Raw genomic sequence first — 55,772 nt, 5'->3', positions numbered from 1 at the left:
GGGCAATCAACAAAGTGAAGGAGTCCAGGTGAGTCCAATGAAGCGCTGATGCGCGTAATGATGGTGACAGGTGTACGTAATGATGGGCAGCCTGGCGCCCTCGAGGGCCAGAGAGGGGGTGCGGGTGCAGGAATGACAGATAATGATATTAATATATATATTTAGAAACTGGGTGGTTCGAGCCCTGAATGTTGATTGACTGACAGCCATGGTATGTCACATGTATGACAAAACATTTATTTTTACTGCTAATTACGTTGGTAAAACGTTTATAATAGCAATAAGGGGACCTCGGGGGGTTGTGGTATATGGCTAATATACCACAGCTAAGGGCTGTATCCAGGATCTCCATGTTGCGTTGTGCCTAAGAACATCCCTTAGCCTTGGTATATTAGCCATATACACACCCCCTCGTGCCTTATTGCTTAAATATACAGTACCAGTCAAAAGTTTGGACACACCTACTCATTCAAGGGTTCTTCTTTATTTTTTTTTTACTATTGTCTACATTGAGAATAATAGTGAAGACATCAAAACTATGAAATAACACATATGGTATCATGTAGTAACCAAAAAAAGTACTAAACAAATCCAAATATATTTTATATTATAGATTCTTCAAAGTAGCCATCATTTGCCTTGATGACAGTTTAGCACACTCAGGCGCACCGGTGATCATACCATGCTCAAAGTCGTATATCACTTGCATTTTTAGAGGCCTTATCAAAGGCTTCCAAACTAGCAAGGACTACAGTGCAAAACAGACCAAAGGACATGGCAAATACTCAATCATTACTTACTGACACTCCAATCTGTCCCCTATACACATGTAATTGTTGGTAAACTACTACAGTACCACATATCAATGAAATGGGTACATCACTCTCACTAACGGGGTGCAATACATGCACCCTCTTACAAGGCAAGCCTCAAAATATGTTAATGAGAGAAAAGGTTATAGGTGCTCCAAAAATACAGTGGGTACTGTATTCTGTGAAGTGAAATTACAGGACCATTCGAAATACAGCAAGTCTTTACAGTAATTTACTGTTAAACTACTACTGTTCTTTGGCATTTATTGGATAATTTACCAGTTATGCCTAAAACCAGAGTCCATTGCAATCTATTGATACTTTACTAATCGGTTTATTGTATAATACTGAAAATAATAAATACAAAAATTACTGTGTGATATATTTTTGTGTCCCTCCTTTTAAACGCCCCTTTCTTTGAAAGGTAAAGTGTGTGGTTGGTTAGCATGAACTGGTCTGGGACATCCCATCATCACCAGGTCATGAGTGGCACAGCGGTCTCAGTGCTAGAGGCATCACTACAGACACCCTGGTATGAATCCAGGCTGTATCACAACCGGACGTGATTGGGAGTCCCGTAGGGCAGTGTACAATTGGCCCAGCATCGTCCGGATTTGGACGTCATTGTAAATAAGAATTTGTTCTTAACTGACTTGCCTAGTTAAATAAAGGTAAACTAAAAAAGAAATATCTGCCTAAATCCATTAGCCTCTGTACCTGAGATGTAACTGTGCGCATACATTTTGTCACACTGTATAAGCAGTTTTAAAATGTAGGAATGAATGATGTATTTTGTATACCTCTTCACTTTTTAAATATTCTACCTACTACTATAAAAACATCCTGTCACAACACAGTTGTATAGATCTACTCAGAAAAAGAACCGTTTCAATGCAAATCTATCTGCATTGGACAATCAGCCAACAATCTCCACATTTAAATTACTCAGTAAAATCAAATTACCTCCACACACTTACTAGCATACCATTAAGTGTCAAAACCTCTTAGGGAAGTAAATAAAAGTGTACAAGTTTTTTTAACAAACATTTTAATTTCGAAAAAAATATGAATGTGTCTTACTGTACATACAGTTTGGTTTTTCTATTGTTGGCTAGTTATTATTCTACCAATAATTATTCTATATATACTGTATATACTGACCTAATATTTTTTAAAACCTTTATTTAAATACTACCAATGTAAACGAGGACATAGCAACTAGAACACGGGTAGGTATCATGCTATTGAAGTGAGAACACATAGGTTGCGGTCCCAACACTTAAAAGACACACCCTCGTCCACTTGCCCTCGCCTTATGCCCTTGGGGGAATCCCCGTCGCCATCTTGGAGGGAGGTCCAAATGATTAGCCAAGCAAGGGAAGTTTGCAACGTAAGCCCCTCAGCCCTCGTTTTTAGTCGGCTTTGAGAGTGTACAATTATATTCACTCCGGGGCATGAAACTCTCCACAATTCAATTTTACGACGATTGCACATCTGCTAAGAAAAGTCCATGAAAACTTAAAAACAACATCAATGGAGAAGTCAACATACAAGTATAAGTAAAAACGAATGCAAATAAGTTTGAAATTGTGATACTAATGCACATGACGGCACAAGCACGTCTCGTAAAAAGTAAATATGTTTTGTTTGGTTATCTTTTAGAAATTGTAGAAATAAAACATTTTCCTTCTTCAGAAGTTCCCGCTACAGCAGTCAGGCTAAAATTAGTTAGCTAATTCATTTGCTAGCTACAAGTGGTAGGCGTATATTAATAATTATATATTTAATATAAGTAGAAATGCACTCAAAATTGACTGTAGGGCATACATGAAAACACAATCATTATGTGAAAAAACATGGGACCATCATACCACTCAGGAAGGAGACGCGTTCTGTCCCCTAGAGATGAACGTACTTTGGTGTGCGAAAAGGGCAAATCAATCCCAGAACAACAGCAAAAGACCTTGTGAAGATGCTGTAGGAAACAGGTACAAAAGTATCTATACCCACTGTAAAAGGAGTCCTATATCGACATAACCTGAAAGGCCGCTCAGCAAGGAAGAAGCCACTGCTCAAAAACAGCCATAACAAAAGCCAGACTACGGTTTGCAACTGCATATGGGGACAAAGATCATACTTTTTGGAGAATTGTCCTCTGGTCTGATGAAACAAAAATAGAACTGTTTGGCCATAATGACCATCGTTATGTTTGGAGAAAAAGGGGGAGGCTTGCAAGCCGAAGAAGACCATCCCAACCGTGAGCACAGGGGTGGCAGCATCATGTTGTGGGTGTGCTTTGCTGCAGGAGGGACTGGTGCACTTCACAAAATAGATGGCATCATAAGGATGGAAAATGATGTGTATATATTGAAGCAACATCTCAAGACATCAGTTAAGTTAAAGCTTGGTCGCAAATGGGTCTTCCAAATGGACAATGACCCCAAGCATACTTTCAAAGTTGTGACATAATGGCTTAACAACAAAGTCAAGGTATTGGAGTGGCCATCACAAAGCCCTGACCTCAATCCTACAGAACATTTGTGGGCAGAACTGAAAAAGTGTGTGCGAGCTAGGAGGCCTACAAACCTGACTCAGTAACACTAGCTCTGTCAAGAGGAATGGGCCAAAATTCACCCAACCTATTGTGGGAAGCTTGTGGGAGGCTACCCAAAATGTTTGACCCAGGTTAAACAATTTAAAGGCAATGCTACCAAATATTAATTGAGTGTATGGAAAGTTCTGACCCACTGGGAATGTGATGAGAGAAATAAAAGCTGAAATAAATCATTCTCTCCACTATTATTCTGATATTTCACATTCTATTAAGATAAAGTGGTGATCCTAACTGACCTAAAACAAGGAATTTGTACTAGGATTAAATGTCAGGAATTGTGATAAACTGAGTTTAAATGTATTTGGCTAAGGTATTTTTTACTTCCGACTTCAACTGTATGTTTAAATTTTTCTTGCAACTCTTGCGCACGCGAGTCATGTGGTCAGCATGTAACACAGAACCCAATCCGACTGTGCGCATGTGCCATTGTGCATAAATTTTCCCCCACACCAAACACGACACACAGGTTAAAATATCAAAACAAACTCTGAACAAATTACATTAGTTTTGGGACAGGTGAAAAGCACTAAACATTTATGGCAATTTTGCTAGCTAGCTTGCTAGCTAATTTGTCCATGCTGTCGCTAGCTAATTTGTCCTGGGATATAAACATTGAGTTGTTATTTTACCTGAAATGCACAAGGTCCTCTACTCTGACAATTAATCCACACATAAACCGGTCAACCGAATCATTTCTAGTCATCTCTCATTCTTCTAAGCTTTTTCTTCTATGGACTTTATATTGAGATTGGCAACTTTCATAAATTAGGTGTATTACCGCCACTGACCGAGTTCCTCTTTCAGTCACCCATATGGGTATAACCAATGAGGAGATGGCACGTGGGTACCTGCTTCTATAAACCAATGAGATGGGAGAGGCAGGACTTGCAGCATGATCTGCGTCACAAATATAACTGATTTCTATTTTAGCCCTTGGCAGCGCAGATGCTCGTTGGCGTAATAATTTAATAATATACATTTTTAAATGTATTTTTGCAACGCGACGCGAGCGGTGTAGTCAGCCTGTAAGGCGAAAGTAAGTGAATGATGATGTGTCTTAAGTGTTTGGACTGCAGTCTCAGCCTTTCTGAGTGGGGGCTAATTACTGTTTCATTCAAATTACACTATAGTGGCCTGGAAATCCGATGATGTTGCTGAAGACAAATAATTAGTAGAAAACAACTTTGCCATCATTATGATGGCGTCAAGTTTACTTGAGAGAGATGACAATGTTGCCGTGAGATGGCAAAGTTAGTCAGAAATAGGTACCAATGCTAATGTTAGCTAGCAAAAATGTTGCACTCTCCCCTCAATCTTAGCTAGCGAAAGTTATACTGCATCTAAAGTCAATCTGGCGACATAACAAGAATGACAAAAGCTTGTCCTACTAATTATTAGCCTCCTTTCGGAATATAATCGTGTTTCCAAGCCACAGTAATGCACTTCAGACTAAATCTTCATCGGCACTGCATTATAAGTAGAATGGGCATCAGTCATAAAACAAATGTTCCAAATAATATTGTGCTGAAACGTGCAATATATGAATAGCCTTCTATATTCGAAAGACACCGTAACCCCAATATAGGCTACTATAAAACAGCACTGTTTGCCCAGTTATCAAATGAGCAGAGGAAATATTAGAAAGAAATGGACGGTCTCTCTCAATGTGTTAGTAACATAAACAGAGCGCGCAAAGTGGGAAAATAAAATTATAAGCATAGTGATTAATGACGTTCATTCCAATCAGTAAATAATGTGGGCTACTTCAGTCTGTCAAAAAGTGCTGTGTAGGCCATGCACTCTTCAGGAGAAAAAAAGTATTGACAAGAAAATACTGTGACGCAGCAACAAACAGGTACCAGCCTGTCAAGGACAGTTCTGATAGCAAGAGGCAAGTTTTTATTTTCCTCCCTCTGTGTAATTGAATGTAACAGCACAGCTAAAAGTGACTAGCTTCACCAATAAACCCAAAGCTATACAGTATCATAACAAGAATCACCTGACATGCCTACTATAGCAAAAGTCACGGTACAGTAGCAGGCAGCTCAGAAGATAACTCATTACTGTGAAGTTGACCGCTATCTCTTTTTCTTTTGTTTCAATGATTTCCTTCGTTTCACAATCATTTCATACAGTTTATCCATGCCTTCATGGAGCCCTTCACCTATGATGGCACATGCAGGCTGGACATGGTAAGTGGTAGAAGGGCTGAGCTCATGCAGTGCCAGTTGCTTCTCAATCTCATGGACAGGTAGAGACTTGGGCAAGTCCTGCTTGTTGGCTATCACCAGTAATGGAGTCCCCTGGTTTTCTGCGAATTTGGTAACTTTATGCAGTTCTGTTTTGGCTTCCTCTAGTCTGTCCACGTCCACTGAGTCCACTACGTAAATAATGCCATCCGTGCACCGACTGTAGGATTTCCATAACGGTCTCAGCTTCTCCTGTCCCCCGACGTCCCAAAAATGACAACTAATCCCTTTGGCGGTACCGTTACTCAGTTTTATCCTCTCTGTGTTAAATCCGATTGTGGGAACAGTGTTCACAAATTCGTTGAATTTCAGGCGGTACAGGACAGTCGTTTTACCGGCAGAATCTAAACCCAGCATTACAATATGCAGGGACTGAAAAGCAGCTATGTTAGAAAAACTGTTGCCCATTTTACGCACTAGTGAATGAGAAGTCCAATAAGAGGGACCTGCTTTAAGCTAGGCATACACATGGGCTATAGCTTTCTGAGATCTACATGAAAAAAGTCATTGTTCCATCTTCTGCTAATGCGTTCTGCAAGCACGCCTTTCTCGAGGTAGATAACTTGTATGTATTGTAGACGAGCACAATTAAATACTATCTGAAATGGTTGTCATTAATCCCCCTTGGTCTATCAATAAATGCTGCGATGAGATGCAGTCACCTCTGGCACGTTGTCTCCCGTCGCATACAGCTGCAGCCAACAAATGCTATTCAATAATCGGATGCTGCCTAACAATCCACCACGGGTTGTTGTATTAACATCTCATCTTGAAATGAATTAATATGCAAATGTCGACCTTCTCTGAAGAGGCCAGGTAGCCTAAATAAAGAACATTTCTGTTATCAGCGAAAAAACAACATCCTGAAGCCCAGCGCTGTGGAGAGACTGTTGGTTCACAAGGTTGCCACAGTGGTTACCATTCAGCGTTGCGCACACAAATTAGTCTACTACACTAGGAGACTCCGCCTTCGCGAAGCAGACAAATCAGGAATGCTTATAGACCTCAGTATGGAGGGGAGAAACTTCACATTACCGGTGCCACATGTGCATAGCGGCAAGCAAACGGCACTAAGGGTCAATAGTGAAACGAAACTTCAAGGTTACAAAACGTTGTACAGTGTTTTATTTATTTATTCAAATACATTACTGGCACCCGTGTAAGCTATGACATACACATACAAATAAAGATATACATTTAAAATATGTATGCCTATGACATGAATACTGCACCATAATTGAAGAGGTTGAGTTTAGACACATTTATTTGCCGGGTAGGCCTATTGCCTTTTTTTTATAATGACCCATAGCAAGTTGCATTTTCATCACATTACAAAACATGCATTGTGTTGCAAAGATACACCACTAGATGTCAGGACAACTCCTCAGCAGGCTTCCATAGCAAACCAAGTGGCAGAGCTGCCTTTTTATTGTGTGGGCCTTTACAGCCTGCCTCGGGGGTTATTAACTAAGCACCTAATTAATATTTTCTCCATTTATCACAGTTCAGCCAGGGCTGCATTTTATTTTCAGGTCAGCCTTTCTTAATCGTATATGAGACAATTTAGGGTAGGTCTATTAGTGAATGCCTATGCTTTGTAACTAAATAGTTTATGCATAAATACACACAGTGCAACATATAGACTTGTTGGCTAATAGGCTATATATTTTGTTTCTTCATACAAAAAAGTTTTATCCCCAAAGAAGCAAACTAATTATACAGCTCAACTCAAGGAGAGAGGGAGAAATAGAGAGAGTAAAGAATGATGCTCCTACTAGGATCCAGTCAAGGGAGGCCTATAGCCTTTCTACATATCTAACTGTGCAACCTGACTCAACAGGGCCGTGTTCCCCACAAATGGCTTTTTATCCTTTGCGTGGCTCATTGATGCAGCATGTGGTGGGAGCTGGGATCAATACAATGAAGAAAGAAAGCTGAGGCTCATCACAAATCAACACATTGCAAATAATGTTGCCCTATCCAGCTCCCTATAGGAAGACAAAATGAGTCTCTTTATCACTCTCTCTCTTTCTCTCTCTCCAAGTGAAATGTCACTTCTTTATTGGTGTTTAACCAGTCCTACTGCCTGACACCTGAGCCATGCTTCCAGCCATGCCAGCTCATGCATTTCAAAGTACCTCTGATGTAAAGTGCTTCAGTGGCATAAAGAGACATCAGTAACATTGATTTCCTTCCAGTTCTCTCAGTTCGAGTCTCAACTGGCCATCTTTTCCGTATAGAGTGACAACTTTTTACCAGAGCCCCATTGGATGTGGTCAAAAGTAGGGCACTATGTAGGGAACAGGGTGCCATTTTGGATGCAGATGTGACTCGTTTTGATGGGGTAAATAATGACACAGGCCAAATCATGGTGTTCTTGGAGGCTTGAAGCGTTTCTACCAATACTGCAATCATCACTTTGTAGCCCAACATTTTCTCTTATTAAGTAATGTAGCATTTTTGGTTGAACTTTCAAGGTTCCAGAACTTTCTTTTAATTCATGTTGTACATTGTTAGTTTTAAAAGAACATTTGGTGCCAAACAAAGTGTTTTTAGTAGCCTACGGTTTCTGCATTTTACCCGTGAAAGCCTGATTAACAGCTAAATGAGGATACATTTCATGTTCTAACTTCTGCTCTATCTAGTTCGACATTCAGCAAGTTTTGACATTTCTCCTTCCCTGAAATCGACCCCCACACACTCGGAAGTCCCTTCATTTTGTCTTCCACTCCATCTCCAGTGTACCTGGTACTGCCTCTGCTATGGTCCAGTGGACACAGCATGCCTGCATAGGAGAGGGTACACTACAGGTGGAGAGAGAAACACTGCTGCTATTTTCAGTAGGGAAACCGGAGTAAAATGGAGACCACACACACACACACACACACAAGCACGCCCGCATGCACAGAAACACACACACACGCAAGCTGTTGTGAAGCTGGATTTGCATATTGTCTTTAACCAAAAATGTAGTTAACAGGGAAAAAATGTACTTCATTCTATACTATTCTATTAAATTATATTTGTTTATAGATTAAATCAAACGTGGCAGCCTGTCACCTACACGCAATTTCTTAGAGGAGCTTGAAATGGTGTGTGGATTAGAATAATATACATATTGAAATGGAAAGCAGAACACTCAACACATCCGAACACATGGGACCCATTCTGTTGCTAGGCACTGGCAATTTCAAGAGCCTTGGAAGTGTTCCTGAGACGAAAGGAAGCGTGTCAAGGTATAGACACAAGGATGCATTCAATGGAGAAAAGCAACACCCAGTAGACTTAGTTTTGAGCTCAGACTTAAGCAACGATAAAGGTTCAAACCAGAGAGATACAACGCAATTCCATTTTGTGGTTAAAACACAGAAAAGACTATTTTTAAGTTTAATTTAATTTCATACATTTTTTTAAAGGGGTGGATCAGCTTTAATAATGCGGAAAGATTGTTGCTTCCATCAATGTAATTGTCTGCATCATTTCCAATCTCCCATATATGACACAAACATTCATATATATATACATACATACATACATACATACATACATACATACATACATACATACATACATACATACATACATACATACATACATACATACATATACAGTACATACTTTTTTTAGAATATACCTTTATTATTTCCCGCAAACCCTACCACCCTTCCTCCAATTGGAGTAAACTAATAAACAATAACACTTAGGCTTCTACCATCAGTTTATACACATTTTACATTCACAGTCTATTTTACAATAGTTATATTTTTTGTTTGTTTTTAGTCCTTCCTCTATTTCTGATGTCCATTCAGTTCAATTTCTATTTGTAACTGTGCTATTTCACAACATTTCTGAACCTATATACATTTTACAGACCCTGTATGTTTTATACATTGGTTATCTTGTTGTTATTAGTCTCACCCTTCAGCTCCATTCAACCCCTCCCATCTATCTCTGAACACCATCCATTTTGGATTTCTATTTGCCATATATTTTTCAACTGTGCTGTGATGCTTCACAAAAGTACTGAACCTTTCTATTCTCATAGCTTCTACAGATTGTAAATTAAAGAGAAACATTTTTTCTAAAATTATTATATTATTGATTGATTGACTAGGACTTTTCAAATCACCCAGTATTGCTGTCTGCAGCGTTAGTTCTAGGCAAATGTTGCAATTCTTCAACCATTCCTGGACCTGTGACCAAAAACGAGCTAAAATATGGACAGTACCAAAATAAATGATCTAATGACTCTGCCTCCTCACAGCAGAATCTGCAGAGCTGGCAAGATTGTATCCCCCAAAATATCTAACATTCTATTGGTTGCAAGAATTTTGTAAAATCATTTAAATTGACGTTTTGCGTCCGGGGTTGTTTTGCATGTCAATACATAAACCACGTGCAATGGAATAGGTACATCGAAAATCTCTTCCCAACTATTTTGCAATTTATCTTCCTTACTTTTTCCCCCTTCTACTTGCCTCTTTCATTTTTTGTGGTAATGCTGCAATTAGTTGGTTGTAATTTTGGGTAGAGCAGACATTTCCATATGACTGTGTTAGCTGCATGTGTGACATAACGCCACCAGTCCTATTTATGATATCATTCACAAAAGTCATACCTTTTATATTTTTTTTCCTTCAATTTTTTTATTTTTTTTCATCAATTAGTATATTTAAGTTTAACCACACTATATTTGTTGTATCATTTGTTCTTTCTTTTCAGGTGGATTAAACTGAAATTTTAACCAACTTTCTAAGGCTTGTTTAAAAAAGAACTATATTTTGGAGACGATTTAGTTTTCAAACCACCGAAAGTGAGCAGTTGTAATCTGAATAAAGGGGAAAAGGCCATTATTGAACATGGGTTGAGACTTTCCTACCAATTTACTGGAGAACCATTTCGGATTTAAGTATAACTTTTGTATGACTGATGCCTTTAGTGAGAGGTCTAATGCTTTAATATTTAATCATTTCTGCCCTCCGAATTCACATTCATTATATAAATAGGCCCTTTGAATTTTTGTCTGGCTTGCCATATTTTTTGCTCATATCATTTAAGAAGCAGGTCACTAGGTGTAGGCAAAACCATAAGCAAATAGGTCAACTTATTTAGAACGACTGTATGGCAGAAATCTACTGTGGGTTAAATGAAACTCCAGTCATGTCCTAGTATAGTTAGAAGAGGGGATGGTCTAATAACCTCCTATTGATTATTTTTACATTTTTAAATGTAAACCCTTATTTAACTAGGCAAGTCAGTTAAAAACATATTCTTATTTACCATAGCGGCCTACCCCGGGCCAAACCCGAACGACGCTGGGCCAATTGTGCGCCTCTCTATGAGACTCCCAATCACGGCCGGATGTAATGCAGCCTGGATTGGATAGAGAACGAGAGAGAGACAAACAGAGTGAGAGAGAGTACCAGTCTCCCTTCGCTGCTGAACTAGTGAGACTGTTAATTAAAGTGTCCACTTTGTGCCATGGGTGCCCTGGCCATTCCCTCCTGTCCTGTCCTCCTCCCGCCCGCCCACCTGACTATACTCTTACTCTCATGTGCTGACAGTATAATTTACAGAACTCTGCAAGACTCCATGGGACATTAGTGAGAAAGTGAACAGGAAAAGTAGCAACCAGGCCATTTGGTATACTGCTTAAGACAGCATTTTTATATGGCCAGGCCTAGAGAGTAAGACAACTGTAACTAGCCTACACTGGTTTCACCGGAAACTAGGTTTGCAGCATTTTGTTGCCTGGTTAGGTTATTTATTTTTCACAGCTAAAATATTTTTGAATATTGTAGAAGCATTGAATTGAAGTCAACAAGATTTACGATGATCACTGTGTGTAGTGTTGTAGAGTGACTAGGCCCTCCCCCTCTCTCTCCCTCAGTGTCAGGCTGTTGGCAGTAGAAACTCAAGTGCTTTCCCCCTCTTCTCAGACAGAGGCAAGCTCACTCCCTTGGCAAGTGTTTATATGGAGAGGTTACCATGGAGACAGCAAATCATCAAAGCAGCACATTCAGCCAATATGTTCTCCCTCCCTATAAATTACAGTACTTTGAGTGAACGCACACACATACACTGGCACATGGACACACTGGCACACACACCATGGAGTCACATACACACGTGCACGGACGCGCACACACACACACGGAGTCAGGGACAGAGGTGATTATTCATGATCCCAGGGAGACAGGATATGAAATCAAACAACATTTAGTAAATGGGACAAGCCTCGCCCTCAGCTCACAACATCTTCCATCTGTAGACTAATGATCACATCATAATTACCTCAAAAAGCTTCCTCCATTATAAAACCCACTAGCCTAGGCACCTCTTTTGACCATAACAGTTCATTTACAATTTGAGAAATAAAAGAACACATGAGGTGAAACATGGGCCTGGGAAACTAAGCCTCTGCCCTGTCCCAAGCTTCAATTCCTCAGCTTATCTGAGAAAGTCACGACTGTAGGCCTGCTTTGCATTTGTACTTTGTATTTGCGTGAGGATTTCTTTCACAGCCGTCCTCAATGTCCCAATACACTGTGTATGGTCTGGACTGGCCTTAATGTCTCATGGGCATTCATTGGTTTATGCATGATTCACAAGCAGAGGGTCGAACCCCAGACAATGGTGTGACCCTCTCTCTGAGCACGCACGGTGAAGGCCATTGAGCTGTAACCAGGCGACGGGCAGGGAGGAATGTTTATCGCCGTGGTGACTCATATGGAGGCAGGAAGAAGGGAACTGCAGGTGCCCCTCCGTCGCCATGGGGAGTCTGTCTCCGTTATGGAGGAATAATTATCATAGATTGAGTTTAATTAATTAACCCCATTATTATTATATAAAGGTGCGACAGGACAGACAGCAACACAATACTAGATGTGATCTATACGTTTAGGAATGCATTGGTGTCTGGCCACTCTTCTCCATCTCCTCTTTATTGCTCCCCCTCTTTCTCCTTCATCCTCCTCTCTTTTAATAGGTGCAGGTCGAGCCTGTCCTCTCTCTGTCCAGACTGTGGAGAGGTGAGGGGGTGGTACATTTCGATCAGACCTATGGAAATCACATTGATTCAACTGCTGCAGTGCCCTTCCAATGAGAGCTCTACCTTCAATATTGGGCACAGAGAAAGTTTCATACATTTAAACATCCTTCTACTGAACTATGTGGAATGCCTCGGCTTGGGTAGCCACTCTCATATTGCTTGAACTCAGATCAACCCAAGGCCTCCCACGAACTCAAACAACTAGTGACGCAGGGCCTAATCCGGGCACTAGTCATATCCCGTCTGGACTACTGCAACTATCTGTTGGCTGGGCTCCCCGCTTTTGCCATCAAACCCCTGCAACTTATCCAGAATGCCGCAGCCCATCTGTTTTTCAACCTTCTACAAATAAAAGTTGCACTTGTCTTGCTAGCACGGACTTTGCTGCTAGCTTCTTTATTGAGGACGAATTCACTTACTACGACTGAGATGTGGTCGTCTCACACAGGTATCTTAAGATGAAGGCACCAACTGTAAGTCGCTCTGGATAAGAGCGTCTGCTAAATGACTCAAATGTAAAATGTAACTAACAGGCAGTCGCTGCAGCCCAATCTCACTTTTTGATGGCATAATTTGCCGTTTGACGTGCAATTAGACCTTGGCGCAAATTGAACGAACGTCAAGACTGGAAATTTGTGTGTGAGATCCTGTTGCATACAGTATTTAATCCATCCATATATTACTGTGATTTGTTGTTCATTATAATATCTTCGTGTTTTCATGAATTCAGTTACCTCATTAAAAGTACCTTTTTTTATGGGAATACAAAAAACTTTTGCAAGTCTACAATTAATTGTGTTATTTAAAATCAGTATGAGATTGTTCTCCTGAATCAGCCTGATGCAAGTGCTTAGGAATGCCTTAAATTAGCAAACAAGCCAACTGGCCACTAGCCCAAGAGTCCAATAACTCCTCACCAGAAAACACTGTATCCTAGGCTATTCTTTCACTGTGCTCCTTTGTGTAGGGCCATACTGAGACAAATCATGTTGAATAATGTCTGTGAATGTAGAATCACGGAACACAAATTCCGACCGTGAACCTGCACACTGCCTGACAGAGGCACTTTAGAATTGTCAGTCATTTTATTGAGTCAATATGAACCAACAGGTAAAGACAACAACTAATGGAGGCATCGATGTGCAGAACTTGTCAATCGGTACCGTCACAGACCAGTGTGACCATTTAACTACGCAAATAATACTACTGACATTTCATCTGCATTCACAAAACATACAAAACACAGCTCTTGCACTGAAAACACACAGTAGCGTTACACAAAGAGAACGACTGTATAAAGGATTCAAAGCTCCAGAGTTTGAGCTTTTGATTGATAAAGGGTATCATTGAAAAAGCAAAACACAGCAACCAAAATATATTTCTGAGCAAATCAAGGACAAAAAGGCTTCACTAGTTCACAAGCTTTAAAATGGCGTACCAAGCAATTGAAACCATCACAGCCAATTGATTTCCTCAAAAGAATTGTTCATTCCGTTACTGCCGGTTAAACAAATGAAAAGAAGAGACGATGTTGTGAGGTAATTCTGCTTTTAAACTTTCAGGAAACAAAGAGAAAAGATCCTCGTTGGATACATGATGTAATTATTATTCAGCTTTTTGTGGCACGCATTTTGTCCTAAAGTGAACGTAGAGGAAAGTAACCAAAGGGGGTTTATTCTGAAATGATGAGTCTTTTGTGAAGAACAATGAACTGTGATCTAGTCTAGCACCTAACTGTTTTGGCAAGCAAAAAGTACAAAGAGCAGTCAGAAAGAGAATTGAAGCACAGGAACACTTAAGGGGGATAGAAATGGAAACCCAAAGAGGTTGCGTATAATATAATGCATTTCAAAAATCAAGTTTCTGTACATTTTTCCTTTGAAATATATCTATATATTTAGTGGGAAAGAAAGCAATAAAAACGAGTGCTATGCCACTTTCTGTAGAAAAAAAGGTGTAGCAAAAGACAATACAGATTAAAAGCCACCCTTTAGAAATCACGTCAGTATTGTGGCTTAATAATAATCTACTGTAAATTCCAATGAGAGTGTTGAGTGTTTAACCCGCTAGAGAAACAGACCTACAGTAACATGTGCTCTGTGTGAAGTGGTTGTTACTGGTTACAAAACATTGTAGTCCTGTGCAACAGGATGGGAGCAGGGTCAAGAGTTGAAAGTTCAAGGAATAACAGCTACGGTCAAGGTCCGATTGGTGATTGGGCATCCTGAGGGCTGGAGGAGACCAGTAGTAGTCCTGCTGGATCCATAGTGCCAAGCTCCAGAGACTCAGTTTGCATCCTAAATGGCACACTTTTCCCTATATATCGCACTACTTTTGACCAGGTTCTTGCAAAAACTAGTGCACTACTATGTAGGGAATAGGATGCCATTTCAGACGTAGCTGGTTACAGATCAAATGGCATAGTCCCCCTGTCCTACAGGGCTGAAGGCAGAGCTGCGTAACGTATCTAGGCTGTTGACCAGAATGAGGGTTCCGGTGAGGTGCTTCCAGCGCTTGGTTATGGGATTCTTCATCCGGTCCAGGCCCAGGTGCAGCTCCTGGATCACGTCCCGGTAGCTGTCCCCAATTTGGGCCGCCCAGGTCAGCAGGAAGTCATAGGCTGGCTTCCACATTGACTGTCAACACAGAATCAATCAATTGACTGTCATAGAACAAACGATCAATCAATCCAATGTACTTATAAAACCCTTTAAGATCAACAGAGGGGACAGAGAATCATTCCAAATGCGCATCTAAGGTCAAGTCTGACTGGCTGATATGAAAGAACACTGCACACAAGAACCAGATGGCAGGGTTAGCATTTTCTCACGTCCATTTTGATTACCGGTCTGAGGCAGCCAACACCAGTCAAACCCAGTAAATGTTACAGTACCTAGAAGTAATGGGCTGATAATCTCACCTCATTGTCCACCAGGCCGTTCTTGTCCCTGTGCGGAGCCTCGTATTGCTCCATCTGCTGCTTGTTTACTCTAGCCAGCTTCTCAGCCAGCTCCCTCCAGCGCGGCGCCACCTCCACGGCCGTGGTCAGCAGGACAAAGTCCATGATCAGCCTGGCCACCAGACCCTGGCAGTCCATCTTCAACAGGGCCTAGAAGAAAGGCCAGACAAAGACCACTTGATTTACTAATTCAGGCTTTGAATTCCTGCTGGAGCATAAGTCGTCGACAACGGAAGACAACATTTAGCTACGACACAACAGTTCAAAAAACACACCCCAGAGATCAGCAATGACACACCATTGTGTAACATGGTGTTCACCATTAAAGGGGGTAAAGACATGACTCTCTAGACATAGTGAAAGGAGTGGGGAGGAACAGCATTAGGGGGCCAGGGTATTGTCTTGATACAATACATTTGCGTCTCTAACTACGGCTACACTATCCCTCCCGACTCTCTATAAAGCCTGCTGTGAACTCTCGAGGCTGAATTAGAGCATGATTCACAAGAGCCTCTCAAGGTCTTACCACACAGACACACATATGTGTTGAACGAGAATAAAACCAGGAGGCCAGAGAAAATACACTAGTAATCCCCTCCTCTCTCCGCCAAAAACACCACGGACGAACAGGGGGTGAAAGAAACAGAGAGACAGTAAATCAAGTCTATCAGGATCCCACGGGGAGGTGGGCTGACACACAGCATGTCTGCACTGTGTAGGCTACAACCCAGGAGGGCTATATAATATCAAAGGATAATGGAAAGTACAACCCAACGAAAAACAATATGTTTTAATGTACAGGAACTCATGTTTTCAAGTCTGAGCCAACCAGTTAAGCCTGCCAATAAGAGGCCGCATATTTTTCACCACTATATCTTACAAAGCAGATAATACATAAACGTTTTTTTCAACTTTAAAGTCTCTCTGGAGAGTTTGCCTGCGACTTGACAGGATCTACTGAGACAGGTACACTATCTATATTTTGCACAGTACTGTATCTAAACAGAAGAGCCAGCATTTGTTTGCTTTGCAGAAAGAGAATGAAGCATACTGGGAGCTGAGTGCCTGTTGCATCCCAAATGGCACCCTATTCCCTATATCGGTGTTTCTCAACTCCAGTTTTCCAGTACCCCCAACAGCATATATTTATGTTGTAGCCACGGACAAACACACCTCATTCAACTCATTAGGGCTTGATGAATAGTTGAATCGGGTGTGCTCATCCAGGGTTATGTTGGGGTACTCGAGGACTGGAGTTGGGAAACACTGCCTTACATTTATTACATTTTTTATTTAACCTTTGTTTAACTAGGCAAGTCCCCTATGGGCTGTGGTAAAAAGTAGGGCACTAAATAGGGAATAGGGTGCTACTGGGACATATACACTGTCTTCAAAGCATTCCAGTACTCCTCCAGTCACCTCGGCCACCTGGCCTGACTCTGAACAGCAATGTTTTAATGAGCTGTCCTCTGTTCTGCACTGAGTGCTGAATCAGAACTCACATTTCTGTCAAAGTTACTCAAATAGAACTGCAGCAAAACACCCTCCATCACCACCACCTGTCTGGCTACTGGGCCCGGCTTTTTCCGCCATCTGCCAACACTGGCAACTGAGTCAACTGTGAATGACACAGTGGGGAGTGACTCAGTTCAATCACAGACCTAATGCTGTGTCATTCACAACATCTGACACTGGTCCTGCAGGGCCAAGGAGTCAACATGGTAGCGTAGTCACTAGGGAGAGTCCCAAATGGCACCCTATACCATATATCAGGGGTATTCAACTCTTATCCTACGAGGTTCGAAGCCTACTGGTTTTCGGTTCTACCTGATAACGAATTGTACACACATGGTGTCCCAGATCTAATCAGTTCCTGACTAAAGGGGAACAATGAATTTTTTTTGTGGAACTGGCTTCGAGGTCCAGAGTTGAGTTTGAGGGCCCTAATATAGTGTACTACTTTTGACCATACCCTTATGGAGCGCCCTTTGGAACACAACTCTAGTTACCATGTCACAGTTGTGTCATATAGCCTTCAACCAGCAGGAAGATTAGTTGAATCACTGTCTCTTTAAACCTCTTAACTCAACATCTATCTTCATAATCCTTCAATCACTTCCTGTCATGGAAAACTCAAACTAAATGACATGTCTTTTTCCCATACAGTGCTGAGGAGTTGGGTCATTTATTCCATGGCTGCAGATAAACAATGCTTGAATGCTGCTTAAGTTATATCCCATAACATGAGTAAAACCAAAAACTTTGTGATAATATACTATGGTTCATGCAGAACTCTTTTATGAAACCAATAGCTAGTAATGTCATACTCCATTATCTTTATCTTCAGAGAGGTACTGTATAAAAAGGAATCCAGTTCTTTTGAATGACCTCCTGCACAGTTCACTGAGTGATCTCGTTTATTTTTCAAACATTCCAGAGTTCAATGGAGCCTTATGAAAACTTCCAAATCCAAAACGCCTTATGCCATTCACGTTTACCTCTCGTTTCAACTCTTAATCTAAACCTATGATAAAACTACGTAACTCGCTGACATTTTCTGAAGCGCATCCTATATGTGTGTGTTTCCCATTCGTTCAGAAAGCCAGTGGTAAGCAGGCTGATGAAAATGAGGAAGCTGTAGTGACATCCTTCAAAATGTCTCTCTCTCTGTGTGTGTGTGTGTGTGTGTGTGTGTGTGTGTGTGTGTGTGTGTGTGTGTGTGTGTGTGTGTGTGTGTGTGTGTGTGTGTGTGTGTGTGTGTGTGTGTGTGTGTGTGTGTGTGTGTGTGTGTGTGTGTGTGTGTGTGGATTACTCCATCTCTTTGACTTGATCCACATGTCCACTGGGGGAAAGCCCTGACAGACATGACTGACATCTCAAATTTACCCTGTGCACCAGAGCTCTCAGAGGCAGTTATCTCTCTAAGCTCCATTCCAAATGAGCCTGTCTGGCTCTTCTCCCTGCATTTAAAATGCAGGGAAATGAGCATGCACACACACACACACACACACACACACACACACACACACACACACACACACACACACACACACACACACACACACACACACACACACACACACACACACACACACACACACACACACACACACACACACACACACACACACACACACACACACACACACACACACACACACACACACACACACACAGTGTCCCTGAGACTAACAGCAGGGGAGAGGAGAGACAGGAGGGGGGAACACAGTAACAAGGACTCAACCTCCTCATTAAAGTCAACCAGGGACTTTATAGGTGAGGGAAAAGTTTCTACATCAGCAGTCTATAAACTTCTCTGTAGTTTGAAATAGCGAAAGCAGGCCGAACGGTGACTTTAAGTCATTTCATTTAATGGTGTGTACAGTACCTAGCATGATGGCAGTGGTGACTGAAATCATTGCCATATCTATTTGTCAAAAGTGTCTGTGCAAAGTCATTCTCAACTTGTAGTGTCTTACTACACACAAAATATATTATATGTATGTATTGTTTACATTTGTATTCATTTATCACAATTCATATTTAAAGATTGATTACATTTCATATTTACAGATTATTTTTAATTAAAATGGTCAAAAATATATAAAAGTAGCTTCTTGGTAAAGAGCCATTTATGAAGCAATAATTTTGCTCGGACTGTCTGGGAGTGGCCTGAGTAAGGAGGGGAAAACAGACAACTAGCTGTTATCGGCAGAGAGGTTTGGAGCTCTCTTCCTTCCCACCAAAATAGGCTGAAATTTCAGGCGGGCTTTTCAAACTTTAACAATAAAAAGGTCATTTTGGTCATTTTCACAATTTCACAGTATTATTCCAACCTGATAGTATGGATATATACAGTTGAAGTCGGAAGTTTACATGCACTTAGGTTGGAGTCATTAAACCTCATTTTTCAACCACTCCACACATTTCTTGTTAACAAACTATAGTTCTGGCAAGTCGGTTAGGACATCTACTTTGTGCATGACAAGTAATTTTTCCAACAATTGTTTACAGACAGATTATTTCACTTATCATTCACTGTATCACTATTCAAGTGGGCCAGAAGTTTACATACACTAAGTTGACTGTGTATTTAAACAGCTTGGAAAATTCTAAAATGTTATGTCATGGCTTTAGAAGCTTCTGATAGGCTAATTGACATAATTTGAGTCAATTGGAGGTGTACCTGTGGATGTATTTCAAGGCCTACCTTCAAACTCAGTGCCTCTTTGCTTGACATAATGGGAAAATAAAAATAAATCAGCCAAGACCTCAGAAAAAATATTGTAGACCTCCACAAGTCTGGTTCATCCTTGGGAGCTATTTCCAAACGCCGGAAGGTACCACATTAATTTGTACAAACAATAGTACGCAAGTATAAACACCATGGAACCACGCAGCCATCATACCGCTCAGGAAGGAGACACGTTCTGTCTCCTAGAGTTGAACCTGCTTTGGTGCGAAAAGTGCAAATCAATCCCAGAACAACAGCAAAGGACCTTGTGAAGACGCTGGAGGAAACAGGTACAAAAGTATCTATATCCACAGTAAAACGAGTCATATCAACATAACCTGAAAGGCCGCTCAGCAAGGAAGAAGCCGCTGCACCAAAACCACCATAAAAAAAGCTTGTACTTTTTGGAGAAATGTCCTCTGGTCTGATGAAACAAAAATAGAACTGTTTGGCCATAATGACCATCGTTATGTTTGGAGGAAAAAGGGGGAGGCTTGCAAGCCGAAGTACACCATCCCAACCATGAGGCACGGGGGTGACAGCATCATGTTGTGGGGGTGCTTTGCTGCAGGAGGGACTGGTGCACTTCACAAAATAGATGGCATCATGAGGCAAGAAAAGTATGTGGATATATTGAAGCAACATCTCAAGACATTAGTCAGGAAGTTAAAGCTTGGTCACAAATGGGTCTTCCAAATGGACAATGACCCCAAGCATACTTCCAAAGTTGTGGTAAATGGCTTAAGGACAACAAAGTCAAGGTATTGGAGTGGCCATCACAAAGCCCTGACCTCAATCCTATAGACAATATGTGGGCAGAACTGAAAAAGCGTGTGCGAGCAAGGAGGCCTACAAACCTGACTCAGTTACACCAGCTCTGCTCTGTCAGGAGGAATGGGCCAAAATGCACCCAACTTATTGTGGGAAGCTTGTGGAAGTCTACCTGAAACGTTTGACCCAAGTTAAACAATTTAAAGGCAATGCTACCAAATACTAATTGACTGTATGTAAACATCTGACCCACTGGGAATGTGATGAAATAAATAAAACTGAAATAAATATTTCTCTCTACTATTATTCTGACATTTCACATTCTTTAAATAAGGTGGTGATCCTAATTGACCTAAAACTGGCAATTTTTACTAGGATTAAATGTCAGGAATTGTGAAAAACTGAGTTTAAATGTATTTGGCTAAGGTGTATGTAAACTTCTGACTTCGACTGTATATAAAACACAGGGATATCATGTTTTTGACTATACTGGGTCTTTTATATGTGTACTGTGGTAATACAGGGATCATTTGTAAAAGAGATCTGGGTCTCAATATGACATCCCGTGTAAATAAAGGTTAAAGAAAGAAAGAATCTGGAGGCGTCTTTCTACCCATAGAGATCCTCATGTGATATCCATTGATGAGAGAAAAGCAGTCCACTTGTATAGCCTAATGTCTAGCTACTCTGTGGAGTCTGCAGGTGTCTCTCTCGGTCTTTCTGGTTGGCTGTTGGGATCTATTTCAGTGATGAGCAGTGGGATGGCATTTCAATTGTCTGCTACCTGAGCAACGCCATCCTTCACATTGAGAATTCTTAGCGGTGTCAGTTTGCGTTGGTCGCTCAACCCCCCTGGCCTGCGATCTGGCCTGACCAATGTCCCCTTTCCTCTCCTCACATTTCAACTGACAAACACCTGTCAGACCATGCTAGCGACTCAGAAAAAAAAGGAAGGCAGGCTATTAAATCCACATAGAGCACAGCGTTGTTTAGGCTCGACAGAGCTATGGATATGGTGGTCACACCTGTGAATTAACGCTTTGTGAGGAATTTGAATCATAGGCCACTTGGCTGATAAATGATCATCTTGGTTATCTTCTATTAAGATACTTTTATATAATAATCAGCTGCACTATATATACAAAAGTATGTGGACACAATTTCATATTTGTGGATTCGGCTATTTCAGCCACACCCGTTGCTGAAGGGTGTATAAAATTGAGCACACAGCCATGCAATCTCCATAGACAAACATTGTCAGTAGAATGGCCCGTACTGAAGAGCTCAGTGACTTTCAAAGTGGCCCCTTCATAGGATGCCACCTTTCCAACAAGTCAGTTTGTCAAATTTCTGCCCTGCTAGAGCTATCCTGGTCAACTATAAATGCTGTTATTATGAAGTGGATAGGTCTAGGAGCAACAATGGCTCAGCCACGAAGAGGTAGGCCACACAAGCTCACAGAACGGGACCTCTGAGTGCTGAAGCGCATAGCGTGTAAAAATCATCTGTCCTCAGTTAAAACACTCACTACCGGGTTCCAAACTGCCTCTGGAAGCAACGTCAGCAAGAGCTGTTCGTCGGGAGCTTCATGAAATGGGTTTCCATGGCTGAGCAGCCTTAAAGGGAAGGCCCTTTCCTGTTTCAGCATAGCAATGCCCCTGTGCACAAAGCGAAGTCCGTAGAAATGATTTGTTGAGATCGGTCTGGAAGAACTTGACCGGCCTGCACAGAGCCCTGACCTCATTCTCATCGAACACTTTTGGGATGAATTGGAACGTTGAGTTCAAACATCAGTGCCCGACCTCAATAATGTTCTTGTGGCTGAATGGAAGCAAGTCCCCGCAGCAATATTCCAACATCTAGTGGAAAGCCTTCCCAGAAGAGTGGAGGCTGTTATAGCAACAAAGGGGGGGGGGGGGGGGGGGGGGGGGGGGGGGGGGGGTCAACTCCATATTAATGCCCATGACTTTGGAATGAGATGTTTGACGAGCAGGTGTCCCACATATCTTTGGTCATGTAGTGTATTTTTTGTTGTTGTGTTAATTCAGACAAGCAATATGACCTAACCATGGTTCTGTTAATATAATAATAATATATGCCATTTAGCAGACGCTTTTATCCAAAGCGACTTACAGTCATGTGTGCATACATTCTACGTATGGGTTCTGTCTAACAATGCCTACTAACTGAGCTTTAAAGCTTCTTAGTTTAGTTCTTGCACACACTTTTTTATTAACACTTTTGGTCCAGAGAAGTAATTACTACTGTGTGAGATTAAGGTCACCAATAGGGCAAATTACTAAATTTGAGGAAAGGCCACAGAACCACAGAATGACCACAGAACAACAGAAAAACCACTTAACTCTCACTAGACTCTCACCATAGACTCTCACTATAATGACATGATGTGCTGCAATATTGTCAAACCTTTGTACAACCATCTCCCCCACACAAACCTTTAAACAGATCTCGTATCTTAATTTGAGCCAGTTTCACACCGCAGAAAAATAATCCTGTAGCAACAGGAAATGTGAATTCTTATGTGGAATATAATTAATGAAAGAAATGTATAGGGGTTGATACATTTTTCATTAGGGCAAATCAAGGAAATTACTAACTTTAGAAGCCTTTTTAAACCTCGACTACATTTCACATTTTGCATTTCTGCTTGCGGTGCAGGAAAATTCCTGCAACAACAGGAGGATCAAAGTAAGACACGGCATCTGTAGACTACAACACAGCAATATCAATGGTCCTCAAGATCCTCCTCTAATGTACAGTATTTCAGGGATCAGTATGGACCAACAGCTGTGTCACTGATGTTATATCTGTTGTGTCTTGGCCTGATCAGGATAGGCAACAACACTCTGTTTCTACAGTGCCGAGAAGGCTATCAGGACTGGCTGGAATGAAAAGATAAGACATGGATCTAATTCAAAGACCGCTTCCAGACCACCATTAAAATCAAATCAAATCAAATCAACATTAGCAGAGACATTAGCAGAGTTGCCAACAACCAGATGCCTCCAGGTTTCAGGGATACAGCTAATTCAACCTAGCTTCCTTTTCTACTGAAAACCGGATGTGGGAAATCCACTCATGTGTTTTCTTTTACGCTTGCTATGTTTGGTTACTCCCAGGCTAGTGGGCATATTAAACAGATCTGTGTGTCCACCATAAATAATGTGTGTGTGTGTGTGTGTGTGTGTGTGTGTGTGTGTGTGTGTGTGTGTGTGTGTGTGTGTGTGTGTGTGTGTGTGTGTGTGTGTGTGTGTGTGTGTGTGTGTGTGTGTGTGTGTGTGTGTGTGTGTGTGTGTGTGTGTGTGAGAGGAAGGGTAGTATGAGGGCTTTGGGCAAGGTTCATTGCTTTCTGGGACCAATCCATCATCATCCCTTTGTCTACTCAGCTTATCATGCCTGATGGCAGAAACATGGTTGCTTGTTTGAATTCTAGCCTGCCTTTGATCAGAATACCATTGAAAGGCATAGACAACTGTTATATTTCATGCCCAAATAAACTGATATATGCTAGCTCTTACTGATAAGATGTTTACAAAAAGCAAGCATTGTGAAAAAGACATCAACCTCACTTGCACAGAGAGATCCAATTTCTCCACAGATCCAAATTCAAGCAACTGTTGCCTGTTTGAGATAGATGCAATGTGGGGTATAGTTACATTACCAAGCACCTCTGTCTAAAACTTTAAAAGGACCAGGGTGACTGGAGACTCTCTCGAGAGGGAGTGGGAGGCATGTTGAGTCAACACTTTCTGTCACAACAGCAACCCTGCTGTGTTTGTGTCTCAGTCTCGGAGTTGCACTGAAGGAGGTGACGTAGCTGTGTTTTTGTGCATTGTCAAGTCACACCACACGTATTCTCCCAACAAGTAGGCCTACTCTTAAGGCACCCTGAGGCGATAAGGACAGCTGCTTACCACATGTGACTGAATAAGCTGAGTACAGTAACATATCAGCCCCCCATCTCACAGTACATCACAGCCCCATTGCCTCTGACAGAATGGGAACACCATGTCAACATCTGCTACTGGTGGAAAATAGGAAATAAACAGAGAAGCACTATACATTTCCAGGTGAAAGTGGAATTTGCTATTTTGTTTGGCTTTTGATAAGGTTTCTGTATTGAACCATACATTTGAATAGCTTCTACAGCCTAAGAGGTACAATGTGCATGATGAGGGGTTTCCAAACACACACACACACACACACACACACGCACACGCACACGCACACGCACACGTACACGTACACACGCACACGCACACGCACACGCACACACACAAACGTACTGTCATGAGTTCCTTCTGGAAGGTCTTTCTCTCCTTGATGTCCATGTTAGTGCAGTCCTCCTTGAGCTTCTCCAGAACCGACGCAACCTTCTCAGGCTCGTTGTCCGGTTCAGTCCGACAGAAATAAGACAAAGGTAAGTTCCCATATCCCAGCGCATCTGCAAAGGCCTTCCAGTTCCCTATATTCTCCATGAGTACCGTCCTCACAGAGGCGTAGATGTATGTGAGAAATTTGCAAGGCTTCAGAATCTCCTCCACTAGCACGGTAGTCGTGAGGTCCGGACCACAGAAATAAATAGGCTTGACTTTCCCCAAAACCAGAACGTTTTTCGCGTGAACAAGACCGGTCTTTCCCTGATAATATCCAATATACCACTCTTTGGTCCACAGTTGTCCTCGTAGTTTGATTTTCTCCTCACTCAGCAAGGCGATCACGTCTCCCTTCTTGTATTCCAACAGGTATGTGCTCTTGTTTTGCCTGATCACAGTTTTGAGCAACTTGCCAAACTTCAGGTTGGTGATGCAGCGCTCCTGAAACTGTGGATATTTGGCAGTGATGGCCAGAGGTGACAGAAGAATCTTACCCACCACCTCTTTCTTCTTCAGGAACCTCCTTTGGCCGGAGTTCCGCGTTCCACTCTTTGGAGGCGGTTGCGGTGTTTGGACGCAGAACTGAGCCAGGATACAGTCCAGGCAATCTTTGACCTGGACCTGCAAGGTGAAGTCTGAGATGTCTTCAGGGTTGTTGGATGTGATCATGTAAATGAGTCGGCTAACCTTCCCCAGTTTGACCTGGAAGCCCCGAATAATCCGGGATTGCTCATTAGCCTTGATCATATAGTTAGACATGTTGGAGTATAGACCAACCTGGAGGTCCTGGGGCCGTCCCAGAAAAAACTGATGCTTCCCCCACAGCGTGAGCGCCACTGGAGGGGCGGAGTGGGCCTGCTTCCCCACCTCACTCACCAGTAGGGTGTTCGGGGCACAGTCATGCCCAAATAGGGCCACGACCGTCTTGAAAGAAGGATGGATGTGCTTGGGCCCATAGACACCCAGGGTGACTTTCTTCAACACATTGTCCCATACAGTTGTATTAAGGTTGACGTGCTGGGCCTGCACCACTACGACCACGTACATACACGGCTCCAAGTTATCCAATTGGATTTGTACTGTGTCCTTGTATAGGTAGGCATGTGGGATGATTATATACGGTCCCTCCTTGCAGTCACTCCGGACGCAGAGCACCTCGGCTACCTGACCGCTGTCTTTCTTCACCGTCACGGACACGGTCATCTCCAGAGTGATGAAGGACTTGGTATCCATGTTGGACAGTTTGATTTCCACCACTGGGCTGACCGTGGAGCAGTGGTCATTGTTCAGCTCCAGTGGAGGGTCCAGTAGGGCCTTCATGGAGATCTGCTGGGTGTCTTCAGGACCCACGTGTCCCTCAGGGACATGGACGCTAATCTGGGTGTCTGGGAGCTGAACGGCCCCTCCACGACTGTCTAGTTTACAGACAATGTTGGTCTCCACCGGCTGAGTCTGTCCCCAACCAGGGCTCTGCCCCAGAGATTCCAGGTCATGGCAAGATCTGGCCAGCTTCCGATGGTTTAGCCACGCAGTCCTGAAATCCTCCCTGCTCTGAAACTGCTCCGGCGAGGGAGCCTTGAGGCCAGTGAAGAACCCGGAAGAAGGCAAAGGGGGGTTGGATTGCGTCTGTAGGACGGACAACTCTGATAAACTGTACGATCGCTTGCTCCTGAGGAATGGGTTATCCCTTCGCAGTGTCTGTAAAACATGTAGGTCCTGGTTGGGGCTGGTGGATGGCGTCATATCAAAGATGTTGCAGTTACTGAAGCCATTGATCATGGTGTTGCTGGAGGTAGAGTTAGGTACCGAGGGGGAGACTGACGATTCCAGGGAGTCAAAGACTAGCAGGTCCGTGGACCTTCCCCTCTCATTACAGTTCTGGTCCAGAGAACCACGTAGATGATCACTGTTGATGAAGGGGTTGGTGGAGGAGGTATGGAGGGAGAAGGGGTTGCTGTTAAAATAAGGCGAATAAGGAGTGGTCTTAACGGACACCCCTGTCCACTCCCCTAGGAGATCCAGCTCCTTAGCCACTTCGTCTGTACACTCCCCTAGATTGTCTATCATGCCACTATCACTGAGCGACGAGTTTCTACAGTTGATGGGCTGGACGTATGCTGAGGGGATGTAGCCCATCTCTGTGTTGTTGTGGGCATACCACCACTCTCCACCCGACGTGTCCATAACATAAAGCCGGTCACCTTTGGAAAACTTTAACGTGGTGAAGCTAGACGGGCAGTAATCTTTGATGGCGACGACTTCACGAGCAGTTACGAGGGAGGCTGAATTGTCCAGCCGTAAGGCACTGGAAGAAGGCACTGGATGAAAAGAAAAAGAAGATCAAAAATTCACATAAACATTCTCAATTCATCCTCAATTTACATTTAAATCAGTATATCTTTAAATGCTGAATAACTGTCTGGTACATTAGTCAGTATTGAATCCTGACCTTTCACATCTGTGAGGCTAGCCTCAGAGAGCCCTTCGTTGAGGTCAATGAGCGTGCCCTCCGATTTGCAGCGAGGGAGAACATGGTTACTGTTGGTCCCTCTGATGATCCGGTGGGCCGCCATCTTGGTGTGATTTGCCCCGAGTTGCAGTCGCACTACTACTCTTCCATTTCTCCAATTATGATATTCAGTCGTTGGCAGCTCTCCATTGTATCTATACGAAAGGAAACAAAAATGAGAACATCTTCATTAGCTGTGACTGATCCATTCTTGTAAGAGCCATAAATGATCAAATCATCACAGTTTACAACATGGTTTGATTCAGTAAGAAGCGGGGACAGTCTTGGCTAAGGACTAAAATGAATGGGATTCCAGTAGATGTCATGTTTTGTCATTTATTATCATGTCTTGTCCCTGTGCTTCCCATTCTATTCGTTTCCCTCTGCTGGTCTTATTAGGTTCTTTCCCTCTTTCTAGCCCTCTCTCTCCCCCTCCCTCTCTCACTCTCTCGCTCTCTCTTCTCTCTATCGTTCCGTTCCTGCTCCCAGCTGTTCCTATTCCCCTAATCATCATTTAGTCTTCCCACACCTGTTCCCGATCCTTTTCCCTGATTAGAGTCCCTATTTCTCTCCTTGTTTCCCGTACCTGCCCTGTCGGATCCTCATTTATAATTCACCGTGCTGTGTCTATGTTTTGCCCTGTCGTGTCGTGTTTCCCTCAGATGCTGCGTGGTGAGCAGGTGTCTGAGTCTGCTAGGTTCAAGTGCATTCCCGAGGCAACCTGCAGTTCTCGATCAAGTCTCCAGTCTGTTCTCGTCTTTACGTGTAGTATTATGCTTTTTGTTTTGTAAAGTTTATTCTGGATTAAATACTCTGTTTTCGCCAAGTCGCTTTTGGGTCCTCATTCACCAGCATGACAGAAGGATCCGACCGAGGAATGGACCCAGCGACTACAGACGCTCGTAACACTGCCGTCGAGATCCAAGGAGCCATGCTCGGCAGACACGAGCAGGAATTGTCTGCTGCTCGCCATGCCGTGGAGAACCTGGCCGCTCAGGTTTCCGACCTCTCTGGACAGTTCCAGAGTCTTCGTCTCGTGCCACCTGTTACTTCCTGGCCTGCCGAGCCTCCAGAACCTAGGGTTAATAACCCACCTTGCTACTCCGGGCAGCCCACTGAGTGCCGCTCCTTTCTCACCCAGTGTGAGATTGTGTTCTCTCTCCAACCCAACACATACTCTAGAGAGAGAGCTCGGGTTGCTTACGTCATTTCACTCCTTACTGGCCGGGCCCGAGAGTGGGGCACAGCTATCTGGGAGGCAAGGGCTGATTGTTCTAACAATTACCAGAACTTTAAAGAGGAGATGATTCGGGTTTTTGACCGTTCAGTTTTTGGTGGGGAGGCTTCTAGGGTCCTGGCTTCCCTATGCCAAGGTGATCGATCCATAACGGATTACTCTATAGAGTTTCGTACTCTTGCTGCCTCTAGTGACTGGAACGAGCCGGCGCTGCTCGCTCGTTTTCTGGAGGGACTCCACACAGTGGTCAAAGATGAGATTCTCTCTCGGGAGGTTCCTTCCAGTGTGGACTCTTTGATTGCTCTCGCCATCCGCATAGAACGACGGGTAGATCTTCGTCACCAGGCTCGTGGAAGAGAGCTCGCATCAACGGTGTTTCCCTGCTCCGCATCGCAACCATCTCCCTCCTCTGGCTCTGAGACTGAGCCCATGCAGCTGGGAGGGATTCGCATCTCGACTAAGGAGAGGGAACGGAGGATCACCAACCGCCTGTGCCTCTATTGCGGATTTGATGGACATTTTGTTAATTCATGTCCAGTAAGAGGCCAGAGCCCATCAGTAAGCGGAGGGCTACTGGTGCGCGCTACTACTCAGGTCTCTTCATCTAGATCTTGTACTACTATGTCGGTCCATCTACGCTGGACCGGTTCGGGTGCTACATGCAGTGCCTTGATTGACTCTGGGGCTGAGGGTTGTTTCATGGACGAAGCATGGGTTCGGAAACATAACATTCCTTTCAGACAGTTAGACAAGCCTACGCCCATGTTTGCCTTAGATGGTAGTCATCTTCCCAGTATCAAATTTGAGACACTACCTTTAACTCTCACAGTATCTGGTAACCACAGTGAGACTATTTCTTTTTTGATTTTTCGTTCACCTTTCACACCTGTTGTTTTGGGTCATCCCTGGCTAGTATGTCATAATCCTTCTATTAATTGGTCTTGTAATTCTATCCTATCCTGGAACGTATCTTGTCATGTGAAGTGCTTAATGTCTGCCATCCCTCCCATTTCTTCTGTCCCCACTTCTCAGGAGGAACCTGGCGATTTGACAGGAGTGCCGGAGGAATATCATGATCTGCGCACGGTTTTCAGTCGGTCCCGAGCCAACTCCCTTCCTCCTCACCGGTCGTATGATTGTAGTATTGATCTCCTTCCGGGGACCACTCCTCCTCGGGGTAGACTATACTCTCTGTCGGCTCCCGAACGTAAGGCTCTCGAGGATTATTTATCTGTGTCTCTTGACGCCGGTACCATAGTGCCTTCTTCCTCTCCGGCCGGGGCGGGGTTCTTTTTTGTTAAGAAGAAGGACGGTACTCTGCGCCCCTGCGTGGATTATCGAGGGCTGAATGACATAACGGTTAAGAATCGTTATCCGCTTCCCCTTATGTCATCAGTAATTTGAGATTCTGCAGGGAGCCAGGTGCTTTACTAAGTTGGACCTTCGTAACGCTTACCATCTCGTGCGCATCAGAGAGGGGGACGAGTGGAAAACGGCGTTTAACACTCCGTTAGGGCATTTTTAGTACCGGGTTCTGCCGTTTGGTCTCGCCAATGCGCCAGCTGTTTTTCAGGCATTAGTTAATGATGTTCTGAGAGACATGCTGAACATCTTTGTTTTTGTCTATCTTGACGATATCCTGATTTTTTCACCGTCACTCGAGATTCATGTTCAGCACGTTCGACGTGTTCTACAGCGCCTTTTAGAGAATTGTCTCTACGTAAAGGCTGAGAAGTGTTCTTTTCATGTCTCCTCCGTTACTTTTCTCGGTTCCGTTATTTCCGCTGAAGGCATTCAGATGGATTCCGCTAAGGTCCAAGCTGTCAGTGATTGGCCCGTTCCAAGGTCACGTGTCGAGTTGCAGCGCTTTTTAGGTTTCGCTAATTTCTATCGGCGTTTCATTCGTAATTTCGGTCAAGTTGCTGCCCCTCTCACAGCTCTTACTTCTGTCAAGACGTGTTTTAAGTGGTCCGGTTCCGCCCAGGGAGCTTTTGATCTTCTAAAAGAACGTTTTACGTCCGCTCCTATCCTCGTTACTCCTGACGTCACTAGACAATTCATTGTCGAGGTTGACGCTTCAGAGGTAGGCGTGGGAGCCATTCTATCCCAGCGCTTCCAGTCTGACGATAAGGTTCATCCTTGCGCTTATTTTTCTCATCGCCTGTCGCCATCTGAGCGCAACTATGATGTGGGTAACCATGAACTGCTCGCCATCCGCTTAGCCCTAGGCGAATGGCGACAGTGGTTGGAGGGGGCGACCGTTCCTTTTGTCGTTTGGACAGACCATAAGAACCTTGAGTACATCCGTTCTGCCAAACGACTTAATGCCCGTCAAGCTCGTTGGGCGTTGTTTTTCGCTCGTTTCGAGTTTGTGATTTCTTACCGTCCGGGTAGCAAGAACACCAAGCCTGATGCCTTATCCCGTCTGTTTAGTTCTTCTGTGGCTTCTACTGATCCCGAGGGGATTCTTCCTTATGGGCGTGTTGTCGGATTGACAGTCTGGGGAATTGAAAGACAGGTTAAGCAAGCACTCACGCACACTGCGTCGCCGCGCGCTTGTCCTAGTAACCTCCTTTTCGTTCCTGTTTCCACTCGTCTGGCTGTTCTTCAGTGGGCTCACTCTGCCAAGTTAGCTGGTCATCCCGGTGTTCGAGGCACTCTTGCGTCTATTCGCCAGCGATTTTGGTGGCCGACTCAGGAGCGTGACACGCGCCGTTTCGTGGCTGCTTGTTCGGACTGCGCGCAGACTAAGTCGGGTAACTCTCCTCCTGCCGGTCGTCTCAGACCGCTCCCCATTCCTTCTCGACCATGGTCTCACATCGCCCTAGACTTCATTACCGGTCTGCCTTTGTCTGCGGGGAAGACTGTGATTCTTACGGTTGTCGATAGGTTCTCTAAGGCGGCACATTTCATTCCCCTCGCTAAACTTCCTTCCGCTAAGGAGACGGCACAAATCATTATCGAGAATGTGTTCAGAATTCATGGCCTCCCGTTAGACGCCGTTTCAGACAGAGGCCCGCAATTCACGTCACAATTTTGGAGGGAGTTCTGTCGTTTGATTGGTGCGTCCGTCAGTCTCTCTTCCGGGTTTCATCCCCAGTCTAACGGTCAAGCAGAGAGGGCCAATCAGACGATTGGTCGCATACTACGCAGCCTTTCTTTCAGAAACCCTGCGTCTTGGGCAGAACAGCTCCCCTGGGCAGAATACGCTCACAACTCGCTTCCTTCGTCTGCTACCGGGTTATCTCCGTTTCAGAGTAGTCTGGGTTACCAGCCTCCTCTATTCTCTTCCCAGCTTGCCGAGTCCAGCGTTCCCTCCGCTCAAGCGTTTGTCCAACGTTGTGAGCGCACCTGGAGGAGGGTGAGGTCTGCACTTTGCCGCTACAGGGCACAGACTGTGAGAGCCGCCAATAAACGCAGGATTAAGAGTCCTAGGTATTGTTGCGGCCAGAGAGTGTGGCTTTCCACTCGCAACCTTCCTCTTACGACAGCTTCTCGTAAGTTGACTCCGCGGTTCATTGGTCCGTTCCATGTCTCCCAGGTCGTCAATCCTGTCGCTGTGCGACTGCTTCTTCCGCGACATCTTCGTCGCGTCCATCCTGTCTTCCATGTCTCCTGTGTTAAGCCCTTTCTTCGCACCCCCGTTCGTCTTCCCTCCCCCCCCCTCCCGTCCTTGTCGAGAGCGCACCTATTTACAAGGTACATAAGATCATGGACATGCGTTCTCGGGGACGGGGTCACCAATACTTAGTAGAGCGTGGCGCTTGTAACGCCAGGGTAGTGGGGTCGATCCCCGGGACCACCCATACATAGAATGTATGCACACATGACTGTAAGTCGCTTTGGATAAAAGCGTCTGCTAAATGGCATATATATATATATATATATATATATATATATATATATATATATATGGATTGGGAGGGTTACGGTCCTGAGGAGAGGAGTTGGGTTCCGTCTCGGGACGTGCTGGACCGTTCACTCATTGATGATTTCCTCCGTTGCCGCCAGGATTCCTCCTCGAGTGCGCCAGGAGGCGCTCGGTGAGTGGGGGGGTACTGTCATGTTTTGTCATTTATTATCATGTCTTGTCCCTGTGCTTCCCATTCTATTCGTTTCCCTCTGCTGGTCTTATTAGGTTCTTTCCCTCTTTCTAGCCCTCTCTCTCCCCCTCCCTCTCACTCTCTCGCTCTCTCTTCTCTCTATCGTTCCGTTCCTGCTCCCAGCTGTTCCTATTCCCCTAATCATCATTTAGTCTTCCCACACCTGTTCCCGATCCTTTTCCCTGATTAGAGTCCCTATTTCTCTCCTTGTTTCCCGTACCTGCCCTGTCGGATCCTCATTTATAATTCACCGTGCTGTGTCTATGTTTTGCCCTGTCGTGTCGTGTTTCCCTCAGATGCTGCGTGGTGAGCAGGTGTCTGAGTCTGCTAGGTTCAAGTGCCTTCCCGAGGCAACCTGCAGTTCTCGATCAAGTCTCCAGTCTGTTCTCGTCTTTATGTGTAGTATTATGCTTTTTGTTTTGTAAAGTTTATTCTGGATTAAATACTCTGTTTTCGCCAAGTCGCTTTTGGGTCCTCATTCACCAGCATGACAGTAGATGTCAAATAATATCCAATGAAGAGAATAAACATTCTGAGCAGTGAACCCTGCCTTGGAACAGTTTGTCATCTTATGACACTCATAATCCACTGTTCACAAACTGGTTGAATCAACATTATTTCAAAGTCATTTTGACAAAATTACATTGAACCAATGTGGAATAGACGTTGAATTGACATCTGTGCCCAGTTGGTCTTCTGCTATTTTAACACCTTTCCAATTACTTTACAGTCATTGGTGTCCTCAATATGCCTGAATTGGCGAATTCTGAGTTCTGTATCTCAGTGTGCAGTTGAGGATGACAATTGCATATTTTCCATCTCATTCTGTTGCTTTGCGAAGCATAAATCCTCAGGGCGGGACACTGAATCACATGGAGGATAAATAGGAAATCATGAACCATTCCCTTCTTAAACCCTCTCAGATGTACAATATTCAGTAAAAACCTAAGTACAGACTAGATACAGTGCCTTGCAAAAGTATTCACCCCCTTGGCATTTTTCCTATTTTGTTGCATTACAACCTGTAATTTAAATGGATTTTTATTTGGATTTCATGTAATGGACATACACAAAATAGTCAAAATGGGTGAAGTGAAATAGAAAAATATTATTATTATTTTTTTTTTTAATGGAAAAGTGGTGCGTGCATATGTATTCACCCCCTTTGCTATGAAGACCCTAAATAAGATCTGGTGCAACCAATTGCCTTTCGAAGTCACATAATTAGTTAAAGAAAGTCCACCTGTGTGCACTCTATGTGTCACATGATCTGTCACCTGATCTCAGTATATATACACCTGTTCTGAAAGGCCCCAGAGTCTGCAACACCACTAAGCAAAGGGCATCACCAAGCAAGCGACACTATAAAGACCAAGGAGCTCTCCAAACAGGTCAGGGACAAAGTTGTGGAGAAGTACAGATCAGGTTTGGGTGATAAAAAAATATCTGAAACTTTCATTCAAAGAGCACCATTAAATCCATAATAAAAAGAATGGAATGAATATGGCAGCGCAAAAACCTGCCAAGAGAGGGCCGCCCACCAAAACTCACGGACCAGGCAAGGAGGGCATTAATCAGAGAGGCAATAAAGAGACCAAAAATAACCCTGAAGGAGCTGCATAGGACCACTTTAAGCCGTACATTCCACAGAGCTGGGCTTTACGGAAGACTGCCAGAAAAAAATAAGCAAACATGTTTGGTGTTCGCCAAAAGAAATGTGGGAGACTCCCCAAACATATGAAAGAAGGTACTCTGGTCAGATGAGACTAAAATTGAGCTTTTTGGCCATCAAGGAAAACGCTATGTCTGGCGCAAACCCAACAACTCTCATCACTCCAGGAACACCATGTGGCAGTTTCCCATCGGCAGGGACTGCTAAATACATGGGAATTCTTGAGAAAAACCTGTTTCAGGCTTCCAGAGATTTGAGACTGGGACAGAGGTTCACCTTGCAGCAGGACAATGACCCTAGGCAACCTACTTAAGCAACACTTGAGTTGATTAAGGGAAAACATTGAAATATCTTGGAATGACCTAGTCAAAGCCCAGACCACGATCCAATTGAGAATATGTGGTATGACTTAAAGTTTGCTGTACACCAGCGGAACCCATCCAACTTGAAGGAGCTGGAGCAGTTTTGCCTTGAAGAATGGGCAAAGATCCCAGTGGCTAGATGTGCCAAGCTTATAGAGACATACCCTCAGAGACTTGCAGCTGTAATTGCTGCAAAAGGTGGCTCTACAAAGTATTGCCTTTGGGGGAGTGAATAGTTATGCACGCTCAGGTTTTCAGTTTTTCTGTCTTATTTCTTGTTTGTTTCACAAAAAAAAATATTTTGCATCTTCAAAGTGGTAGGCAGGTTGTGTAAATCAAATGATTACAACCCCCCCCAAAATATATTTTAATACCAGGGTGTAAGGCAACAAAATAGGAAAAATGCCAAGGGAGGTGATTACTTTCGCAAGCCACTGTAGGTCAGATAGCTTCCTTCCTTGACATAGCTATTGTCTTGACAAGAATTTGGACATGACTTTGTGTAATTTGACTTGATTTCACATGTAACATTTCAAATGTATGTAATGTGTATAGTGCAAGCAAATATCGCACAGCTGAGTACCATGTCACACAGCCTCCTCTACTTACAACAAACTAGCTCAAAGGCCTCGCTCATGATTTCACATTTAGCTAATCCATAATTCAAAACACTCTGTCAGTCGATGTCAGGAGGAGAGTACTTTTATATGAGTGAGACCATATTCTTGATTCCAGCATTTTCTCTAACACAGGAAGCAGGAGGGGGTAGCGAGCTACACTACACCTCAATGCAGTGAACCATACAGCCCTGGCCTAAAAGCTAAAAGGTTTTGTTCAGAGACACTAAAGTCCCCCAGAGATGTCAGGGAGAGATTTCACAGCCACTCTCAATCCTTGAGGAAAATATGTGGCTCAATGTAACCTGTTCGTTTCTCCTTCCGCGTGCCAGGGAGCTAGCTAGGCTCGGGGGACAGTGACAGTCCATCGATGTGAGGATCAATAAAGCTCGACTGGCAAAAAGACTGTCATTCACTTCCACCGCTACAGCGGGGTCAGATTGCTGTCGATGTTCTGCACACCAAGCTAAATAGCAGATCCTTTTCTGAGATGAATCCACCGATACCACAGCCAGACGTGATGAATTGGAACCGGAAGCCACTTCTCCTTGTCACTGAGTCTTTGAAGATGCTAGATTGAGAGTCTCTCTAGATGCTATCAATCTTCAATTCTGTTCATGCAGCATAATCCAACCTTTCCCAATCAGGCTAATTACGTTGTCAAACGTAAGGATGTTAATCACGATGTAAAATGTAATAAAATGTCCAAATGATTTATGAGACTCAGAGTTTTCCCTTCAATGCATCCCGAAAGGCCACATTTCCATCAATACATTCTGAAAGGCCTCATCTAATCTAGCCGACAAAGTGGAAAGGGTATATTGTTTCAGCAAACCGTTCCTTAAACACACGCGAGGGAGCTGAGACTTTAACACGCTTAATTAACTCCACAGCAATATTATCTAATCCCCGATTGACTTTCTACTTGAATTACTTATTTTCCAAGTATGTTCTCATAGATTGTCTTTCCCTCGTTTTTATAGCAATGTCATTAAGCGTATGCCTACCGCTTTGGCTCCTAGAAATATCTGTGTCCATTATAGGAATGAGAAGCCTGTCAAAAAGACGCAGTCTATGTAAAAAACAACCATTCATGGCAGGCCTTCTCAATAACAGTTATAGGACGCACAATCTCAACTGATGTGTAACAACTGTTTATAACTCATCTATAAACTAACATTAACAGTTTCTAAACCATTTACAACCTTGTTTAGTATTTTTTTTGCATATCTTCACCTTAATGTAAAATGTTACCTGATTTTCTTACACTATGTTGACTGATTCATGCCAATGTCATCATTCTGTCCTGCTTCACTGACAAGCTAATTACTTTGTCAAAAGCAAGGCTGTTCAACCCCATACCAAAAAAAGTAACAAAATACATTCATTATTTTACGAGATTCTTAGACGATGTGAATGATGAGCCTGTAGGTTCCTTTAATTTGAGACCACAGAAAGATAATTGTTGAAGTAAATCAAAACTGGGTTTAGTTCCTAGCCGAGGGATGAGAGTATACTGCAGTAAAACAGTAAGGACTTATACTTCATTCAACATAGACCATTAGACCTTAGTCAGCATAGACCTATTGTTCTAATGTTATAACCAACAGTACTACATTATTGGTGTCCACTTTGGTGTAGAGAAGATCTCTGCACAAGAAGACATGGGTATGGTAGTCAACCGCGAAATCATTTGCATGCATTTGCATTAGTTCATTAATGAATTGGTGTTAAAGCCTCCATTATATCCCTGGAAACAACTAACAAGAGAACTATAGGAGCCTGATATTGAAGTCATGCCGTAGGTGAGGGAAGGATAAATGAGTTCTTAAAGAAAGCAGCCTTCCAGGAAAGCTCAAACGTTGATTATTAAATTAATTTCCAACACAGTGACACAACATCATAATTGAGCTAAAGTTATTTCTCAGCTAATGGAACTAAGTGGAGCTTTCTGACACTAATGGGCTTCAGACTGTTTCACGGTGTGTGTGTGTGTGTGTGTGTGTGTGTGTGTGTGTGTGTGTGTGTGTGTGTGTGTGTGTGTGTGTGTGTGTGTGTGTGTGTGTGTGTGTGTGTGTGTGTGTGTGTGTGTGTGCGTGTGCGTGCGTGCGTGCGTGTGTGTGTGTATGCAGGCTGTAATAGCTAAAGCTAGGCCTATATCTCACGAGAATACATGAAATAAGTAGAAATGAATTCTTCCCTAACTCATTTAATGCCTCTGCATTTAATGTCTCTCCTCATAACAGAGGTGCTCGGGTGTTTTATCAAAAGGATTAGTAAGCAAGGTACTTGTGTTTAGCCCAACCATTAATTATGAAGTGGAAAGTTGGAAAACGATGTTATTTTTCAGCCTTAGCTTAGCTAGCTCTACACCCCCTGATGGAAAAAGGCTTCCAGCATTACCAAAACCACCAGATGAACAAAACCAATTTTGGAGGTACATTTGTTCCAATATTTTGAGATGTGTATGGTTGATAGCCCAATATTCTCCTCCTGTCGAGTATGTGACTTCTAAAATTGATGTGAACCACAATGTGTGTGTATGCTCTCGTGTTTGTGTATGCTTCGTGTGTGTGGAAATGGCCCACACTATGATTGATCACATACTCTCATTGCCCTTGTTCCTCCATATTTGAGTCCAGTCCTCTGGCACAGCCAGGCCTCGTTAATATGATGCCAGCCTCTGAACGGGAGCAGGGTTAAAGAGAGGTTGACTGGTGAGTGACCCAGCCAGCATGACAGAGACTGAAACCTCATCATTATACTGTACTAGAGGTCGACCGATTATGATTTTTCAACACCGATAACATTTATTGGAGGACCAAAAAAGCCAATACCGATTAGTCTGCAACTTTTTTAAATGTATTTATTTATTTGTAATAATGACAATTACAACAATACTGAATGAACACTTTTAGTTTAACTTAATATAATACATCAATAAAATCAATTTAGCCTCAAATAAATATTCAAACATGTTCAATTTGGTTTAAATAATGCAAAAACGAAGTGTTGGAGAAGAAAGTAAAAACGCAATAAGTGCCATGTAAAAAAGCTAACGTTTAAGTTCCTTGCTCAGAACATGAGAACATATGAAAGCTGGTGGTTCCTTTTAACATGAGTCTTCAATATTCCCAGGTAAGAAGTTTTAGGTTGTAATTATTATAGGAATTATAGGACTATTTCTCTTTATGCCATTTGTATTTCATATACCTTTGACGATTGACTATAACAAATACTTCAAGGTCTCAGAGCGAGTGACATTACCGATTGAAACGCTATTAGCACGCATCCCGCTAACTAGCTCAGGAGTTGATAGGCTTGAAGTCATAAACAGCTCAATGTTTGAAGCACAGCGGAGCTGCTGGCTAACACACGAAAGTGCTGTTTGATTTAATGCTTACGAGCCTGTTGCTGCCTACCGCCGCTCAGTCAGACTGCTCTATCAAATATCAAATCATATACTTAATTATAACATAATAACACACAGAAATATGAGCCTTAAGGTCATTAATATGGTCAAATCTGTAAACTATCATTTTGAAAACAAAATGTTTATTCTTTCAGTGAAATACGGAACCGTTCCGTATTTTATCTAACGGGTGGCATCCATAAGTCTAAATATTCCTGTTACATTGCACAACCTTTAATGTTACGTCATAATTACATACAATTCTAGCAAATTAGTTCGCAATGAGCCAGTCGGCCCAAACTGTTGCATATACCTTGACTCTGTGTGAAATGAATGCAAGAGAAGTGACACAATTTCCCCTGTTTAATATTGCCTGCTAACCTGGATTTCCTTTAACTAAATATGCAGATTTAATAAAATATAGTTCTGTGTATTGATTTTAATAAAGGCATGGATGTTTATGGTTAGGTACATGTCAGGATTTGGCCAGCGTTGTTCCGGTTTTTGGTCACTAGATGTCCCCATTGTGCCTTTTGACCTTTTGTTTTCCCTTGATCCCCATTATTATTTGCACCTGTGCCTCATTTCCCCTGATTGTATTTAAACCCTTTGTTTTCCTCAGTTCTTTGCTCTGTGTTTGTATGTTAGCACCCAGCCCTAGTACTCTGAGAACTCTTGTTGATCCCGGTGGACTCTCTTGTGGAATTCTGTTTTTTGTTCTTGTTTGTTTGTTTTTTGAGTATCTTTTGAGGCTTTATCTTCCACCTTGTGGATTTACCTTTTTTGTCTTGGAGGATTACCTTTGTTCTTGTAGGATTCCTTTTGAGGTTGTGGAGTTACATGTTTTCCTGAAGAACTTAACTTTTTACTTCATTAAATACACCGTCTCAAGTACTGCTGTGTCTGCCTCATCTTCTGGGTTCTGCCGACTATTCGTGGCTCAGTTGGTTAAGTGACTGTTTCTCACTCCGGAGACCCGGGTTCGTAACCGGGTCCTGACAGGTACATTCGTGCAACGATTGTGTTTTTTTCCGCAAATGCGCTTTTGTTAAATCATCCCCCGTTTGGCGAAGTTGGCTGTTTTTGTTAGGAATAAATAGTCTTCACACAGTTCGCAACGAGCCAGGTGGCCAAAACTGCTGAATATACCCTGACTCTGTTGCACAGAATGCAAGAGAAGTGACACAGAACGCAAGAGAAGTGACACAATTTCCCTAGTTGAAAGAAGTTCATGTTAGCAGGCAATATTAACTAAATATGCAGGTTTTATATACTTGTATATTGATTTTAAGAAAGGCGTTGATGTTTATGGTTAGGTACACATTGGTGCAAAGACTGCTTTTTTCGCGAATGCGCATGTTAAATCACCCGTTTGGCGAAGTAGGCTGTGAATCAATGATAAATTAACAGGCACGGCATCGATTATATGTAACGCAGGACAAGCTAGATAAACTAGTAATTTCATCAACCATGTGTAGTTAACTAGTGATTATGTTAAGATTGATTGTTTTTTATAAGTATAAGATAAGTTTAATGCTAGCTAGGGCCTTACCTTGGCTCCTTGCTGCACTCGCATAGCAGGTTGTCAACCTGCCACGCAGTCTCCCCGTGGAGTGCAATGTAATAGGCCACAATCGGTGTCCAGAAATGCCGATTAATGATTGTTATGAAAACTTGAAATTGGCCCTAATTAATCGGCCTTTCCGATTAATCGGTCAACTTCTATACTGTACTGCACCAGACAAGCTAGCAGAGAAGGGAGACAAGCTTCCTAGGAAACTCCAATGCGACAGTAACGGGTAATAGAAATGAATGGCTGTTTGTGCCCCTTCCCCTTCCAAGCATCTCCCTCCATTATATTCCACTCTGTGTACCAAACATTGAAAATCATGTATAGTAGACATTGTCTTGACAATTGTGTTCCCTATCGTTCACATAAAACAGGTAAATATCTGGGATTTGATTTATGTTTTGAGATGTGTATTTAGAGTTTATTTGGCTATAGCTTGGTAACTAATCATTTGTGATGGCGGATTAACTCTATGCAGTTACATATGAGGATATTATTTATATCGTGTGGTATTGTTTGGACAATTTTTGCGCTAGTTGGCTGTACCGGTCCTGCACCAAAGAATATTTCATTCATAGCTTGTTCTCCATCTTCTTTTTAAACAGGAAGACCATTTGTTTCCAGCACTTTTATTGCCATGACAGATAAAAACTTGTTTTCTCATATCTCTCTCTTGTCTCTCTGCAGCAGACATATGTTTGGAACATAGAATCACAATTATGGAATTGAATCACAATACATATAGAATCGCTATACATATCTTGTCAGCACAAAAGTATCATGCTAATATCATATTGTGAGGTCCCAAGCCTCTCCCAGCCCCAATAATACAAATATATATTGGTCCTGTTTCACACATGTACAAGTGTGTATTATACACATGTAAAAATGGAAATGTGCATATCTCAACTCCCCCTGAAAGTGGAGTCACAGCCAGGGTCAGCCATTATCAACAGCGCCACTGAAGAAATTAGGATTAGGTGCATTGCTCAAGGGCACATCAACAGATTTTTCACCTTGGGCATTCAAAATAGCTACCAAACGCTCTAACCGCTAGGCTACCTGCAGCCATTAATGGGGAGGCTGGATTGAGGCTTTTGAGGACTGTGACACTGTTTGCTCTTCACAGCTCTGAGATGGCAGGAGAGAGAGTGAAGAGGAGAAGAGGAAGATCATTTGAATGTTAAAATCACCTTTATTGGGAGGTCAAACTCCCTACCGACTGTTCCAATTGATTTATTTTTACGCGCTAGGATATTTTGTCATACCATGTCCCTGAGAGTATTAAAGGAGACCTGACCAAGGCCCCTTTCACCCTCTCATATAGGAACCCCAGTTTATGTATTTTGTCTTGCAAAATTCTGTCCAGACCAGGGTCATTCTGTGTGAGCAGTTTTAGCTCAATAGAGTTTATATCCTGCTCAAGTGCTCTCAGTTCCTGTTTACATACACACGTAAGGGTAAATCAACGAGGAGCTATGCGCTATATGGAAAATAACAACCGGCATGGAAGGTATTTTCCACGATGTGCTAGGGAGTTGCATTATTTTCCAAGGAATGCTAAAAATTTGTTAATTTGCAGGTACAAATGTATTCGACATCCACTGAAATAGCTAGCAAGTTTACCAGATAGCTGCAGTATTTGTTTTGGTAACGAAACAAATAGACTTGCTAGTTTTGCTAACCCAACTACCTTGCTAACATGGAAATCAAATTAAACAATGGCACTTTTGCTTTTAAAAGCAGTGTAAACATAGAACATTTAAAAATGAACTATAGCCATTGAATTCTCCCGTTATGTCATACAGTGTGTTACAGGGAAATAATGCACTCTCTAGAATGCTCTTGCCTTCAAGCCAATCAGAAACAAGTATCCAACACTGCCATGGTATAAAGAGATATATATATACAGTGCATTCGGAAGTATTCAGACCCCTTGACTTTTTACCCCCCAAAATTACGTTACAGCCTTATTCTAAAATGAATTTCATTTTTTAAAATCCTCATCAATCTACACAAAATCAATATAAAATAATATAATGACAAAGTGAAATTTTAGCAAATGTATTTTGTATTTAGCAACTGTATTAGAAACAAACAAGTATTCAGATCCTTTTCTACGAGACTCGAAATTCAGGTGCATCCTGTTTCTATTGATCATCCTTGAGATGTTTCTCCAACTTGATTGGAGTCCACCTGTGGTAAATTCAATTGATTAAATATGATTTGGAAAGGCCCACACCTGTCTATAAAAGTTCCCACAGTTGACAGTGCATGTCAGAGCAAAAACCAAGCCAAGAGGTTGAAGGAATTGTCCGTAGAGCTTCGAGACAGGATTGTGTCGAGGCACACATAACATGTTCTGCAGCAATGAAGGTCCCCAAGAACACAGTGGCCTCCATGATTCTTAAATGAAAGAAGAGCTGGCCACCTGGCCAAACTGAGAAATCTGGGGAGAAGGGCCTTGGTCAGGGAGGTGACCAAGAACCCGATGGTCAGTCTGACAGAGCTCCAGAATTCCTCTGTGGAGATGGAAGAACCTTCCAGAAGGACAACCATCTCTACAGCACTCCACCAATCAGGCCATATGGTAGAGTGGCCAGACAGAAGCCACTCCTTAGTAAAAAGGTATGACAGCCCGACTGGGAGACCAGTAAGGACCGAGGGAAAGATGAACGGCGCAAAGTACAGAGAGATCCTTGATGAAAACCTGCTCCAGAGAGCTTAGGACATCAGACTGGAGTGAAAGTTCACCTTCCAACTGGACAACAACCCTAAGCACGTGCCAAGGCAACACAAGAGTGGCTTCGGTACAAGTCTCTGAATGTCCTTGAATGGCTCAGCCAGAGCCAGGACTTGAACGCAATCGAACATCTCTGGACAGACGTGAAATTAGCTGTGCAGTGACACTCCACATCCAACTTCACAGAGATTAAGAGGATCTGCAGAGAAGAATGGGAGAACCTCCCCAAATACAGGTGTGCCAAGCTTTTCGCGTCATACTCAAGAAGACTCAAGGCTGTAATCGCTGCCAAAGGTGTTTCAGCAAAGTACTAAGTAAAGGATCTGAATACTTATGTAAATGTCATATTTCAGTTTATATTTTTTATACTTTTGCAAAAATGTCTAAAAACTTGTTTTTGCTATGTCATTATGAGAAAATGTGCGTAGAGGAGAACAAATAAACATTTAATCCATTTTAGAATAAGGCTGTGACGTAACAAAATGTGGAAAAAGTCAATGGGTCTGAATACTTTCCAAATGCACTGTACTGTTGTCAAAAGACACATATTTGGGCTTTTCTCCAATATATATATATATATATCGTTATTTTTGACTGCTATGGGCCTTTAAGACAATGGTATATATATATACTGTATGTCCACACTATGAGGTTAGAATAATACTGTGAAATTGTGAAAATGCCCTTTTAGTGTAATAGTTTCTATCTGACCATTTTAATTTAAACAATCACAGTAAGGTACTTAATTGTTACCCAGAAATGATTTGATATTGAGATTTTTAAAAAGGCTGCATCTGACCTTTAATGTCTCAAAGTGACAAAATGCTGATCTGTAAAACCCATAGGAGTAATGGCACACTGCATAATTCTACCACTGCAGTGGTCAGATACATACAGCATGGCTAACCTTGCTACACTGACCTTACCATCACTGTCCTTAACCCATGTGTACTGCCTAACTTTTGTGTGTTTGACCCTCCACACACCAGACAGCTTAAACTCAGTTAGTAGACTAGACAGACAGGTGACTGACTGTAGGTTATGGCTCCTCCTCACCAGTGTGAACAACAGTGAAATCCACAGTACAGTTCCAGACCCCTCCCAAAAGTATACACCCCTCCTATCCTGGTCACACTGTCGTGAAGTTTCCTTTATTTGATCAAATACAGCAATATGCCCTGTACCAGTAGAAAAACGATATTAAGCTTTTTCTGTCTTACTTCTGAAACCAAAGCCCTCTTTTTCATATGCCACCCCCCCCCCATTAATTAATTAAGAAGAGGACGAGAAGAAGAGAAGAAAAAACAGGAAGGAAGAGATGCAGTAAAGGAGAGAAGAAGAGAATAGGACAAGACGAGAGCAAGACAAGAGGAGATGCTTCTCTGATGGGAAACAGACCAACTACAGGCAGGTCTCCGGTCTACTACAGTAGAGCACCTCTCAGCCCACATTCCTGCTGTATCTTAGAATCCCCCAAACCCTCTGGTTTAAATCATCTCAGCCAGGAAATGAAAAGGTGTCTGATGTCACACAGCGAGACGGCAGAGCTAAGCTGCATTCAACAGCCTTGAATAAAGTCATGAGAGTCATGAAAGGTGCAGTTACTATGTTATTGTGATCATTTGTTTTTTTCACCCGTCACAGGTTTAACAACATAGATTCTGGAACGCTTTGAAATCATGGGGTGCAAGATATTTCCTTTACTGAATCATAACTGTGCTTGGGAAGGACTGGCGTATGACAGAGTCTGATACATTAATTTGAGTCAAAGGCCCACAATGTTGAGTGACAACAGTAAAGGGTAGGCGTGAGGGGCATGTCAAATGTGAGTGAGAGCTGCATGTTCTCCAACACGTCCTGAGCCTTTGGTTTGTGTCCCAAACGACACCCTATTCCCTATAAAGTGCACCGTCAAAAGTAGTGCACTGTATAGGGGATAGGGTGCTATTTGGGATGCACCCTGGTGGATAAGGTCATTTGATAAGCCTAAAATCCCCTCACTACCCAGGCAGGCAGCTACCCACGCCCCCGTCTCAGTCCCAAGCCCTGATCCACTTCTAATGCAGTCTGAGAGAAAGGCAATAAGGGCCTCCCAATACCAACAACAATGCTGTTCTGCTGCCACACACACAACACACACACACACACAAACACACACACACACAATAACATACAATAACACACACACACACACTATGAATATGTAATTACCAAAATAATACTGAGGATAAATGGTCTGGCTTCAAAATCATTTTGGGAAAAAAATGGTATCAAATTTGAAAGACTCCAATAGCGTAACCCTTTTCCTCAGTCAAATGACTAGTGTTACTCATATTTTTCAGAATTCCATAATTAATAAACAGACTTTTTTTAAACACCCGGAAATCTGTCAAACCGTTTTGTTATAGTTCCGTCTTCTGTGATGTATATAAAGTGTAATATTGGGATGCAAACTATAACCATGTGTGTGAGGTGTATACTTTTGTTTCAAAGTAGATTTGTTTAAGACTACCAAGAATGACTCTTTGTGACCCTGATTTAGCCCACTGCAGTAAAAGGTTCATGAATGTTACAACATGGAAAATCGCATCGTTCATTACTTTCTATTTCTCCTTGAATTGAATGTGTGATATTTAGGAGCATATCCCTTCATTATGACAACAGACATGATATGTGATTTGCTAATAAAGAATGGAGGAAGAGGAGAATAGGTAACAAGAGAAAGAAGAGTATGATGATGATGGTTTCTATAGTTCTATATTTTTATACTATGTTATAGTATAAAGTTGATGTTGATTTTCTTATTTCAATTATTTAACTAGGCGAGTCAGTTAATAACAAATTCTTATTTACAGTGACGGCCTACCCCGACCAAACCTTAACCTGGAGGACGCTGAGCCAATTGTGCAACTACCCTATGGGAGTTAGCCAGTTGCGATACAGCCTGGAATCGAACCAGGGTCTGTAGCGATGCCTCTAGCACTGAGATGCAGTTCATTAGACCGCTGCGCCACTCGGCGTGATGCTGCTGGTGAAAATGTATTATTTGGCAACACTGCAAACATTACAGGGAGCCCCATACTGTTTCATAGCAACAGCTCTTGTGGTAGTAGGCTACACATGGTCAACGGTGTAGTATGAAGTGTCAGTTACCGCTATTTGCTACATTCAACAAAGAGAGTTTCATAAAAGACTATTCAGGGGCATATAGTGAAGACTTTTAAATTCATTGCTCATTAATACAACCATTTATACATTATGTATCGGATACGACAAGTAAGGCATGACTTCAGAAAGTATTGGAAACCCAATACGATGACTTGGGTGCTTCATCATTTAATCGGTTGGTTATCATAAATAGGCCTACTGTATCTTGACATCTCTCTCGTTTAACGAAATGTAAAATAGTTTAGAAGCTTGACATACCTTACCAGGGTTTGTAAACACTAAATCAAAATGTTGAACACCTAATCAAAATGTTGACCGGGTTCCAAAACGTATCGGGAACTTCGGGAAAGGGCTTCGGACGTTGTTCTTTTTCAGCTCCCTTAGATGAGTGCTCGTTCTGTAAAAAGCGCTCTGCTCTAAGAGATTGGTGACGTCGTCAAGGAGGGGAGGAGACTGGAAACGGAGGCTAGACGAATGAATCAACATTTAATTGTACAGCCTCAGTCTGTAATGACGATGATTAGAGCTATAAATACGTTACAATGTTATGTTCAATGTCATCATCGATCCTAATATCGTTAATGCTGTGTAATTGTTTTTGTGTATCAACTTTATAAAAACTCATTGTTCCTATGAGGCTACAAGAGAGAAGAGAGAGATAGAGATAGAGGCTAATATCATTTTCTCTTTGGAATCTTGTGTGGTTTTGGTGGTTGATAATCCCTATTAATTTCAATTCATTTATAGGGATTCGGTGGTAGATTTGTGTACCTTTTAGTGTAAGTAGTGAAAGTAGCACTCGCAAGCAAAAAGCTATCCCCTTTAAATTGCCTGCTACATCACATACAGTGCCTTCAGAAAGTACTCACACTCTTTGGCTTATTGTTGTGTTGCAGCCTGAATTTAAAATGGATTAAGTCACAATACCAAATAATGTCAAAAAGAAAACTTGTTTTTATTTACATAAGTACTCACACCCATGATTCAGATACCCATGATTCAAATACATGTAAGAAGCACCTTTTGCAGCAATTACAGCTGTGAGTCTTTCTGGGTGAGTCTATAAGAGCTTTGCACACCTGGATTATACAGTATTCTTCCCATTATTATTTCAGAAATTCTTCAAGCTCTGTCAAGTTGATTGTTGATCACTGCTAGACAGCCATTTTCAAATCTTGGCATAGATTTTCAAGCCAATTTAAATCAAAACTGTAACTAGGCCACTCAGGAACATTCAATGCTGTTTTGTTAAGCAATTCCAGTGTATATTGGGCCTTGTGTTTTAGGTTATTGTCCTGCTGAAAGGAACATTTGTCTCCCAGTGAATGTTGGAAAGCAGACTAAATAAGGTTTTCCTCTAGTATTTTGCCCGTGCTTAGCTCTATTCCATTTATTTTTATCCCTAGTCCTTGCCGATGACAAGCATAAACATAACATGATGCAGCCACCACCACGCTTGAAAATATAAAGAGTGGTACTCAGTGATGTGTTGTATTTGCCACAAACTTAACGCTTTGTATTCAGGACAAAAAGTACATTTCTTTGACACATATTTTGCAGTATTACTTCTGTCCCTTGTTGAAAACAGGATGCACGTTTTGGAATATTTTGTATTCTGTACAAGCTTCCTTCCTTTCACTCTGTAATTCTGATTAGTATTGTGGAGTAACAACAATGTTGTTGATCCATCCTCAGTTTTCTCCTATCACAGCCATTAAACTGTGTAACAGTTTTAATGTCACCATTGGCCTCATAGTGAAATCCCTGAGTAGTTTCCTTCCTCTCCGGTAACTGAGTTACTACCATCTTTGAGGTGACCGGGTATATTTATACACCATCCAATGTGTAATTAATAACTTCAGCTTGCTCAAAGGGATATTAAATGTCTTTTTTTTATTTTTTTCACCCATCTAACAATAGGTGCCCTTCTTTTTGAGGCATTGGAAAAAGTGGTGGTTGAATCTGTGTTTGAAATTCACTGCTCGACTGAGGGACCTTACATATAATTGTATGAGTGGGGTACAGAGATGAGGTAGTGATTCAAAAATCATATTAAACACTATTATTATTGCACACAGTGAGTCTATGCAACTTATTATGTGACTTGTTAAGCACATTTTCTACTCCTGAACTTATTTAGGCTTCCCATAACAAAGTGGTTGAATACTTATTGACTCAAGACATTTCAGCTTTTCATTTTCAATACATTCTTTAAACATTTTTTTTTACTTTGACATTAGGGAGTATTTTGTGTAGGCCAGTGACACAACATCTCAGTTTAATCCATTTTAAATTCAGGCTGTAACACAACAAAAATGTAGAAAAAGTCAAGGGGTGTGAAAACTTTCTGAAGGTGCTGTGTGTGCAGATATGTCCACCGTGTTATTGCTTCCTCTCTCCCTCTGCTGTGGGTGCATCATGTGCATCTTGCTAACTGTCATTCATATGGCGAGGGGCTGAAGCTTGGGGTTCAAATGTACTGAAAATGGCGCAGCACAGCTTCCAGAAAATCATTGCTTTCAAACTAGGGATTTTGTAGCTAATTGAGGAAAAACAGTACTTTTGTTCATAGATTAGGGATATATGAACCACACATTGAAACATCCAGCCCAAAGCGGGAGGTTTAAAAAAATACTTACTGTACTACTCACCAAAGTCCTAGAGCATGTCTTTCAGTACAGCCTACCGTAACTGTCTGAGGTTTAGGCCTTCCTCCAGCTATCAGAAGTTATGCCCAAATCACCTAACTTCAGCTCCCTGGAATGTGGAATGTGAGCAGCACTGACTCAGACTCTACTTGGTTGTACATTCACTACCATATCTGGCACTTTGTTAGAGGGTGTCAAGGTTTTGGATGTTGTCTTCTGGAAAGAGTTGTAGACAACGTTGGGTAGGTTACTCACTGGGAAACAAATACACAATAGCAGACAACAGAACTTAGATATCAGGATAAATTAAGCCAAACAACTTTGTAAAAAGCAGAGGAGAGCAAGACCATGTATTTGTTATTTGGATCCCCTTAGCTGTTACAGTCGCAGCAGCTACAAACGATGGCTTTCCTTCCTCGCAGGCTGGAGTTGAAAAATTGCTGATCAAGAAAGAAAGCATCTGTCAAGTCAGTTGACTGTGGGGAGCATAACTTAGATATGGAAGGTACAAGTAACGTGTACTTTTCTTAGAGGATAAAAAAAAAAAAAAAAAATTGATCAGAACTGCTCTCTCCTACCGTTTCATCTCCCTGTCAGAAGGCCATCTACTGTACGATGGATCTCCATGCAGAACTCCATAGCAACGGTAGACCGTATTGTCTCCAGGTGATAGAGCCAATGTAATACTCCGATATTGAGGCCGTACTTTGCTTTTTGCTGTCACCTTGACTCTGAGAGCCAAGCACTATGACATATGACCACTGGTTAAAAGGTCTAAAGCTTTGACAAGAGCAAGGGACTGTGTTTCATTTGAAAACAGCGTAACATTTTTTTGTAAAAGCAGAATATTTCACTCATCCCATTGGAAGAGATGGCTGTTCTGGAGAGTGCCAAGAACTTGAGAGGAACCAACATCTTCCTCAACAAGGACTTCTCTGAAGCTGTGTGCCGTCGGCAGAAATAACAGCTATGAAAGATGCCAAAGAACACAGCGACATTGCTTACATCTGCTATGACAAGCTCATTGTCCACCCTCCCTCCCAAAAAACTGGGATGAGTGAGAGAGCCAAGCCTCCAGGTCAGTATCTTCAACCCAACATCACACACACACCAACTGACAAGTAAGTATCTGATTGACTAACTCTATTAGCCAAACAATGTCTTTATTTTAATTTGATTGATTTGTTGTCCAATAATCTATCCAGGAAAGGGCTAAGAATAACCCATATTAATATATGTAGCCTTAGTAATGAAGTTCATGAAATCAATAACTTGCTGACATGAGATATGGGGGGAGGTGTTGCTGTATATATGTTCAGAGCCATATTCCTGTAAAGCTTAGAGAGGATATCATGTTTTTGAAGGGTTGTGGTTTCATGTTCACCTGCCTCATCTAAAGCCTATTTTTGGGGTGCTGGTATAGGCCACCAGGTGCAAACAGTCAGTATATGGATAATACTGTATATGTGCAATGCCTGATAATGTGTGATGATGTTAACAGAGAGGTCTATTTTCTGGGTGACCTAAACATTGACTGGTTAGCAACTAGCTGTCCTCTCAAGAGAAAGCTTCTAACTGTGACTAATGGCTGTAATATGACCCAGGTTATCCCTCAACCAACTAGAGTGCATACCTATAGTGTATTTATCATGTCTTCACTAATGCTGAAGAGCTTTACTCCAAAGCAATATCAGGTCCCACTGGCTGTAGTGACCATAACATTGTGGCAATAACAAGGAAGTTGTAGTTTGTCAAGGTGGCTCCCATTTTGGCTGTAGTGTTTCCAAGCGCGTGGAAGAGAATGCGTTCTTTGGTATTTTTCTCCGGTAAAGATAATAACGATTCTCCCTCTTAAATTTGATCATTTATTTACATATTAGGGTACCTAAGGTTTGATTATAAACGTTGTTTGACTTGTTTGGAAAGGTTTATTAGTAACGTTTGGGATTCATTTTGATGGAGGGGAAACTGGGTGGATTATTGACTGAAGCTCGGCAGCTGAACTGAGTTTTTACATTTACATTTACATTTAAGTCATTTAGCAGACGCTCTTATCCAGAGCGACTTACAAATTGGTGCATTCACCTTATGACATCCAGTGGGACAGTCACTTAACAATAGTGCATCTAAAACTTAGGGGGGGTGGGGTGAGAGGGATTACTTAACCTATCCTAGGTATTCCTTAAAGAGGTGGGGTTTCAGGTGTCTCCGGAAGGTGGTGATTGACTCCGCTGTCCTGGCGTCGTGAGGGAGTTTGTTCCACCATTGGGGGGCCAGGGCAGCGAACAGTTTTGACTGGGCTGAGCGGGAGCTGTACTTCCTCAGTGGTAGGGAGGCGAGCAGGCCAGAGGTGGATGAACGCAGTGCCCTTGTTTGGGTGTAGGGCCTGATCAGAGCCTGGAGGTACTGAGGTGCCGTTCCCCTCACAGCTCCGTAGGCAAGCACCATGGTCTTGTAGCGGATGCGAGCTTCAACTGGAAGCCAGTGGAGAGAACGGAGGAGCGGGGTGACGTGAGAGAACTTGGGAAGGTTGAACACCAGACGGGCTGCGGCGTTCTGGATGAGTTGAAGGGGTTTAATGGCACAGGCAGGGAGCCCAGCCAACAGCGAGTTGCAGTAATCCAGACGGGAGATGACAAGTGCCTGGATTAGGACCTGCGCCGCTTCCTGTGTGAGGCAGGGTCGTACTCTGCGGATGTTGTAGAGCATGAACCTACAGGAACGGGCCACCGCCTTGATGTTAGTTGAGAACGACAGGGTGTTGTCCAGGATCACGCCAAGGTTCTTGGCGCTCTGGGAGGAGGACACAATGGAGTTGTCAACCGTGATGGCGAGATCATGGAACGGGCAGTCCTTCCCGGGAGGAAGAGCAGCTCCGTCTTGCCGAGGTTCAGCTTGAGGTGGTGATCCGTCATCCACACTGATATGTCTGCCAGACATGCAGAGATGCGATTCGCCACCTGGTCATCAGAAGGGGAAAGGAGAAGATTAATTGTGTGTCGTCTGCATAGCAATGATAAGAGAGACCATGTGAGGTTATGACAGAGCCAAGTGACTTGGTGTATAGCAAGAATAGGAGAGGGCCAAGAACAGAGCCCTGGGGACACCAGTGGTGAGAGCGCGTGGTGAGGAGACAGATTCTCGCCACGCCACCTGGTAGGAGCGACCTGTCAGGTAGGACGCAATCCAAGCGTGGGCCGCGCCGGAGATGCCCAACTCGGAGAGGGTGGAGAGGAGGATCTGATGGTTCACAGTATCGAAGGCAGCCGATAGATCTAGAAGGATGAGAGCAGAGGAGAGTTAGCTTTAGCAGTGCGGAGCGCCTCCGTGATACAGAGGAGAGCAGTCTCAGTTGAATGACTAGTCTTGAAACCTGACTGATTTGGATCAAGAAGGTCATTCAGAGAGAGATAGCGGGAGAGCTGGCCAAGGACAGCACGTTCAAGAGTTTTGGAGAGAAAAGAAAGAAGGGATACTGGTCTGTAATTGTTGACATCGGAGGGATCGAGTGTAGGTTTTTCAGAAGGGGTGCAACTCTCGCTCTCTTGAAGACGGAAGGGACGTAGCCAACGGTCAGGGATGAGTTGATGAGCGAGGTGAGGTAAGGGAGAAGGTCTCCGGAAATGGTCTGGAGAAGAGAGGAGGGGATAGGGTCAAGCGGGCAGGTTGTTGGGCGGCCGGCCGTCACAAGACGCGAGATTTCATCTGGAGAGAGAGGGGAGAAAGAGGTCAGAGCACAGGGTAGGGCAGTGTGAGCAGAACCAGCAGTGTCGTTTGACTTAGCAAACGAGGATCGGATGTCGTCGACCTTCTTTTCAAAATGGTTGACGAAGTCATCTGCAGAGAGGGAGGAGGGGGGGGAGGGGGCGGAGGATTCAGGAGGGAGGAGAAGGTGGCAAAGAGCTTCCTAGGGTTAGAGGCAGCAGCTTGGAATTTAGCGTGGTAGAAAGTGGCTTTAGCAGCAGAGACAGAGGAGGAAAATGTAGAGAGGAGGGAGTGAAAGGATGCCAGGTCCGCAGGGAGGCGAGTTTTCCTCCATTTCCGCTCGGCTGCCCGGAGCCCTGTTCTGTGAGCTCGCAATGAGTCATCGAGCCACGGAGCGGGAGGGGAGGACCGAGCCGGCCTGGAGGATAGGGGACATAGAGAGTCAAGGGATGCAGAGAGGGAGGAGAGGAGGGTTGAGGAGGCAGAATCAGGAGATAGGTGGGAGAAGGTTTGAGCGGAGGGAAGAGATGATAGGATGGAAGAGGAGAGAGTAGCGGGGAGAGAGAGCGAAGGTTGGGACGGCGCGATACCATCCGAGTAGGGGCAGTGTGGGAGGTCTTGGATGAGAGCGAGAGGGAAAAGGATACAAGGCAGTGGTCGGAGACTTGGAGGGGAGTTGCAATGAGGTTAGTGGAAGAACAGCATCTAGTAAAGATGAGGTCGAGCGTATTGCCTGCCTTGTGAGTAGGGGGAAGGTGAGAGGGTGAGGTCAAAAGAGGAGAGGAGTGGAAAGAAGGAGGCAGAGAGGAAAGAGTCAAAGGTAGACGTGGGGAGGTTAAAGTCGCCCAGAACTGTGAGAGGTGAGCCGTCCTCAGGAAAGGAGCTTATCAAGGCATCAAGCTCATTGATGAACTCTCCGAGGGAACCTGGAGGGCGATAAATGATAAGGATGTTAAGCTTGAAAGGGCTAGTAACTGTGACAGCATGGAATTCAAAGGAGGCGATAGACAGATGGGTAAGGGAGAAAGAGAATGACCACTTGGGAGAGATGAGGATCCCGGTGCCACCACCCCGCTGACCAGACGCTCTCGGGGTGTGCGAGAACACGTGGGCGGACGAAGAGAGAGCAGTAGGAGTAGCAGTGTTGTCTGTGGTGATCCATGTTTCCGTCAGGGCCAAGAAGTCGAGGGACTGGAGGGAGGCATGGGCTGAGATGAACTCTGCCTTGTTGACCGCAGATTGGCAGTTCCAGAGGCTACCGGAGACCTGGAACTCCACGTGGGTCATGCGCTGGGACCACCAGAGTAGGGTGGCCGCGGACCACGCGGTGAGGAGCGTTTGTATGGTCTGTGCAGAGAGGAGAGAACAGGGATAAACCGACACATAGTTGACAGGCTACAGAAGAGGCTACGCTAATGCAAAGGAGATTGGAATGACAAGTGGACTACACGTCTCGAATGTTCAGAAAGTTAAGCTACGTAGCAAGAATCTTATTGACTAAAATGATTAAAATGATACAGTACTGCTGAAGTAGGCTAGCTGGCAGTGGCTGCGTTGTTGACACTACACTAATCAAGTCGTTCCGTTGAGTGTAATAGTTTCTGCAGTGTTGCTATTCGGGGCTAGCAGGCTAGCTAGCAGTGTTGTTTACGTTACGTTGCGTTAAAAGAACGACAATAGATGGCTAGCGAACCTAGAAAATCGCTCTAGACTACACAATTATCTTTGATACAAAGACGGCTATGTAGCTAGCTAAGTAGCTAGCTACGATCAAACAAATCAAACCGTTGTACTGTAATGAAAATGAAGTGAAAATGTGATACAACCTGTGAATGCGACCGGGTAGTTGAGTTCTATACAGAAGACGTTGGCTAGCGTTGGCTAGCTGTTGGCTAGCTAGCAGAGTCACCTACGTTAAGGACGACAAATAGCTGGCTAGCTAACCTCGGTAAATTAAGATAATCACTCTAAGACTACACACTCTAAACCTAAACAACACAATTATCTTGGATACGATGATACGATGATACGAAGACAGCAAAGACAGCTATGTAGCTAGCTAACACTAAACTAATCAAGTCGTTCAGTTGAGTGTAACAGTTTCTCCAGTGGATATTACGAAGGACATTATCGAACAAAAGGACCATTTGTGATGTAACTGGGACCTTTTGGAGTGCCAACAGAAGAAGATCATCAAAGGTAAAGGCTTTTATTATATCTCTATTTCTGACTTTCATGTTGCACCTGCCTGGTTGAAATATGTTTTCAATGGTTTTGTATGCGGGGCGCTGTCCTCAGATAATCGCATGGTTTGATTTTGCCGTAAAGCCTTTTTGAAATCTGACATTGGATTAAAAAGAAGGCTTTATTTTGATGTATTACACTTGTGATTTTATGAAAGTTAAATATTTATAATACTGTAGTTTGAATTTCGCACTCTGCAATTTCACCGGATGTTGTCGACTTGTCCCGCTAGCGGCACGCCTTTCCCAAAGTTAACACCCAGAGGTGTCTGTATTGCAGAACTGCCGGTCATTATGTTCTTTAAATAGACCAGGCTCATCAGTAGGTACGACTACTCTGGTGGGCCATATGGAGAGTTAGAGCACTGGATGGGCTCTCTATAGGCAGGGTTACCCACAATACAACTCCTATCCACCTGCATGTGTCCGGTAACCACGGTGAGTCTACACAGTTTATCCTCATCAAGTCTCCTCAGGTTCCCGTGGTATTGGGGTTTTCTTGGCTCCAGCGCCACAATCCCCTTATCAACTGGACTGCTGGTCCTATTGTGGGCTGGAGCCTGTTCTGCCAGGCCCATTGCCTGAAGTCGGCACAGCCTGCCCAGGGATGTCTTCCTGTGGGCTCGGAAGAAGCCTCGGACCTCTCCGCTGCCCGCTCCCAGGTCCTGGAATGGGTTCATTCCTCCAGGTTTGTCT

At 43.1% G+C, this 55,772-nt stretch overlaps 2 protein-coding genes across 3 annotated transcripts; both read right to left on the bottom strand.

Moving 5' to 3' along the window:
- Nucleotides 1–5,305: 5,305 nt before the first annotated feature.
- On the bottom strand, nucleotides 5,306–6,573 carry LOC124017473 (ADP-ribosylation factor-like protein 4C). Its single transcript, XM_046332680.1, has one exon. The coding sequence runs from the start codon at nucleotides 6,081–6,083 to the stop codon at nucleotides 5,505–5,507; it is 579 nt and encodes a 192-aa protein (XP_046188636.1). The 5' UTR covers nucleotides 6,084–6,573; the 3' UTR covers nucleotides 5,306–5,504.
- Nucleotides 6,574–13,792: 7,219 nt separating this feature from the next.
- On the bottom strand, nucleotides 13,793–46,874 carry LOC124017474 (SH3 domain-binding protein 4-A-like). Of its 2 annotated transcripts, none has more exons than XM_046332682.1 (5): nucleotides 46,744–46,874; nucleotides 27,537–27,751; nucleotides 24,998–27,405; nucleotides 15,647–15,835; nucleotides 13,793–15,362 (listed from the first exon to the last, which is right to left on the bottom strand). In XM_046332682.1, exons 2-5 carry the CDS (start codon nucleotides 27,658–27,660, stop codon nucleotides 15,138–15,140), a joined length of 2,946 nt encoding a protein of 981 aa, XP_046188638.1. In that variant the 5' UTR covers nucleotides 27,661–27,751; nucleotides 46,744–46,874; the 3' UTR covers nucleotides 13,793–15,137. The 2 variants fall into 2 exon arrangements, with proteins under 2 accessions (XP_046188638.1, XP_046188637.1); XM_046332681.1 differs by having other exon boundaries at nucleotides 46,739–46,866.
- Nucleotides 46,875–55,772: the final 8,898 nt, after the last annotated feature.

Source organism: Oncorhynchus gorbuscha, unplaced genomic scaffold (assembly GCF_021184085.1).
Source record: "Oncorhynchus gorbuscha isolate QuinsamMale2020 ecotype Even-year unplaced genomic scaffold, OgorEven_v1.0 Un_scaffold_22:::fragment_2:::debris, whole genome shotgun sequence".
In the NCBI taxonomy this organism is placed as follows: domain Eukaryota; kingdom Metazoa; phylum Chordata; class Actinopteri; order Salmoniformes; family Salmonidae; genus Oncorhynchus; species Oncorhynchus gorbuscha.
Note: the sequence above shows the minus strand (reverse complement) of the source record. Positions and strands in the feature narration are given on the sequence as shown.

What these genes read in the sequence shown, in the direction of transcription:
- LOC124017473 (XM_046332680.1), bottom strand. Translation starts at nt 6,083, where the DNA reads ATGGGCAACAGTTTTTCTAACATAGCTGCTTTTCAGTCCCTGCATATT.
- LOC124017474 (XM_046332682.1), bottom strand. Translation starts at nt 27,660, where the DNA reads ATGGCGGCCCACCGGATCATCAGAGGGACCAACAGTAACCATGTTCTC. An exon ending in TAGCCTCACAGATGTGAAAG is followed by an intron (nt 27,406 to 27,536) that starts GTCAGGATTCAA and finishes CTTTTCATCCAG; the next exon opens with TGCCTTCTTCCAGTGCCTTA. An exon ending in ACGGCCTGGTGGACAATGAG is followed by an intron (nt 15,363 to 15,646) that starts GTGAGATTATCA and finishes CTGTGTTGACAG; the next exon opens with TCAATGTGGAAGCCAGCCTA.